We start from the raw sequence: 50,551 nt of genomic DNA on the forward strand, positions 1-50,551 counted from the left end.
CAAGCTCCACTCACTATCTCCTATATATAGGCTCCTCAAACTCCTTCACTCTAAAGATTAGTCGATGTGGGACTTCTTAACATTGCTATTTTATCTACTTCCTATCATTTAATCAATGTGGGACTTCTTGACATCGCTATTTTATTCATTTTCTCATACACACACACATAAAATCAGAATTATTTTAATTACATATATGTATATTTAACCTCTACCTATTCTATAAAAATTTGTTTAAATATTAGATATATAAAAACTAGGATGTTACATTATTTAAACATTTATATCTATAAAAAAATATTTTTTGATACGAAAAAAAATAATTATAACACATGTATTTTCAAAATTTTTAATATGTTATAAAATTTTTAATTTCAATTATATTATAGAATTATATAATTTTAGTACCTCATGAAATATTGAAACTCAAGATTTTTTTAAATGGCTAGAAAATATTTTGAATGCTTATTTTCTTATTATATAATATAAATTATGTGAGTTTGGAAACTTGTATAAATCATTTAAACTTATGTTTGCATTAACTAAATTACTTTATTTTTTGGCCCAATAAGATAAAAAATTAAACAAACAGAAATTTTCAAAAATAAAAAAATAAAATTAAGATAAAGGAGAAAATCTTAAATTCTTCGATATAGTTTTAACTAAGATTTTGGAATTTAGTATTATGAAGGGTAATTTAGCAAATAAAAAGTATTTCAATATAAATTTGAATTAAAAAAATCTTTTTAAAATATTCTTAACAGAGTTAACATTTTTTTATTTAAATGTATGTTTTTAAAATACAGGAGAGGTCTGTGTAATTAAGACATCATATAGGGAGGTCAGAGTATTTTACTCTTAATTTTTATACAATTTATTTCTTAAGCTGGAAAAAAAACCATTTTTTCTTAAAATATTTTTGTTAATAATGAGTATCCTAAACTATATTTTGGTTTAATCTTGGTTATGAAGTTTTACGGCGTTAAGTGAGTAAAAATCGTATTAAAATAATCTTCAACAACCTTATAAAAAATACTGGCTGAAAAAAAAACCTTATAAAAAAATAATTTTTCCAGTCTTTCATTTCTGTATATCTAAAAAAGGTAAGAAAGAGAAATATCTAGTTTTCAACGATAATTCTTGTCATATATTTAAAATAAAGAAAAGCAAGTTACAAAGTAAAAATTTTACAAGTTTACTGTGAATAATAAAAAGGGAGAATCCCAATAAAATCCGGCTAAAATACCTAAATTCAAATAAAGGCCTACACTTTTAATAATTTCCTAATTAGGCTATGAGGCCTCATTAGAAATTTCTGAATGTTGTTAAATAACTAGAATTCCCCTCATTAACTAAAAAAATTAATTATTTTACCCTTTCAAGTTGTCCCTCATCTCTTATGATTATTTTTTGAGACTAAAAAACATATACCTAATTTTACGGTATTTAGAATTTGTATATATAAACAAAACCTTCAAGAGTATTCTAATAAAACATTTTAAATTACAACATAAATAGCATTGAAATAAATATTTTTTATTTTCTATTGGTAAATATTTATTTTAAAATTTTAAAATATCTTAATTACAAGTAATATTTAATACTAAGTTATTATAAATAACCTTTTTCGGTTGGAATCACTTGAGTAAATAAAACTAATGAAATTATGAGAACACAATATTAAATATTTCTTGTAATTAAGATATTTTAAAATCTTAAAATAAATATTGGGAAAATTAGTAAAAAATTTCTGTTTGAAATTTTAGTTAGCTAAAATGACCTGATTTGTACAAGTGCAAGTATGATCCGTGAGTGCAATTACACACAGTGAATGATATGTTGCACTCATGGATCATACTTGTACTTGCACAATTTCAGGTCCTTCTGGCCAATTCAAATTTCAAACAAAGATTTTTTTTAACGAATTTTCTCATAAATATTTATCAAAAAAATAAAAATATATTTATTTCCAGGTTATTTATATTGTAATTTAAAATGTTTATTTAGAATATTTTAGAGCTTTTAGTGATACACACAAATTTTAAACACTATAAAAACAATTGTGTTTTTTACTCCTATAAAATAATCATAAGAGATAAGAGATTACTTAGGAGGGAAAATAATTAATTTTAATTTTTAATTAAAAGGAGGCATTTTAGTCATTTGACAACATTCAAAAATCCTAAATTAGGTCTTATGGCCTCATTAAGAATTTGTTAAAAGTGTAAGCCTTAATTTGGATTTAAGCATTTCAGTCATATTTTTTTCGGATTCTCCCTAATAAAAATTTCTGCTAAGATTTTGTTTTCAAAAGGAACTTCAAAGGATATGGAATAATTTAAAAAATAATCCTCAACAACCTTTAAAGCAAGTTACAATGTCTTTTTTGACCATCATAAAACAACGTTGCATGCAGCCACTTGATTGAGCCACATAGCAATATAGCATGAAGCCCGAGAATCCTAATTGCAAGCCACACATAATATATGATGGCTTGTGAACAGTAATTTAATTAGGTGTGGAGCCAATAGTAAGCCATTTTTAAAAGTGCCTGGTGGAAGAGTTTTAATATATATATATATATATATATTGATGACATTGATAATTGATATTGGCATTGATATTGATTGGTGATTAGCGTGGATGCATGCGTGTGAAGTGTGTTGAAGTAACAAAAAAAAAAAACTCTTAACTGAGGGTATTTTGGAAAACATATGTCATATTTATGATTATTACCTAACTTAACTAATTTTTTTAATTTAATCAAATTAGTTAAATAGATCTTATATTGAGGATTGAAGAAGTATAATATTGCATGAGAGAGAGATCTAGAGAGAAGCGGACATCGATTTTTTAATGGGACATGTGAACACATCTAGACGTGGCTTTAATCCAAATGATTGATAAAAATGAACATCTCATTTGGAATTTACAAGAATGGAGAAACCTACTTCCACTTCCATGTTTAATATAATACTTCCCACCAAAATTATCAATATAATTATAACCTTAAAACTAACACTTAAGGTAAGTAGCATTTCTCTTCATTTAGAGACTTATTATTTATAAACCATGAATAATAATATACTATTTTTGGTTTTTAATATAAGATCTGAGTAACTAGTTTGAGAAAATTAAGAAAGTTATTAAATTATTTTAAATTATTTGTATTATTTATCATTTTTCTTCAAACTAATCTGCTTCCTTATAAATTGATATATAATCTAATGATGCTCATAAATATTTTAAGAAAATTATATAACATATGTTGTAATTAAGTAATTTAGTACTTTTTAATCTTTTAAAATTAGTCAACCAGATGACTGGAGGTAGCACTTTTCTTTTCTTACAAATGTCAACGCATGACTGTACTGAAATCTGAATAGAATTTTAGAAACTTATTTGTCCTCTGAAGATATATTAAAGGATTAGAAGTTAGTTGATTGCAGTTGTTGCTACATCTGATGGTTTGGATAATCATGTCTGGTTGAGCTGGCGTTCCTAGATGAGGCATCACAATCCCATGTGGAGCATCCTTTTTCATTTTAGAAAAATTTGATGTGCAAATGCAAGTTTTGTAAGTTCTCTAATTTGTTAATTAAGTCATTCCAGTTATTTCTTTTTGGGCCCTTATTATCCTCTCAATTATAAATATTAGTCTCTATATTTATAATTTATTTCTAATTTCTAATATATAGACATGTAGTGCTTTTCTTTTTCTGTTGGGCGATAACATGTAGTGCTTATCTGACAGGTAGTACGAATTTAAGAAATATTATCTCACATCTTTAATATAAGAGCTAGTTAACTAATTTGAGTAGATTAAGAAAACTAGTTAGTTAGTTATTTATAATAAATAGGTGTTGTTTTTTTTAAAATATCCTTACTAGTCAAGTATATTGACTAAAACTACTATTATTACAAGAACTACTTTAGAAAAAAATAAGTACGAAAGATAAAATGAATTGAAGTTTTATATTAAAAACCAAAATAAAAATCAAATAAACTTTTATATTAAGAATGAAAAGTCATATAAATTAAAATTTAAACCACCCCTAGCTCTACGTCTCTACGCTAGTCCAAGCACGCACTCCAAGTGGGCTTGTGGCCATTGTTTGATCATCAAGCCACCAAGCGTTAAACCCTCTCAGGTAAAAAAATAAAAAAGCTCTCTCAAATTTAGAAAAAAAAAATCAAAATGTACTCTATAACTTCTTTTTAAATTATTTTTTGAAAAAGATAAATTAATGAGGAGTGATAGTATTTTCTTAAACAAACGTTACTCGATACATTCTACTAAAATCTCTTTTTCTAACAAAGTGACTGTTAGCATAATAATTTTTTTTTTATTTTGATAATAAACAAATTTTATTTCATAATTTTATTTTCAAAACATCCCATTATTTTGTATTTTTGTCAATCAACGGCAACAACCCAATTAATAAAAATAAAAAAATTAATTAAAAATCAGATGAAATTGTAATGATTTAGAAATTAATTTTTTCTGAATTTTTTCCTTTAAAAATTAGTAAGGAAAATTATCTTTCAGTCAAACATGACCAAATAGGAATTTTGTAATTTGATAAAAAGGTCATATTACCCTTATGAATTAGAAAACCTACTGTAAAAATAATATTTACTTAATTTCTTGAAAAACATGTTGTAAACCACAATGCCAAACTTGTTAATAACATTAAATAACTTGCTAATTGCACTACAAGAGTTGAAAATTTTTTCATTTATTACGCACTAACTAATCTCTCAAAGTGTAAAAGACTCTAAGATCATGTAGTAATAGCATTATAAGAGTTCTTAATATGGTTACATGACTTGTTCACTGTATTATTGAAGTCATAAATATATCCCTTCTCTAATTTATAAGGACAATATGATCATTCTATCAAATTAGAAAATTCCCATTTGGTCATGTGTGACTAAAAGAGAATTTCTCTTGTTTGAAGTGATCATTTCCAACAATCACTTTTTTGTCATTTTCTCTAAGTTTTACTGTTTTTTTAAGAAGAATTACAATGAAATCTCAAGAAGAAAAAAAACTACTAATAAGTCTCAATAACAGGTTATAAGTTATCATTTCCATCGAATGAACTTTGGAGAAATATTTTGAGTTGAAATTACTAAATTTTTCCTCTGCCAACAGTTGAAATTACTAATTACTAAATTAGAACGATAATAATCCTGTTTTTATGCTTCTCTGGCAATTTTCTAAAACCTATTTTTGTATTATTGTTCGCTCTGTAAATTGCCTATTACGCTTTTGTTCATCTTCGGTTTCTTCGTTATGTGTTGAACAGCCCAATGAACCAAAAACAGACTTTGCCTCTAGGGAGCTCATTCTGATCATTGTTCTACATCAACAAATGAACATATGACTCAGCACTGATCTTAGATAAGGGGCTCTTACATTGCTCTGTTCACATATGTTCCAGCCAGTCAATCGTTATTCCAGTTCGCCATTCATCAACAAAACGAGCACGTATATTATCTCTGGATTGATCTTTAGATGGAAAGCTCTTAAATTGCTCTGTTCATATAATGTATTCCAATCAGGGAATCATTATTTCGGTTCTCCATTCATCAACAAATGAGCGCATATATTGTGGCACTCTGGACTGATCTTAGATAAAAAGCAATTACACTGCTATGTTCATATAATGTTAAAAGTACATGTTTTTGCCTCTATTTCTTTTGTTTCAATCTCTATCTTGTTTTGACCCAAAAAAAAAGAATCTCTATCTTGTTTTTTTTTTTGGGGGGGTTCGTTTCATTTAAAAGCGTTTTTAAAAAATGTTTTTACATAAATTGAGATGAAAATTTTTTTACATATTTATTTTTTTATATCGTAAAATTATTTTTAAAATTATATATTAATTTTCACCAAAACACTTTTTAGAGGAGCACCGAGCAATAAGAAGGTTGAACACCCTTTTAGAGGAGGACTGTGTAGTAAGAAAAGGGTGAAGAAGATTTTTCACCTAAATTTTAAGGGTAAGGAGAATTATAGAAGTTTTCTCGAAAAAAAGATATAAGTTTCTTATAGTGAAAATTAATAAATATCAAAAGATTAATGTTATTTTTGCGCTCACGTAAAATATCAAGATATCATTTTGATTTGCTTTGGTTATTGGATTATCATTTACCGTGGTAGCGTTGGTAATTAAAAAAAAACACTTTTTTTGGCGTGTTTAAACAATATCTTATTAAAATATTGATACAATTTGACTTAAATATATATTATTTACAAATTTTTTGCACAGAATTTATAAGTCAATTTATAAATATTTCTCCAGAATTTATAAATTTTCCTTTAGAAATTTGCAAACCCAACTATTATTAAAAACAAAAATGTGTTGGCCATAAAACTATACTATTTCCTATTTTAATTATAAGACTTTGTTTGTAAACTATAAGTGAGATCTTATAACTAGGACTGGAGATAGTATTTCCCACAATCTTAAATATAAAACCCATTTTATAGTACAACTAACTACAAAATGAGCTAATTATACTACAAAATAAATTTTACTTATTTTTTTAAATTATATACCGGTGCTTGACTTAATGGTTAGTGTTTTCTTGGTTTGACCAAACGTTATTGGTTAGTAAAAATTGAGGGAAAATTGCTGAAGAGTCTTGGGGGGGGGGGGAACAAATAACACTAAAAAATGTCAAGAAATGAAATAAATATGAAATCCCTATAGACTTGAGTGTGATCTGAAAAATATATGAAAAGACACCCTTAAACTTAAAAGGCAAAGTAAAGAAGGAGAAAAAAGTTTGAGAGATCATGACTTGAATGAAGATGCACAGCCTAAGGAATGTTGGTCCATGGAAAGCTTCAAGATCAGCATCTTACCTTCACGGTATACGGATGCAGAGGAAGCCAATATTGGAGTCAGAGTTCAATTTGAAGGGTATGGAGGTTTTTCTCAAGGAAAGTCCATCTACCATATCTCAGTTGGGTTTTTTGTTGGTACGGATATGATCTGCAGGAATCTGAATAAGAAACCCAATTTGGGGTTCTTAGCATATCTTAGCCCATTGCTTCAACTGTTTGCCGGTCGAGTATATTAGGAACTGCTCTTGAATTTTCAATGGCTCTTTTTTTCCTACGGGATTTTCTCTAGCTGTATGTTCAATGCTTTCGGTGTTAGTTATCAGACGTGTCTTCTTTAAGCTCAGTGTTCCACTCATATTTGCAAGGTCTAGATTTCATCCCAGCATCATGATCAAGTACAGCTTTGGTGAAATTTCTGAGTATTACAAGCATTCTCACTATTTATATGGGATTTCCGACTTCAAGTTGTTTCTTTGCCCATTTTATTCAAACCCAATGTGGGTGGATGCCCGTTATTCCTCTTTTGAGAGTGAAGTTAGTGGCATAATCTTCTTCGTCAACTTTTTGTTGGTGAATTCTTCGTCTTGGGGAGCTACAGTTCGAGAATTCTTCAGAAGAGGCATGACCTTGCTCATGTTCTGCATATGGATCTTCAGCTTTGCTTTTGTGGATTGACATGTATTTTATCTTACTGCAGCTAATTGGAGGCTATTGTATCCTTTTACTCTTTATGGTTTTGGAGGTTTTAATTATGGTTGTGGTGCTTGTGTCTGAATATCTGTTATACTTGTGGAGTCTAATTATGCTGTACTGGCGTTCTTATATTCTAAATATATTTGATCATTTTATCAAAAGAAAAAGGCACCCTTGTCCCTTTTAAAAGACACAACCTTGTCAAGTTCTTTACAATCAATCACCTACAGGTTACTACCAGTTTGGTTGACTATTGCCATTGCCTTCAAATGTTATCTCTTCATCTTCAAGGTTTCCTTTGAAATCACCTGTAAGTTTTTGTTTTCAAAAGGGTTAACATTTTAGATATTCTGAAAGTATTCACGAGCCAGCACTCAATACCTTAAAAAATCTTTTTTGGCTTAAATATATCCAGGAAGTTTTATTTTGGAGCATTTGTGCTTTGAATTATCATATATCGTTAAATTTGACTTGTTAAAGACATGGGTCAGACCGCATCATTTAATGATCAAAGTTAATGGTGGATAATAGTTAGGATATATTTGCTACGAAATTTTCAGAATATTTAAGAGTTAAAAAAAAAATTCACATACTATGTACTCCTTCATAAAGACTCTTACAGTATTTAAGCACCTTATTCCTTTTGAAAACCATTTGCCTGTGCATATATGAACCCTGCTCTATTATTTACATGGTGATACTATAAGAAGTCGACTTGGGCATATTACACGGAAGCATCGGCACCTTATCATTCTTTTATTAAAGAAAATGACTATTTTCAAGAAATTACTTTCACTTAATTGAGTAAAATATGTAAAATGTCCCATTTTGCATGATACCTACAGAGCTTCCCTACAAGAACACAGAATCTGAAACTGATAAAGAAGATATTTAGTGGTATATAAAGTGCTTCATATGGGGACAATAATTAGAATGGAGGATCTATACGGGGAAAAAATTTATAAACGAGCATCAGGCCACAACTCTTTCATTTATTCATACTCAGAATTTACATTTATTAATAACATTATTCCATAATGATTTTTAACCTTCCCTGCCACAAATGTTATATAACATTCAAAATCATAATGCTTATCAAATCTCAGTCATTTAAAAATTTAATATGGATAGTCCATATTTCATTTTTTATATTTCTGTTTCTTAAAAAAAATTTTTTTTCCTATAATAGGTAGATAATCCAAAATAAATATAATCTTTTGATTATAAGTTTTTTAAAAAATATTTTTTATTTAAAAATTATTAGTTAAAAATTTTAAATATAAACCATTAAAACTATATCTGAGTGGTATAGATTTTACTGCAATGATAAGTATTATGGTGTTCATTACTATGATGAATACCGAAACTGACAAGCATCAAAACTAATTCCTAATGTAGTAGGCTCTGCTGCTAAATTACCCACTGCTGACTGATTTCTAGTATAGCCATACCACGGTGGTAGTGAACAAATAAAATATATTAATCAATCTCTACAGAGCATGCCAATATCCTGATCTCAAACTATATAACTAATTACAAATAAACCCATGACTTACAAAATATCATTATAATATTTAATATTATATTTAATTAAAAATTTACATTACTTATGCAATATTCTGTGGAACTTAATGTTCAAATAAATCCAATGTGGATCCCTGCTTTAATTTTGCACGCAACAAACTGTAAAATTTGGATGTTAGAGACAAGTCTTTTGTTTAGCGATTTGTTTAGTTTAAATTACACTACAAAATATATCTTATATTTATATTTAGGATAGGAGAAGTAATAAATAACTCCAATATGAAATTGCTCCCTCCCTCACATGCTCTCTAGATACCTTATCTAATGTCATTCTTTCATTCTCTTTCCTCAGTATACTTTTTGAAGAACTTTAGAGATTAATGTTCAAAACAGAGGAACTATGGGAGACAATTACGCCTTGCCTGAGAAAATAACTGAAACTAGGCAGAGATGATGATACTCCATAAGGTCTGCAGAGGAAATCAGCACAAACCGTAAGAGAGGAGAGGTTTCAAACCAAAATTGGAAGAAAAGGGAGATGAAACACAGTTGAAATTCCAAGCAATTGAAAAGTGATTCAAAGAAAACATATGTGATGCAAAGGACAGACTAAAATGAATTCACCATGATCAGGGAAGTCATTTTGAAAATATAAATCGAGTGTTTTGTTTTTTTCTTTCCTTACTTAGCTTAACGATATAGGGTACCATTTTAAGTTAAAAAAATAGCAGTTCATCATACTTATAAGGTTTGGTCTCTTGAGCTCATCAAGATTAGAATCTGCTTCTAAATTTAAAAAGTACTGACAAACATATTTATAGATTACTCAGTAGCAAAACCCGCATCTTGACAGTAAGATTTGAACTCATAATTTTGTAAGTTATGAGCTAACTCTTTAATCACATACATACTAAGTACTATTCACAGTTGTTGATTTATCGATCCTCCTACATATCTATTTTATTTTTATTTTTTTATGGTTTCTCTTATTCAATGATTTAATTTAAAATTAACCCTAAAAATATGTTTTCTGTCATATGGAATTGTTTGAATGAAGTGAATTGCAATTTTTCCCTTACCCGACTTAATCTGGTTTTGATAATCTCTAACATAGAAATTTTAGTATATTTATTTTTATATTATAATCAAATATATCATGACTATATAAAATTTCAACAAAGAAACTACCTCATTTATAAATAATCAGCATTGTATTTTGATTCTCAGCAGGTCCTAACAATATGGGACCTCCACCTAATTTTATATAGAAAAAAATTATTAGATAAACAATTTCCTTTACGTAGAAACAACTTTTCTTCCTTTCTATTTTCTTTTCTTTTCTTTCGTTTTATTAAAAAGTTTTTTTTCCCCTTTTATCCGTAAAAAACTAAGGATAAAACAATGACGATTTTGGCGGCAAGCGTTCTATCCGCACTTTTGAATTTACCATTCTACCCTCAACACTACCTTCGCCTCAAAACTCAAAACATTAACGGGTGAAACTAAAGACACAAACTTTCTTGATTTTGAGATTCGAATAACAAAACGAATTCTTCAATCTAACAACAATTGAATTCCTGTCTCGAACATCATTAATTGACATACTGAATTGCTATAACATATTTATTGCCTTTGATCCATTTATGCAACCCGGGCATTCTGTTATGAAGTTCTTCGTCGATAGCTTCATTTTTCGATTTTTACGAACTCCCATTTCTCAGGTCCTCTTTCGCAATCTCTTATGCTTTTATGTTTATGCAGAATCATCTATTTGTCCTTAGGAAGCTGATTGATTTTCTATGTTCTGGAATTTGAAGCAGAAATTAGGAGCTTGGTTGGGAAACATCCGGGTAATAAGAAAGTTGTGCAGGTTGTTCTTCATGGGGAAAGGGAACGATGGGTTCTGCATTTTTCCTCTTACCAGTTTGCAAATTGGGTAATCTCTCCCTCTTTTTTTTCCCGGTATAAACAAAGTTGTTTCTTTTTTTCGCATGTACGAAATTGTTGCGAATATTAATTTAAGAATACATTATGTGATTGTGAGAAAATTAAATTTATTCGCAATGCATTATGATTTGTCTTTTTTTTAAAAAAATTATTATGTGGATGGCTTGTTTGGAAAACCCAAAAACACTTAAAAATACTTTTCACGCAATCCAAGAAAAATGCCTGTCATATACTTACAGTGCAAATAACTTTGTACAAAGTTAGTCGGATCGTATGCATGTTATGTCCTTTTGCCTCATATTTAGAAATTCGATTTTAGTTCAAGTTCATTATTGTTGCTTGATCCCTAACTCAAAGGTTTTCTTATATGATGCTCTTAATGCTGCCGAATTTTGAGCTTCATATGACTTATTTAATCCAAAAAATAGCAAGTACATATACAATTAAGTACCACGTGATTAGGATTTTCAAAATAGAATTTATGAGACTTTTGGTATCTCAAAATACAACAATGGCAACATTGTACACTTTGGCCCTATTTTAATATGTTTTGTTATAATTTCTATCAAGCATTCAACTTGTTAATCATAAGAGGTCAATTTAAAAAAATAAATAAAGAGCACACGAACTCTAAGTACATATGATGTTGCTTCATTTAACAGTATGGTTTAATGATAACTGCATAGATTTTTAGGTCCCATTTGTTAGGAAACATTAAGAGTGAGAGGTAAAGATTGAAATTAGGATTAAAAATACCTATTGAAAGAGCGTTTAGTATAAATGATTACTTGTTTGGAATTGGACAAACCCATACAGGTGGAATTGGGCAATTCCAAGTACCAAGTAATTGCTTATACTAAACATTTTTAGTGGGTTTTTTCAATCCCAATCATAATCTTTACCTGTCATTTTTAATGTTTTATACCACACGAAACTTTAAGAATTCTATTAACAAAAGTAATAGAAGTATGAGGAAGACAATTAGTCATAAAGGAATTTTTTGGATGCGTCATTATCCAGTGCAATTACGTTATTCAATGACCTTGGATATTGTATGGTGTTATTTTCTTAGTTTCTCTACATTCGACCATATTTTAAGCATCTTTTGTGATGTAATTTTTCAGAGATTTGCAGTCTTACCTCTCAGATATTAGCCTTTTCCTTGCCAATGATAGTAAAATGGCATATATTTTGGTTGACAATCGACCTTGGTTGAGAGACTTAGGGTACCAGAGCACGCACTTGTGGCAATTGATGATTACCAAGGTGACTTAACCACATGATTTTATATTGATGTTATTTCATCCTTGAAACAAACCTACATATATAGCTTTCTAAATTCCAGTCAAGGTTATCGCCTTTTGCCATTTCCAAAGCTCGCGGAGATCAGAGAAAGGAGGTTTGTGAATCGAGCACTACAACTAAACAAAACAAGTTTCTAAGCTGGTCCTCATTAATCCAAGAATTAACGCGGTCGAAAAAGAAGGTTATGCTTCCTGTAAAAAATCTAAGGAATTCCCTGCCCTTCTGCTTTGAATTGCATAGGACCCTCCATGGCTTTATTGTATTTGAAGTTGCATGGAAAAATGTTTGTGGCATCAGTTATTTGAATGAGCTTCAGGTACAGTTTCTCCTACATGCTCCATATTATGTTTGATGTTTACCTTCTATCCTACTCCCTTCGTTTCTTTTTTATAAGAAACAATTAACCAAATCAGCCGAAAAAAGAATTGGTTAAAATTAGTTAGAGATAATAAAGAGGATTGTAGAAGAGAGAGAATATGTGGTGGGGAGAATACCTCAAGAGCCGTGTGATAATAAATGTATTGATATTAAAACGAGTGATTAAATGGGAAAAAAATGAGAAATTAATAAAGAAAATTTGAATGTCTTTTATAAACAGGAACAAGTCACTGGTTTTAGTTGTTCTTATAAAAAGGAACGAAGGGAGGGAATATCATGTACTATGGGTCTAAACATTTTTATTACTCGCAGACTGATACCTTAATGTACATCCAAGCTAAATTCATGCAAAGATGGGAATTTGACAGCATAGCTCAAGCAGCAAATTGTATGTCTTTGTGGTTTTCAGGAAAACTATCTGAACAGATGCAGTTGAAAGAGCATTTGGATTCTATTGCAGGTAAGTAAGACAGAGACTCTTGACTTCTGTTTGAGTGTGCATCTCATATGTTTGAACAATTGGACGTAGGATAGTTTTGATCCACTATTATCCTCAAGTTACAAAAAGTATTCGGTTTTAGAATCTTCCTGAGTGCGACTATTCAAAATTCAGGGGACCTTATCAGTATTGCTACTTTATGCATTTTCACAAGGTTTGCCTCATCTTTCAACTGGTCCATTTTATGCGTGATATAACTTGACAAGTCACTATTGTTCAATGACAAGAGAATATGATTTGTTGCTAGAACCTTTAACTTATGGACTGAAATGAAGTATTTATAAATTTGTTTGGTATCTGCATTCTTCCTTCAGGGGATCATTTTTATGATGCATGTGAAGATCTTTCTGGAACTGGACATGGTGATAAGGATGACAAGAATAGTATCTGCAATAGTATTCTAACTGCTGAGGATAACTCTGTCAATGGTCTGGACACAAATATTGAAGAGTTTTCTGAGAACACTGAACCGAAACCAGGCATAGAACTCACAACTTCTCCCCTTTCTGGACCTAATAAGAGAAGAAAAGTAATTAATTCATGTAGTGATAATCCTGACGAGGTTGAGAATTATTGCAAGGAAATGCAATCTGTGACAAATTTTGAGACATCTAGTAATGTTTCTGAGGATGCAGCTAAAGCCACTCAATATAAGGATGTTCTAATATCATTTAGGTTTAATGACCATGACCTCCCTTTTAAATTAAAAGAAGTTATAATATCTGATCTTCGATTACTTACTTTGTTAGAGGCGGGGCTCCCATCTTGGGTCATCTTCCTCCAGTCATACCCAGTAGTCTGCAATCTGTATCGCCCGTGGATGTGCCCGCTGGCTCGGGTTTTATATGTGACAATCTCACTTGCCACTGTCCTCATTGGATTATATGACTTGTACAAGAATGTTCCAATTCTTAAGGCCACTGCATCTCATTTATTTGGCCCTTTTTTTGATTGGATAGAAACTTGGGACATGGTTTCAAGGATTAAATACCTAGGAACAATGTTGTTTCTGCACAATTTAAGAAAGGCTTTTGGCTGGTGTTTGGCATTGGCAAATGCAGTACGGTCCTTTTTCACAGTTCTAGTTCGTCCTCTCACAAAGCCATTGGTGATGGTCTTTGAATTTCTTCTTCCCACCTGGAACATTCTGTTTGAAGTAGTAGAAAGCATCTTCTATGCTGTTTGGGATGTGATTGATGCTCTGGGCGACATGGTAGGACTACTATTGGAGCTTCTCTTCACACCACTGTGGTTCATTGTCACTATTGTTTGGAGTGTTAGTAAGTCATTTTATGCTTTGGACTTCTGTATTGTCCTTCTTCTTTTTTTTTTAAATTACTGCCTTTGATGTTTAATATAAGAGCTAGATAACTAATTTGAGATTATTAAAGAAATTATTTAAATTAGTTATTTATAATAAACGAGTATAGATTTTCCTAGAATACTCTTGTTAATCATGTGTATTGGAACTATCTCTTAATAAAACCTTGTGACATGTACAATCGATAGGGATGTTTTGGGAAGAAAATTATTAAATTTAGGAACAAGGTGAACATTTTGTCTGGCTCTTATATTAAAGACTAGAGACAGTAGTTATTTATCTTACAAGTTCTACTACTAATTACTTATAAATTATTGTTTGCAATGTCCTCCAGCATCTTCAGTCCTATATCCTATATTTTGGATTTCCATTGAAATTGTATATGCTCCTATACGTCTACTTGTAGCAACGTCCAGTTTTATGGCTTCCATATTTAGTTGCATGGTTAATATACTTGGAGCTACATGGCAGTTTGTTAGTAGCATCTTCCAGCTTGCATCAACTTCTGAAGCAACAGCTAGCAGAAGTGAAGTTTCCATGTGGCGTGCTCTTTGGAAGGACTTTTTTTCCCAGGTTGTTAGATGGTACATTGGTGAGTTAAGGCTTCAATCTACCTATGAAGTATTTCACCAAGGACATCTAACATCAAACTTTTCTTAAGTGCAAAAGTATGCATGAAGTTTTTTAAATGGTACAAAAATATCATAATTGTTAAATCAATTAATGTTGACTGTTTAGCAAAAATGTTGATCAAGAAAATAGTGCAAAAATACACATGAAGTTTTCAAAGTGATGTAAAAATACCATGCTTGTTGGAAACTTCATGTGTATTTTTGCAATATTTTCTTGGTTGACATGTTTTATAAATGGTCAACATTAGTTGACTTGTCGATTGTGATATTTTTGCACCATTTTAAAAATTTCATGTGTACTTTTATATTCAATGAAAGTTTATGATGTCTCGTGCTATTGGCGAGATACTTCATAGGTAGTTTAATTTTCACCTTAACCCCACATTAGTGAACTTTGAAATATGGTTGTTTTATAAAAGAAAATTATCCTGATTGTATGTGAATTCATACATATGCCAGATATTCCGTGCTCTCAGGCTTATACTAAATGGAGTTGCTGAATTCCTTGCAGCATGTAACAGGCACAGACTAAGGTATACTTTTACTCAATTTTACTTGAAGAGAAGGAAGAGAGTAGGAAGAAAAGAGAGGGTAAGTAGAAGAAAGTTAGAAAACAGAGAGATAAGAGAGGAACTGGAAGTCTGGATAGTACTCTTGTGTGGATTCACATCATAGCAATGCAAACTGGCCCCTCCCTCATATATGTGTGTGTGTGTGTGTGAAAGAGGTCGGATCCATGTTTAATTTTAGGTCCAAAAAGTCAGAAAACTCAACAGCCAAGATGTGGAATAATTGAGAGAGTTAATCCCTATAAAGATAGGGTCAAAGTGACAATATATTAGGAAGGTGAGATTTCTCATATTTTAGGAAAATTTTCCTTAACATATGTCAGATGCTACGAAATATTCCTTTCTTTTTTCTAAATTAATAATCTCGCAATAAATACAACACTTGACAATATTCTAATTTAATTTATATATCTTAATTAGGGTGAGATCCTAATTAAAATGGCTCTGACAATCAAGGATGAGCCCAAACCCAAAGTCTAACATATACAATGTAAACCCCATGTCTGATTATAGCAGACCTCAACAGCTCCAACTAACCTAACCAACTCCATAAAATAACTAGCTCTAATTAACTTACTCTCATATATTATTATTCAAATAACAGAGAGCTTAATCATATATGGTGGTTTGTGAGAGTTGACTATGCATACTATTGGCTTCTAGAAAAAGATTTTGAGTGGGAATTTATTTGGTCCTTATGTAATTTCGGTGAGATGATTATTCATTTAGATAAAACTTTACTACTGAGTTAGCAGTGGTTTAATAAAAACTACTTAATAGTTTCTCAAACTTGACAAAAGTTAAATGAAGAGAATAGCACATAACGGTTCAATTGTTGTATTAATGTCAGTCTTTTCTTATGATATATAAAGTTGCAAAGATATAACCTACCTTTTTAGTCTTTCATATTGTGCTTTACAATTTAATTTTATGAAGTTTTGTGATGCCAAAGCACGCTCACAGACTAATTCTAAGGCAACACAAAGGGATACAGGAGAGAAAGATAGAAACAGAGGAGGGGGAAGGGAAACAGAACAGAAATTTCTTTAACACACTTGTTCTATTTATAGGCTAAGGTTTCCTTCACTTTAAGGAAACCTCCCCCTTTGCTATAGACTTGCTGAAAATAGTTTTAAAGAAAAAAACATATCCCACTTCTTGAAAAAATAAATTTGTAATTCTCCCCCCAAACCAACCCTATTAATTGCAACCAATATGGGGTATTTTTCATGAGAGTATTTTAGAAAAATAAACGTCTTTTTAATAAATAATTAATTTAAAAAATATGTAAATGAGCTATATAGAGTATCCTTTAAAAAAACTAGCTTGTACTGAATAATAGGAATCTTCCTTTATAGCATTTTCGGTTAACATTATTTATATATTGGGAAGCATTTGGATTTGTTTCAAACTACAAAGTAGAGATGGTAATATGAGTGACCCAACTGAGGATTGATTGAAGGACCAACGGGTTGGTCCTAAGAGAACCGAATGTTCAAAGCATTTGGATTTTTTTTTTTTGAAGAAAATGTATGTTAATTCCTAAATATCTAAAATAACACATCAAAATAAAAGTTATATTTAATAAAACATCAAATTCAAATATCCCAAATTATTAAACATACATCACATCACAAATTGAAAAAGGAATGAGAAAATTCGAAAGAAAAAAGAAAAAATTGAGGAAGGAGATACAAAAGAAGAATGAAGAAGTTAAAAAAGCTCACTTTTCATATTTTTAAAAAAGAAGTAACATGGGCTGGTTTGCTTCTGTTTGGCGGGTTAGTCCCGCGGAGTCAACTCATATTATCAATTCTATTGTAAGGTATTATAGCGTTGATCCCTCCTCAATGCTCATCCTTAAGGGCAATTCTACTATAGGGTATTATGTCACACGTAATTAACCTTTCTAACCTTTAAAACTTTACAATAAACCTTCCTGAACTTTGACATTTATGCAAATAACTTTTACAGGGTTTATCTGAATATAACTCAAAGTTTAAGAGGATTATGTGTACATATAAAATTTAAGAGGTATAAGATTGATTAGTTTGGGGTTATTTGCATAAACTTGACATTTGAGGGGTTTATTATTAATTTTTAAAAGGTTAAAGAGATTATTTCTGCATAATTCCAAGTGTAAGGAAGTTTTATGTGATTTAGCTAGTCTACAACTACTTCATCATTGGCAATAGAGCAATATTATAGGCACTAACCATAAATTGGCATGATGGCATGCAGCATTTATCATCATATACAAGATTTTATCAGAGCATTATGTCAGAAGTGCCGAAGATCACAGCAAATACATTTAAGAGACGGTAGAACAATTTGGGTGAACCAAAATCTGGTGAGGACCTTCAAATGTCTTAATTTTGTGATTTTAGCTTCTCGTTATGTTCAACCTTATTTACTTAATTAAAATGTTGTTTATGATGGAGAACCCGATACTCTTTCATGTAACAAAGTGTTTAAGGGCATTGGAAATTTGTTTCATCTCATGTGAGGTTTACTAGTGAAAGGAAGGTTATTGAAAACGAGAAGATAAACTTTATGAATTGAAGAAAAGGAAAGCGGAAAAAGCTTTGTTATGAGTGGGTGTTCTCATTGTTGTTCTTAGTAAATACTCCCTCATCCCTTTTACACAGAATAACTAATACTCTACGATAAGCAAAATATAGTTAAAGTTACTTGAATTAATAAATATGTTAAAAGTACAAATTTCTTTTCACAAATACCCTCATTCAGTAATTGATCTCATTAATAAATGCTCCCAACAAGAGGTCGTTGTTTCTTACAAATAGGATTAAGAGAACTCTAAAAAAAATTTTCTTATAAAAAGGACCGGAGGCTGGAGGGAATAATGAATAAAGGGTGCACTAAAAACTCACTCCTTTAGAAATGCTTGGAGAGCGGAGAGCCTGCTTGCTTCTTGGAGGCAAGTAAAGAGAATATGGTTAGTTTGACGGGCTAGGGATGAAATTTTTTTTTTTAATTTTGAAGTTTCTTTTATCTGTGGGCCCAACTACTTTGATCGTGGGAATTTCTACATTTAAATCTCTCATAACATGAAGGATCAATGTTCGGATCCTAACTGAGAGAAGTGACTACATTTAATACCTAATAATGTCTTGAATATGATTGTTTCTAATAGAAAAATACCTATGCATAGCCCAAAAAAATCCTTTTAATTGTCAACTCAAATACATAATGCATAAAAGAACTACATGATAGAAACTATATTATAAGCTACTAAGTCATACATTGAGCAGCATAAGTGCTCTGTGAGAAAGTTAACCAAAAAAGGCAACTTTGCAAAAAAGTTATGGCCTTCACGGGCTTGAAGGATGGTTCGCTATCCTACTTGAGTACCCAGTCATTATAGGCCTGTTTAGAACAACTTATAAGTAATTTATAAGTAGCTTTTTAATAGTAATTTACGGGATGCGAGGCAAATATATGAAAAGAGTTTTGTCTAACTTACGTAAAACGTGTTTATTATGGGATTTTTTAAGTCCTCCCAAGCAGGCCCTATATTGAACTTGTTATATTGATATCATAGTACAAAGTCTTAAGAGTGATAGGCAACAAGCAGGAAGGCAGTGGTTGCTTGTATACTACTTCTCCTATCCCTAATGTAAGACTTATTTAACTAATTTAGTTAGATTAAGAAAGTTAGTTAATTATAAAATGTATGACATGTTTTTTTTAAATATATACTATAATCATCTTCTTTGATATCCTCTCTCCCCTCTTCTACTTAATATTGTTGAGAGAATATCAATAGAGATAATTTAAAAAAAATTGATAAATATAAAAAATAGGTTTTATATTTAAGATAAAAATCAATTCAACAATTAGATACTATATTAAAAACTGGAATAGTATTTGCTTGAATTTATGGGAGACAAAAATTCTAATAATATGGGCTATGAGAGGTCATAATCTAGTCTCTCAGAATTTTCTAGTCATGTTTGGTCATTTTTTTTTGGTGAAGAGGAGGGCTTAGCCCATTACAAAGAAAAACTACACATGAGGGGATAGAGATCCCATATAATCTTGGTGCACAAGGGCCCTCAGCGAGTCTGGGACCGTATCAATAAAAACAAAACTGTGTACCCAGCAACTTTGTTGGTATCTCTTGGTGTATATTGAAACTGTATACTCCAGTTCCTTTTGCTCATCTCGACAATCAAAGTCATGTTTGGTCATTCATACAATGATTATCTGTATAAACCTATGAAAGTGGGAGAATTGTGCGTGGCCCAATTGTTTTTCCCCCGCAATTCGAGGCATGAAAAATGGTACATTTTGAACAAATATTTCTCATCAAGCACTACAGAGATGTCTTATTCTTTTTTTTTTAAGATAAAAGAAAATAATTCTTATAAGATTTAGGTTTCCCAAATTAATTGAATATTCAATTTGCGAAAAAAATGACTATCACTTTTCACCCAAATTATTTTTAACAAAAATCTAAGACAAATTAAGGATTCGTTTAATGTTTTGAAGTTATTTTTTATGTGTTGCCAGAATAAACTATCATGCAAGGAATTTCTGAATCCTTAAAACCAATTCTTGAATTCCATTTGCAGGAAGAGGAGAAGAGTAAAGTTGAATGAACTGGAAGTTCCATCATTCTGTGGGATTGCAAGGTGCAAACTAATCTTAGACAAACTTGACATCAGATCAATGCAATTTACATTGAGTTTTAAGATTCTTTTGTTGGAACACAATTTTGATTCATTTCTTACTTGCAATATTTATTTCCATGGTTTTGTTTTCTTGCCAGCTTTGTTTTCCTATTTTCTTATGATTTTCGAGTTCCGTACTCGATAATCATCATCAATTGCATATAAAATGTACAGGGGACCTGTAATTGATGACAGATCCAATAGTTACAATCTTGTAAATTGAAAAATGAGTAGGTCAAAATAAATCAATGTTTGCACACTTAAGAGTCTCAAAACATTTAGCTATTAAATCTTTCTCTTTGTTTTTTTTTTTTTTTTTTGCTCTTGATATACAAGAGGGCTAGAGTCCAAAGTAAAGAAAACTAATAACTCAAGCGATTAAATCCCAGCATATCACTTTCGCAAATGTTCTTCAGTGAATCAGCAACCATATTTGACCTTCTGGGTATATGCAGCAAGGGCAAATCACATGCATTTCTCTTTAATGACCGAGCCTGCATAAACGCCAAGAATATTCGAAAGCATCAATAGAAACTTTTGAATCTGATTCAAAAACAACTCTTCTAAAACCAAACTCCCAGGCTAAATTTAACCCTTTTAAAATTGCTCATTCTTCAGCCTATATAACCCTACAGTCCCCTATGAAATGAGAAAAACCGACAATCCAAGAGCCATTAGTGTCTCTAATCACATCCTACTTTCTTAGTAGACAAAGAAACGGCCGCATCAACATTGACTTTAACCCAACTACTAACTGGAGGTTGCCATCCTGGTATGGTATTAGATAAACCTTTTGAAATTGAAGTAATTGGTTCAGAGGACTGTACATAATTTTTCCAAGCGTTCAAAACTACTATAACAGGTTCGTTTGACTTTTGAAGATCATCTTGAAACATGTGTTTATTTCTTTAATTCCATAACAACCAAAGTGAGACTCCTCATATAAGATTCCAATCCGTAGTCACAACAACTCCCACATCATTAGAGAGATTCCAGGTCATCCATTCTGGTAAAGAGAGTGAGAAGAAATGAGATAGATACCTTAGATGAACAACGTATAGCCACACTTCTTTTGCATACGAACAATGCCTTTAGATATGAAGAGCAATTTTAATTCCAGCATCACAGTGAGAACAATTAGGAGAGCTTGTGGACCATCTACTCTTCCATTCTCTAGTGGGCAATCTGCTATGAAAAGTAATCCATAAGAAAACACTTATTTTCTCAAGTCCACGCCACTTCCAAATATGCTTTAAAACATAATTTTAAGCATGAGAGTTGGTTTTCTCAATCATTTGGTAAGCACTCTTAACAGAGAAGTTCCCATGAGCAGAGTTTTTCCATGTCATAACATCATTTCCTGCACCGTCAAAAGAGAGGGATTTGAGTAATCAATCTCTGCATCACTTCCTGATTAACCACAGTCTGCAAGCGATCATAATCCCAACTTCCAAACTTAGTCCAATCCACAGTCTCTCTCTTCTGTTGGAATAGAATGAGGTTCATGTTTTCTCAAGCCCACTTAATAAGAATTTTTGCCTACTAAATCCAATCACTGCTGCCTGATCTTCGGTTGTCAGTTTGGCCAGGGCCGGTGGGTGGAGCACCTACGGTTGCGCTCGACGGTGAAGGAATTTTTTCATTTTACTCGACGGCACTCATATCATTTTACAGGAAAAATGGATACTTCTTGAAACTTACATATTTCGGTAGTAAACATGTCATTCTCCCTATGTTAAAAATGTTTCGTAGGGAATAGAAGGGAAAGGATTTTAATAAACCCTTTCAAAACTTGAAGCAGGGTCTTAAAATTTTAATGAAGAAAAAGTATAAGATTAAAAAGTAATAAAAGTTAATTAAAAGCTTTTTTTTTAAAATCAAACTCATTAAAAAAAATTTTCTGCTCCCTTTTCCTCACACCAATCTGGCGACACTCAAAAGGAGATGAAGAGATTACGTTAAAACAATCCGGATTGACTAATCAAATTGGTCAGATATATAAGAGATCACATTATAAATTTTAGAATAACATGAAAATCCCCTGAATCGCATCACAGAATCGTTGCACCGCCAGAGCATATATATAAAGCGATTAAAATGGCCTCACCGGAATCTTATCTCAGGACGTTTCAGTAAGATCTTTGTTTTGTGATAATCCCAAACAACTTCGTTTTTGGTACCAAGTCAAAAACATACATGAGAAAATGATTAAGTTTTACGACTAAAATTAAGGGTATGTCTGGATGGTAGGATGGTTGAATCAATTTGAAATTCTGAATCATAATTTAATGGCATTCAAATTTTGGTATCTATATAGTCAGTTATCCAGCTAAAAAACCTTCCAAGAGATTGTACTGCTACACATTAACTTGACTGAGGCACAGCCTGAAGTAAAAAATATACTAACAAAGATTAACATAAGAAGTTAAAATTTACACCAGAGTAAATTGAAAATTTAATCCTATGCTGGTACATACGGTGGACACTAGTAAAAAATTAGCCAGCAATGACTCTTGAGAAATTAAAGCACAGGTGCCTATCTCTGACTAACCTAAAGAGTGACTGGCTGGCTGGCTGTATTCTTAACCATCATGAAGGCGTATTAATTGACAGAAAACTACTTTACAGAAGTATATATAGACATGATAAAATAACGCAAGCGGGACAGAATATAATTGCAAATCAATGCTCATGCTTAACTCTTGCCTTCAATATCCCAGGAAGAGGCGGCGAGGTTGGAGTTCTGACCGGTTGGTTTGACACTGAAGGAGTGACCTGCGCCTGATACAAGCCTGACATGCTAGAACCTTCACCCCCGTCCACAAGATTCTGCGTCATATTATCACTCTGCGGTCTCTCACAAAATTTCATTGCCTTGAGGACATAGTTGTCATCATGCAGCTCAAACGGAGTGCTGTAAATGGAGAGGAGAAAGTATGCACAGATTAAAAGAAAAGATTCAGATTTTGGAGACTTCAGATATAGAAGACAAAAGCAGCTGGCTGGCGCACGTCTTGACAGAAAAGCTGTGTCCCTCAATGGTGTAATTGAAATATGATGTTTCTGTTGATGGAAATCAGTAAATTTATAAAGATACGCTTATTAGAGTTAGTCTTTGTAAGGCTTCCATTTTCAGGTATTTATGTGAAGCTGAGTACGATTTGTCCAGCTGTTCTGCGGGCAATTTGAGGCATAAAGCTCATTGGTTTTGGGCAGCGCAAGGAGCGTAAAGTCCTTTGGCATTGTGCTTAGTCTGCAGGACTCTGGTGCCTCAGGTTATAAGGGAATGCAGAGTTTTTAAATTTATCCCTACTTACTCGTAGGTTTCAGCAAATGGTTATTTCAGGGAGTCCCTTGCGAATTTTCTCAAACGAAAGCAAAAGCTCTTACAAGCTAATTGTCTTTAGCCTAGTATTCGTGAACTTGGGAGGATTACTAGCAGAAAGATAAACCCACCAATGCTTTCAAGAACAGCATTGGGTATCCAAGAAGCTTTCTCACCTATTGAAATCAAAATGTACAAGCTGCATATCTTCTGATATTTCCACTTCAACAGTTGCATGTGGGCGAGTCTACAGTTTCAAGAAATTAGGAAAAACAATTGTCAGCAAGACTACAAAGAAATAATTCAAGAGCCATGCACTATTATTATGTACATTATCTAATTTAAAGTTTCTTCCTTTTAAAATCTGGCCTGTAATATATAAATGAAGAGGAAAGGGAGATAGTAGAGGGGAGGGGGAGAGGAGATGAAGACACATGGAGAACAGAGAAACATAGAGGGAGGGAGGAAGAAGCACAACTCAATACATTAATCTAAAAATCCTTGATTACAAACTAACCCAGCCCATTTTTATAGCATAATAGCCTTAACCCTAACTTCCTAACTAATTCATATTTTCCAATTTATTACATAACATTGACCTTTAATTAAATTATAACAAGGCTGCACTCTCCTAAGCTTGACAACTATGATTCCTACCATGATCCACAACATAGAATTGTGGAAATGTAATCCCAAACAAATGGTCTGAGTTCAGGGAACCAAAAGTGCTGGATGATGTGGTTCTGGCAAATAAAACATCTTACAGTGAATATGACGAGAGTAGACCCAACAAAACCATGTCAGACAGTAAGACTGTTCAAACCAAGAAAAAACCGAGCAACAATTTCATATGAACAGGTTCACCAAAAAAATCAGAAGATAATGAGAAGATAGTATTACCTGTACAAGAATAAAAGGTAAGGACACACCTCCACTGGGAGCATTTCCTGAGCCATATAATTGCTCATTTCGTTGTATGAGATTCTGAAGACCTATGTACTTGATGTAATAAGACAAGGAGTCAGAAAATAGACACGAATCAAATACAATATAAACCATTTGTCAATTGTCAGCTACTTATAACCAACAACGCATTCCAACAGGAAAAACTACAAAAGTTTCTTGAACTGGGAAATTGGTATTGGATTCCCAAAATCAAATCCATTAGTGAGTACTGGCTTACTTGCTCCTCCAGCTCCTGCAGGTAGGCAGCTTTCTTTTCAATCCGATTCCTAAGCTGAAGGCGCTCCGTCTGGATATATTACACTAGAGGTGTCATAATCCTTCTAGTATTTTTGTATTTTCTCATAACATTACAGGGAAAGCATAAACCATTTGACCCATAAAAGATCATGTGAAATGTATGCAAACCTTTAATTCTTCAATATCATTCAGACTTGTACGAGGGAGACCCTTCCATTGAATTTCCTTTTTATCCTTGGAAATTATATCCATTGCCATCAGAACATTCAAAGCATCATAAACCCTTCGACGAATGTTCTTCTCATCATATTGTTGCTGTCAAATATTTGCGCTCAGTTAGTCCAGAACATCTAACTGATTCTTCCATTCAGTATATTGCTATTGATAGTCTTAGGAGCAAACCTGATCAGGAGATGAAATGCTACTACTCGGGTCAGCAAATTCAGCCACAAGTTCATCTGCAACCTATCACAATAACTACAAACTTCAGACATATCGAATTGAATTAAATTAAATTATAAGAACCAAATCGAAGGTTAGCAACTTGTCCAGAGGAAGAAAAGACAATATTTGGCATAGAATTCTAACTCAATCAGTTCATAACTTCATGTAACAGGTTGGGAGGCGGACCTCACAGGATAGGTACCACACCAAAAGATTTACTGATTGTCAATCTTCCCCCGAAAACCACTCAATCCTCAGACAATTCTAATATAAAGAAGCCCGATAATGTCTCCTAAACAGCTACATGTACAATAATAATAATATGCAACAATGCAAATATTTATTACATTTCCTCAGTATTGTTATTTCATCCCACCAGATAACCCTATTGCCCCTGTTGCATTGAAGAAATCCTGCATCAATGCCACATAGGCCCTTTGTACCTTTCATTTAATATGCGAGATCAATAAAATGCTTGGGAGTTCCAAAGTTCACTGATTGAAAATCCCCTTCAAAATCCAAGGCCAAATAAGAGTATCTGATTTCGTAGTTACTATAAGAGGCTAATGTAGTTTAGAGGGCTTAGCATGCATTACACAACTCCAAGCCATACCTAGCTTGATGAATTCTACCACGAGACATCAACTTATTGATAGAATATCAAGACTCATACGGTAGAAATAACAGAAAATTAAGAGGGTATAGGGATAGTTAATTGTTGTTTGTGGTTGATTTCTCGTATGGTTGTGCTGTCAATTTCCTAGGAGTTAGTTATGTTCAGTTATTTTAACGACAGTTATTTCCTAGCCATATACATGTGCTGCACTAACTATTAGGTCCTGTTTGGTTCCCGGGAACATTTTAAAGCAATAGGAAGAGGAAAATGAATTGGAATAAGCTCAAAAGGTATGTTTGATGTGTAGGAAAAAAAGAATGGAATCTTGAAATAATTTTTCTCTGAGAAAGGTGGTAGATCTATGAGGAAGCTTGATTTGCTGAAGAAAATTCAAGACTGCTGACAATGCCGTCACAGAAGAGGGTAAGGTTGAAGGTGGAGGGTGAAGGTCTGAGAAGGTTGCATCTAGGGTCTCCATCCATGAAGATGGCAGATTACTCTCCATAGGAACAGAATGGATGAAGATTATTTTCCAAGGAAAATAAAAATTTCCAGCCTTTGCCATGAAAATCAATTCCTAAGAAGCCAAAATCATGCAAGCCAAACCACGGAAAATGCTTTTTTCTCTTCCTTTTCGTGCTATTGGGCCCTCTTTCCAGTGAACCAAAAGGGGCCTTAGAGAATGGATGTGAAGTATAATTCAGTCTAATATCTTGGGAGATTCTTCCATTGGCTTTATTGGACTCTGAACTTCAGATTCCAGTTCATAAACTGATAGGGAAATCTTTTATTCCCCTTCTTCCTCATCCATCTCTATTTCTTCAGTTCCCAAGAAGTTCCCTTGAATTTACTACAAGATCCACAGAAAATGCCCAGAATCGATCATATTCACGACTCAAAATTTGATCACTTATGGCTAGACACCACGACCCCACCACCTTGAGACCATAACACAGCAAATTACTCCTCTTTGGTGGGTCCATCAATAACAGATTCATCATACAATCTATGCATAAAATTGAAGTAAAAACTAATGCACATAACAGATTGCGAAGTAATCACCTAACCTCATTGTAAGTGGTTCTCCCCTTACTTTCCACCTTTTCACACACTGCAAGAGAAAAGGATAAATATATTACTAAGTAAACATAAGCAGCAACTGCATAAAATGGACGTCTAAGAGCAAAAGTTTGTAGTTATTGAAGTGCACAAAATGCAACTCAGCAAGGCCAACATTAAAAACAAGAACATAAAGAGGAAATGGATGGATAATAAACCTTTCATGCTAAATTGGCGGAGCCCTCTTCCACTCTTGTCACCTCCAACAGCACGCTGGCCTCTTTTTTTCTTCTTGCTACTGTTTAAAAACTAAGAATAAATAAGAACAGAATAACTGTGTAAACAAAGAACAAAAAAGCATATAGAGAATTGTAAAACCACATGAATTAACACTCGCAAGTATTAATTATAATTCACATCCAGTATCTAATTCTACAAATGAAAGTAAATGCGTGAGCACGTGTTACCTTGAACCAAACTAGAAACGAAACAATCCAGTGTATATCAGGAAATAAACAAACAAACCACATTTAAAAATGTAATCTGCTACAACCTTAAAAAGGAAAGCCACCAAGGTCCAGATCATACTACATTATAACAACTACACATTCACTACAACCTCATAGAATAACAGAGAACTCACGCAACTGCTCCCTGAGATCCCGCATCATCACCATGGATGTCAAGATGATTTAGTCTTAGAAAAGTGTTATCACTGGCTGGTGTAGCCATTGTCTGCTCACTCCGACTGGATGGAGACCCAACACTTTTACTTGTAGAAATTGATTGGCCAGAAAGTGTTGTTCCACGACCTAGCAGCTCATCTTCCTCTTCCTCTCGACATGGTTGCTGAGGTCGTGTCCCCATTTTGGTAAGTTACTTACCTATCCTCCTGATAAGAAATCCCTATGATAAAAAAAGACTTCAATTGAACTGGAGATTCAAGGTAGAATAAATGGTTTCCTGCATGATATAAACAAAGATCAATTCAGTAGCGCCTCAACCACCATTCCAATACTATTCAACATGAGAAGGTCCATACAATAGAAAAAGTATGACAAAGCACCAGAAAAGACCTCATAGCAACTATGCGATCCCAATGAAAACATAAGATTTCTGCCGTACAGAGGACTCCATCAAGATTCATAATAACATATAATAATAAACTGAAGCAGGATAGATAAACGAATCAGTCAAAAGAATGACTTGGTTCCTACCACATAATATGAGTAGAACTTACGAAAATCAGCATCAACACAAAAGATTCAGACTTGACACAGAATTATTGAAGAAACATAATGATTCTTACCACATAGGGAAATCAATAATTTTTCTGATCCTGACTGCTAAAAGAAGACAGTTTGGATATGAAGAGACAGAGAAGAATTGACATAAGAGCTCAGTAGCAATATGCTTCTCCGCATGCTCACCGCCTAAATTGAAAGTTACAAATATCAGTATAAAAATATAAAATGCAAGAGGTTAAATAGTTGAGAGAGGCAAATAGGCGCCCAATTAATTGTACAAATCTCTACTGACTGCATGACGCAATTTTGCAAATTGAAAAGCTACACATTCTGTATCACAGAACTAAAATATCGAAATCAATAATCAAAGTTTCACAAAACAATGACAGCTGGGATTTCCAACACTGTAGATAGAAAAGCCAAGATTGCTCACCTACAAGCTCTTGTTCAACAATTAAATTTGTTCTAGTCTCTGCCACAGGAAATATAACACTGAACAAAACCCTAGAGGATCTCACTCCATAATAACAATAAAACCCTATTAAAGTTCAACGCTACTATAGTAGAATATAATAAAAATCACTCATCAAACCAATAATACTTCCAAAGAGCAGAAAGTTACTCTGACCCCAATATGCCCCTTGAATGTGTACATACTCTAACAGTATCTTGGTACATAATAAACACCGCAGGAGACAAAAGGAGTACGGTATGAAAGAGTCAGTAGGTAGCTGTTTAATTCTAGAGAAAACACAAAAGAAGCAGAAGGAAATAAGAAGAAATAAACAAACCAGATGCAGAAGCAAACGAGAAGCAGATTCCGAAAACGGAGGACACCGGAAGAACGCGAACGCAAATCTGAACGAGATTCAGAAACGATGTTTGACGCCGAGAACGAGAATCCAAACGCCGGCAACGAGAACGGAGAGGCGTGGACGAATCTGAGCTCGAGGTGAGAGATAAGAACGACAACTATGAGGGAGAGTATGAGTGGAACGGTGTGGAATGAAAAAACCTAACCCGCTTTGCTTGGAAGGAGAGAAAACGTGGGAGGAAACGCAAGCAGGAGAGAAAAACACTGTTTGGATGAGGGGAAAACTAAAAAGGAAGGAAAGGTGCGACAGAAAATAGAAATGCCACAGCACATTTGATAGGGTGGAAGGGTGGTTAATAGAAAGGGAAAAAGACAAAAAAATAACAACTTAACTTCACAATTACTAGAAAATCCACTAAATTTACAAAATTCCATTTTGATCACATGAGACCAAATTGGCATTATCATATCAAATAAAAAGACTAAATTGCCTTTTATTTTATTTATTATTTTTAAAATACCAAAACTCCCACTAGCCAGCCAGTCGCCAAAGCTCCAGCAGCGGCAATCACTGGAGCTTCGGTAACCAACCAATAATTGGTCATTGGTCACCCGAACTCCGGTAGTCGTAAACAATTTTTTTGAAAATTTTTACAACTTTAGTATAACGGTTAACAACTTTTATAATGTTATTAACAACTTAGTATAGCAGTTAACAACAGATTTTTTGGGAAATTCAACAAGTTCTGATGACCGAAAACAAATTTTTTGAAAATTTTTACAATTTCAGTATAACGATTAACAACTTTTGTAATGCTATTAACAACTTCAATATAGCAGTCAACAACAGGTTTTCTGAGAAATTCAACAAGCTCCGATGGCCGGAAACAATTTTTTTGAAATTTTTTATAACTTTAGGATAACAGTTAACAACTTTTTTAATGCTATTAACAACTTTAGTATAACAGTTAATAATAGGTTTTTCAGAAAATTCAACAATTAGTCACCGGAGCTGCGGCAACCGGAAACAATTTTTTAAAAAACTTTTACAATTTCAGTATAATGGTTAACAATTTTTGTAACGCTATTAACAATTTCAGTATAGCGGTTAACAACAGGGTTTTCGAGAAATTCAACAATTGGTTGTTGGAGCTCCGACAGCCGAAAACAATTTTTTTGAAAATTTTTACAACTTCAGTATAACGGTTAATAACTTTTGTAATACTATTAACAACTTCAGTATAGCGGTTAATAACAGGTTTTTCGAGAAATTTAACAATTGGTTGCCAAAGCTCCGACGGCAAGAAACAAATTTTGTGAAATTTTTTACAATTTCAGTATAACGGTTAACAACTTTTGTAACGTTATTAAGAACTTAAGTATAGCGGTTAACAACAGGTTTTTCAGGAAATTTAACAATTGGTCACTAGAGCTCCAGCGGCCAAAAACAATTTTTTTGAAAATTTTTACAATTCCAATATAACAGTTAACAACTTTTGTAATGTTATTAACAACTTCAGTATAGCAGTTAATAAGTTTTTCGAAAAATTCAAAAAGCAGCATTTTTACAATTTCAATAATATCATTAACAAGTTCTCTAATCTATTAACAACTTTGGTATAACATTATTTTTATAACTTTAACAACTTTTTTTTTTGAAAATTTTTATAACTTCAGTGTAATAACTAACAACTTTTATAACTCTATTAACAATTTCGATATAACAATTAACAATAGGTTTTTGAGTTTGTTAACAACTTCACTGAAGTTGTAAAAATGTTACTTTTTGAATTTTCAAAAAAACTTGTTGTTAACTGATATACTGAAATTGTTAATAGTGTTACAAAAATTGTTAACTGTTATACTGAAGTTGTAAAAATTTTCAAAAAAAAATTTTCCAACCACTAGAACTTGTTAAATTTCTTAGAAAACCTGTTGTTAACTGCTATACTGAAGTTATTAACAACATTACAAAAGTTGTTAACATTATACTGAAATTGTAAAAATTTCAACAAAAAAAATGTTTCCGATTGCCGGAGCTCTGGCGACCAATTGTTGAATTTCCCGAAAAACCTATTGTTAACTGCTATATTGAAGTTGTTAATAGTATTACAAAAGTCGTTAACTGTTATACTGAAATTGTAAAAATTTTCAGAAAAATTGTTTCCAGCCGCTGGAGCTTGTTAAATTTCTCAGAAAACTTGTTGTCAACTGTTATACTGGAGTTGTTAATAGGGTTACAAAAGTTGTTAATTGTAATAGTGAAGTTGTAAAAATTTTCGAAAAAATTGTTTTCGGCTACTGGAGCTTGTTGAATTTCCCAGAAAACCTGCGGTTAACTGCTATACTGAAGTTGTTAATAGTATTACAAAAGTAGTTAACTGTTATACTGAAATTGTAAAACTTTTCAAAAAAATTGTTTTCGACCACCGGAGCTTGGGTGACCAATTATCGGCCTGTCGCCGGAGCTCCGGTGACTGCCACTGTCGGAGCTTCGGCGACCGGCCGGCCAGTGGAGGCTTTGGTATTTTAAAAACAATAAATAAAATGAAAGGCAATTTGGTCTTTTCATTTGACATGATAATGTCAATTTGGTCTCATGTGACCAAAATGGTATTTTGCAAATTCAATAGACGTTTTGGTCATTTTGAAGTTAAGTTGTCATTTTTTTGTCTTTTTCCCTAATAGGGAATGAAATTTAAAAAAAAAAAAAAACCACATTTGGTAGTGTGGAAGAGTGGTTAATAGAAATGAAAGTTAAAAAAAAGAAAAAGAATTAAATGGATTTGCTTAGGGATTATTAGCCTTTTGCTTTGTCAATAAAAAGTTGTTTAAATTAAATTTTTAAAAATAATTTCACAGAGTTTAAAATAAATCTATAAAAAAATTTTATCTCAAATTACATAAAAATATTTTTTCTAAGTATTTCCGAGAGTTTTCAAACATCCCGGATTTAAATCCCGTTTTAGCCATCTTTGACGCATGAGAGGACCATCTTTGACAAAAGCATTATAGTCAGTTTCACATTAAATTATAATTTTATTTTCAGTCTTAAATATTAAACAGAAATTTCGAGATTATTTGGAAGTTAATAGATACTAAATTGCTAATATTTTACCTAATTTTTTCAACGGGTTTTTTTTGGGTTAACCATCATATATAGAAATATGATATGATGCTAAACTTTTAAGGACCTAAATTAAAAGAATTGAAGTGGATTGATTCCAATTTTTTAAGGATATCACAATTAAATTTCTAATATTATTTATTAAAAATTATTTAGATCCTGAATTTTTGAATTTATACGAAATGTATACGTACTTATTAAATGTTTATAAACATTGTTATATAAATAAAAACAAAACTCTTTTCACATATTATTTATTTCTTATTCCCACTCATGAACGCTCCAGTTGCCATTCAAAACAAATCCTAATTAGAAAGATTTGATATTGACTGGTTGTACTAATAATTGTTGGTTGTTGATGCGAAGTACTAGTTTTTCTAATATCACGCTGATCACTGTGATTTGTGAACATTGTCTCATTTCGGTTTGTGTTTTTCTTTTCCACTTGGAATAAAATTCCACTTACCCTGAAATTATATTTTAGTTGATAAACCCATCACCAAAGATCACCTTTTCCGGGCACCATTAGTATGCAGGTGAGGGAGCGTAAAAAAGTCCCTCGTCCATTTCCTTTCCTCAACTACGCCTCTAATAATCTCATTCCCCACTTTAATTCAGAAGACAAATATTAATAACTAGGATCAAACCCGCCACGCCCATTTAACTACCTATTCACAGAAAAGCCTCCATCCCACTAACCAAAGCCCCTTCTAGCTAATTGAAGAACAAAATGCCCTCCTAACCCCAACTTTCCAAAAGATCGCAGAAATTCCAAGAGGCAACCAATAAGATGATCAAACACCAGTGGATCCAAAACCGCCTTCACCTCTGGCAGTGGAATCCAAATCTTGAACCTCTTCAACCTCGGGCGTCATGATCCTCTCGATTATCAGTTGCGCAATCCTGTCTCCAATCTTCACTTCAAAATCAGCATCCGAATGGTTGAACAAAATCACTCCCACAGGTCCCCTGTAATCCGCGTCAATCACACCCGCACCCACATCAATCGAATGCTTCCAAGCCAAACCCGAACGTGGTGCTGCAGAATCCAGGAATTTAGCCGAATTAATCCCACAAACCAATGGCTTAAAATTGTTAACAGATATTAAATTTGTCATTACCTATTCGAGCATAGGTTCCTTCAGGAATCGCTATGCTCAGGTCTGTTGCTACCAGAGCCTTCCCTCTTGCTGGCACCTTCGTCTCCACCGCGCTGCAACATTATTCAGAAAACATGGGTTTTTAGTTATTCACAATAAATCTGAGAGTGAGAGTGAGAGAGAGAGAGAGAGAGAGTTTCTGATCAGAGCCTCACCTAGATAGATCGTAACCGGCGGAGAGAGAGGAAGCCCTAGAAGGCAAAACGGCCTTGTCAGAGAGCTTCTTCACTCGAAGAAAAGGCACAATGGAGGTGCCATTGGATTCAACCTTTTGGATCTTGGGTGAAGGTTCCGGGGCCTCACAGCCATTGCTCTGCATCGCTGTTTGAACCATTGTAGGAAGACGAAGACGATGAGGAAAACTTGGATAGGAAAATGGTATGAGGCGAGGCGGGGAAGATGGAAGGTAGGAGTTATATAGAGGAAGAGACAGGAAAGATTTTAGGGCGCCAAGTTTTCCCGCCATTTTACTCTGTAGTATGAAATGTAGTCTCCATCCCCTGCTTAATGCTCAATCCTCACATTTCACGAAATTGCATTGAAACTTGGCAATGGCCATGCATTCTTTCTGCGACCCAAGATCAAACCCAACTCCTAAAATTAAAACCTCCGAATATCAAATATCTAAATCAAAATTGAAAATGCTAAATTCAACAACTCCCTTAACTAAAATATATATAACTTTCCAGAATACCTAATCTCTAAATAAATAAATGCGAGGGTGAGAACAATAAGAAACCTGAGATCAGGAGGAAGAAAAAGAAGCGAAGGAGGGTTGCGCGAAGGACGGTTTATGGGTTCTGCTCTCCCAGGACAGGAATACGGCGGAGAAAACTCCTCCTTTCAAAGCGAGGGGGATTTTCGCCCGGAAAAAAACAAAACATAAAACAAAACAAAACAAAAAACAGGCAAGTAGGATCAATTTTGGAGATCTTTGTGACCACCTCTTTTCCTGGCATCAATTTCAATATTGTTATCATAAAATTTGGGCTTAAAATTTTAGTTGGAAAAGTATTAACAAATTTCATTGGTCTAGTTGTATTATCTATTAGATTTTCAATTCTAATTGTCTAATAAATTATCTACTGAATTTTTATTCTTTTTGTGATTCTTATATGGTACTCATAACTTATATTCATATATGTCACACAAAAAAACCTATATTCATATAAATAAATATATATAATTGTAATAATTATTAAGACATCAGAATCTCATCCTTCCATCATTTTTAGATGAGGAATCAGGTACAAGTCAAGAGAAAGCACCAACTGAGCTTATATTTAGTCGTCATGACTCCTTGTTGCTTTTACTTTTGTTATTTAAAATATTTAAAAAGGTTGAATTGAAATATATTATTTTAATAAATGAAAGCATCAGCTATGCATTAAAAACTGCTGGCAGCAAAAAAAAGAAGAAGCTATGCATTAAAAACTGTTAAAAGCAAGCAAACTGATACAAAACGTAAAGGGAAAAACTATTCCTCTCATCAAGTTCCAGTCCCATAACCACAGTGGAAAGTACCCTAAACAATAAACACCCATGAAGATAGCAATAATAATGAACTTACAAACATAAAAGAACACAAGTAAAAAACAGTAAACAAGAAGACAGGAGCCCAAAAAATTACCATTCTATTTAATCAGCTTACGTTGATTCTGAGAGATATTTAGGTAAAAATCAAATCATGATTTTAAAATTAATTTTAAGATATAAGAAATAAACATATAAAAAGAGTTTCATACGCGTGAAAATATTTTTTAAATGATTTTGGAATATCCAAACCAAATATTATTTGTTGTTGAATTAGATTGGTGTGGTGTCTTATTTGGTTTAGCTGATTGAATAGAATGGGGTCTTTACATCTTCAAATTTCTTCGTAAACATTGTAACACTGTTTTCACGATGACCCCTTATTCATCCATCACATGCAACATCGGCCAGCTAGTTAACACTTGGCCAAGCCATCAATGTCGAAAGGACATTTTTCTGGACGTTCGTTTCGAAAGGACATTTTGTTCCCACAATATATGTAGCCATTTTACATGCGTTTGTACCCGGTTAAAACAAAAAAAAAAAAAAAGGTTCCACATACACACTTTGACTAAACCCCCAAAATCCTACGAGTATATGATACTGCCAATTACATATTTCAAAACAAGATAAAACTAAAGAGAAAACCCTATTACAAGGTTAAAATATGAGAAATTGAAAAATAGAAAATTAAGAGAAAGGAAAGGGATACAAGAGGCTAAGACAAAACAAGATCCAAATCTTCTAATGAGCAGAGTGGGTTGAGGATGTTTTCTTAAAATCAATCTTGTCAACCTTCACCTCTCCATCAATGAGTTCATAGACATAGACCACAACACGCAGGCCATCAATGTCCATGAGGACAAAGCTTGGGTTAACGTCGTAAGTGATGCTGCTGTAAGCACCTGTTGCAGAACCTGGATTTATAACGACACCACCCTCATGTTTGTAAGCGGTGAACTGATGGGTGTGACCTGTGACAAGGATGTCCACATCAAGCTGTCTCTGAAGCATTGCCAGTGAGTCTAGGTCGCCCCATGGAATAACCTTCATAAACAATAAGAACAAAGCATAAGAATCATGTAGCAGTACATAAGCCGGCATTATATTTGTTTTCCTCTGACATCCCTTTGATATCTAATGATAACAATTAATTTACATTCAAGCATTCCTGATACCTCACTTATGGAGTAACAAGTCTTTTATTTTAAACTCAACCCAACTGGTACCGGTAAATCTTTAGCTTCTACTTGACTGAACCAACAATAATTACATAAAAATCCTACAAACTGTGGGAAATAGTTGAATGGAAAGTTAAGAAACAGTTGCAGGTGGTACAGTGTGAAACACCTTCAATCGGAAGACAATGAGAGATAACCATTGCCCATATGTGCAACATGTATTTGAACTAAGAAAAAATGGCATCGTTTATGCGAAGTTTCTTCAGGGGATGCTACATAAATGGGTTCAAAATATTCCTTCAATGCCAAAATATTTTCCCCGGTCTTAAATTATAGAACTTTTCACAGTGAAACAAATCCAGGAGTCAAGCCCTCTTACTGCCACAGAAATCTTAAACTGCACAATTTCTGGAACCTAGATATGTAAGGAAATAAAATGGCAGAAATAATAGCTGAGTCAAAAATTAAAAAAAAAAAGATAATTAAAATTAAAAAAAAAAAAAGGCAAGACCTGATGGCCATGGCATAGTCCCAGCTTAAATTGACCAATAGTTAGTGTTTTGGTCTCTGGATATCTTGTATCTTCATCATATTCTCCACGAGTTATATGCAAATCAGGACACAGAGTCTTCAAATAGTCATGAACTTCCTGAACATAATTGGCATTCAGTTAGCTTAGAAGTCCAAGGCCATATTATCTAATTGAACACCATACTGGCGACAAATTGCAACTCTTTGCATTATCAAATAATTTTTACTTTCGAAGCCAATTCCCACAGCCTCAATGTTCATTCAGTTAGTCTTACTACCTCCAGTCCTACTTGTAAGACCTAGTTTGTAGAGCAAATTGCACTACAAACTAGATCTTATAATTAGGAATGGAGGCAGTACTATTTACAGTAGAAATCACTTCTGGAAATGTAAGTCCAATTGGAATGAACAATCAAAATAACTGACTATCCAGGTAAACAAAAAATTAAGTCTATTTTAAAATTCACAGTTTAAAATCTTTGTTCAGTTCACCTAAACATAAAATTTTTATCCAAGATCCCAGTATCTGGAGAAATCAGTATAAAAGTTTAGAAACTCCAATACAAGGTAGTTGTAAAGTTATAATCCATCCAACTTTCAAGGGAATGTGATCTCTCATAAGCATGTTGTCTGAGTTACATGAGCTACTACTGTTCTCCTTCAAATAGCTCAAACTTTCAGTTTGAGTGAGGAGTGGGTTGTTACATAGATCAACAAAAGCTGAAACTGGCATCCTACCCACACGTTACATGATCTGGGTAACCAAATCCAAAAGAAAATCTCTGAATTACATGTTTTGTGACAGAGCGCCCACTTACAAAACATATACATAAGCGCTAGGAGAATAAAACAAAAAATTTATAATAGTAAGAGTTAAACTCCAGAAGAAGGGCAAAAAAAAAAAAAAAGGCTAGATATCATTCTTAAAAGAACACAAACTGTAATGACATCATGCTCCGTGCTAGAAAAACCCCTCGTGTGATACCATAAAATGTTAAATTAACTAACTGGAGCTTTCTAGCCTACTTTAACATGTCTGGCCAAACAATCTCATTTGATAGTTATCCACGAACATTTTGAACTATGGAAGTAGCAGTATTTCAGAGCCTAAAATGAAAAGAAAGGACTAAGAAGATGCAACTCATTAATTATGGGTTTCTCAACCCAAATGAATCCTAAATATGAGTTTGTACTTGATCCCTAGGAATTTTATTGATTGATTTATAACATGACTTGCATATGCCAGGACCCACACACGTACTGTGTGAATGTAAGTATTTTGAGAAATCTGTTAGTAAATGTGAATGTTTCATTTTTATTTAGTACTCTCCCCCTTCCAAAATACAAGAAAGATTTTTTCCCCATTTTACATGTCTTTTTAGAAGTACAATACAGCATTTATTGATTTTTTCCTAGTATAATCTTATTTATAATCTCAATTTAGCATTTTACACCTGTTTCTTTATTTTCTTTTCATTAATTATAAAATTAGCTAAGGGCAAATGTGGAAATGTAAAAGAAATTTTGCCCTATTAGTTGCATTTCTAAATCTGTGAGCAAAAGCTTAAAAGACCTTTATTTTGAAAAGGAGGATGTATAAAATTGACAACCATTTCAATTGCTTTCAGAAAACCTATGACAAGCCAATCAATCACGAAGTTAAACACTCCTATTTAGGAAGGAACAGGAATGCCTTTACTAAGATTGTAAGTGTGCAACTACAGGTAGTTGGTGTATGCAGCTTTAATATGGCACGGGCGAAGACTGAAGAATAACTAAAGTATTTGAAAAGAGATGCAAAAACTAAAGAAATGAAAGCCCAAAATCCAATAAGCAAATAAATGCTTCAGCATGCCAGGCTATTAGCAACAGCAAAAAGAGCATTTTTATTGAAAGTTATTTTCTTCTTCATTCTTATTTTATTTATCATTTTCTTTTTTTTTCCCTGACCAAATGAAATGTACTTTCATTTACTGATAAAATCGACGGCAAATTGACCAGTAGGTAGTGTAACTCTCAACATTTTAATTTAAAATGACATTAAATCGCCATTATTCAACACCTAGTACAAATACTGAAGAGATTAAGTAATCACAATTTAAAGCAAATAGGAAGCAATAAACAGACAACTACTAATTGAGGGAACTATAAGACTGTCCACCAAAGAAACTCACAAATTGATTCATATTCAATTAGAATGCATGAAGATATTTTAAGGATATACATTATTGAGTGATCAAGTTTTTTGTATGGCAATTACAAGAAGAATGCTGTTGGTCACAAGCAGATGTTATGAAGCTATTTTAAGGAAATACCTTATTGAACGGTCAAGTTTGTTATATGGCAATTTCAAGGAGGACACTGTTGGGGTCACAAACAGATGTTATGAAGGACCTCCATTAAGAGGAAGCAAAGAGTTGAAGCCACTCACACACACATATACTATGAATAATATGGATAAGCTCAGTAATATAGACACACTTTGTTAAATGATTAGAAGAAAGAAAGATAGACATACTTTGATACATAAATTGCCAGTGCAAATGATGTGCTGGATCTTGCCAGGAACAAGCATGGATTTGAACTTCGCTGGCAGATCAGGGGCCCTGTGCGGTATGTGCAAGTCCCCCAGCGCCAAGACCAGTACCATTCTTAACAATCAAAAACTGAAAGCCACTTAGGGAACCTGCAGAAACAGAGTATTGCTTGAAAACAGAAACAATGACTCATTTCAAATGTATCCAGACCAGTGGCTATTCAGATTACAGAAACAAAACGTAAGATAGGGCTCTGTGTCATCAATCATCATCAGATAAAACTTGTTCATCAACAATTATTAGCTAACGAACTAAATATTGTGGTTTCTGTACACAAATTATTTGATTAAGCTTGTGATAGAACAATCACATAAATATTACTGAATCAACAAAAATACCAAGAGAATTCCAATTCAGAGTTAAGAGATATAATCCTGATACAAAGCAAGTAGTACCAGCCAAGAAAACATAAGAGAAGAAAATGACATCAAACCACAACAGCAGAAACAAAGAACTAAAACCCTGCCTATCTTTTGAGAAGCAAAAATCACAGTCAGAACTCTCCTAGATTTATCCACACTGATCATCCCTTCAAAGATCAACCCCTGAAGGTTCCCCTGAGGCCCTGATAACCAACATATTCTCAGTCCTCCAGCTTGCCCCTCTCTCCTCAAGCTGCCATACAAAAGTAGCTATTCCCCTTGTAATTCCCTTCCTGCCCCTCTAACACCTCCTTGCTCTTTACTCGTCGAGAACATGATTAAAACTATTGACTCCACTTTTTAATTCACTTCCCGCAGACCTCTTTCTCTTCTCTTTTTTCCCTCCTTCTGCAATATTATTACATATATTAACAAAGGCTAGTCAGCTTTCAACAAAAAGATGTCAGTAATTGAAGTTTTCTCACTTATCCATAACCTTAACATTCAGTTTTCCGCCCATACCCATTTTACTGTTAGCGGAAAAAAAAATGACGCCTTTCTTTGCAATATGTAATTTTCGGCTCATTAGAGAGTGCGGCTCCATCATGTTGATTTGCATTAAAATGCAATGTAATACTTATAATCAATTTCCATTTTGCGATATTTTTTCAAGTATCACTTGTCTCCATTTACACTGAAAAAGAGGGTGTGAAATATTGAGTTGAATAGAGTTAAAAGCTATAAAATTCAATAACAAATCAGGAAATAGAATGATGGAAATTTACAGGACGTTGCTGGGAAATGAAAAAAATAGGGGACAGGATGATGGCCATGAATGGAGGCAACCACAGCGGACGTATATTACACTCAGTGGTGGCAGATGCCCCATTGGATATATATCCTTTTCATTTTTGTTCCAGATACTTTAACTAAGATGCCTTAGCAAGCGAATTGATTGAGGCAACTCCTCCAAGCCACTGAATGATTATCACTTAAACTCAACCTTCTACATTGTTAGACACAACTCGAGCCAAGTCATTTCCCAGATCATGCATAACAAATAACTTGAGAATTTTCTAAATAGATGATAATATAAAGAGATTAATATACAGTGCGAATACACAAAAAATCGAACATTGCACAACAAAACAATCCAAACAATATAAGTCGCTGGAAATCAAAATGAAGAGGGAAGAAGTATAATAGTCGATTACACGACATTGAAGCAAAACCTGGTAACAAGAGTTTTCTCTTTTAAAAAGTGAAAGAATCTTTATTCAAAAACATCGATATCCGAAAGATCACACGACCAGATTCAAATCTAGATTCAAAGCCAGATCGAACAAATCAATCTCACAGGATTTTGGCAGTGGACAAAGCCCTAGGGTCCGAACCTTCTTCAATACTTGCCCGAGAACAACCACGCAGGGCTGACAACGGCGGACGGCGTCCGACGACGAGCCCGACTAAGTATGGAGCGCTTGTTCGTCAACGAAGAAAAATGGCTTCTATTAACTTTTTTTTTTTTGGGCCAGTAAAGCTTCCATTAACATCTAACAACTATTATCACCGTCATCGTCATTTATGTATTACTCTTTCCGTTCCTTATTATAAGAGACGAATAACCGATTAACGTTGATAAAAAACATTAAATTAGTTAAGAACAATCAATGTGTAAAAAGTATAATATTTTTTTCAAAACTGCCCTCATTAATAAGGAGAGAGAGCATGAGAGAGAATAATTAAATTATTAAAAAAAGAGAAGTAGGAGAGAGAAAAAGTGTGAGTTGGAGACAATAAATATGAGTAAATAGAAAATCAACACAAAAAATTAGAGACAACTTTTAAGTGTCTCTTATATATAGGAACATGTCATAAGCATCAAATGTCTCTTATAATAAGGAACGGAGGGAGTATTACCTTGGGCACTTAATATAAGGAGTGATTCCCCTAATATAAATAGATTAAAAAACTAATTAAATTAGTTATTTATAATAAATAGATATTGTTTTTTTCTAAAATATTATCATTAATCAAATATATTAACTAAAAATATTATTATTATAAGAACTATTTTGAGAAAAAAAAATATGAAAAATAAAGTATATTAAGATCTTATATTTACCAAAATAAAAATTAAACAAATTCTTATATTAAGAACTAAAATGATATTATATATGGATTTTTATATAGAATATTTAGTCTTCCTCGTAATTAGATAATATTAAAAAATATTGTTAAATTAGTTATTTGTAAATATATATGTTTATTTTGATAGATTACCTTTTTAATAATTTGCATTAAATATTGGGTGTGATATCTTGAATTTTAAGATATTAAAGAAAGTAGGAAGAATTATGAAGAAATAATTATTAAAATTATTTAATGTCTAAAAAAATTGAGAAAAAATTATGCAATATTAATTTTGAGAGTTTAGGATATTATGGAAGAGTTAATTTTCCAAAAACGATTTAAATAATTTTGAAACTAATTTTTGGAGCAAAAAGGCTTATTTCTCATACATGAAAAAAAAAATTAGAGGTTTACATTGGATTGAAATTTTTAGGATAATTATTATATGAGTTAAAGAAGCCAATTGAGGTAGAAAATATTTAAAATGAATTAAGTTTTGAAATTTAGTACTATTTTCTTTAAAAAATTTTAAAAAAGTTAGAAATTAATTTTTGATTCGGACTTTTCAGAGAAACCATCTGATGGGTCAAAGGAACTAGTAAAGAAAGGAAATTTATTAAAACTATCAAGGATTAAATTTTGGAATTTTAATTAATTCAAAAAATAGAGGATTTAATTGTAACCAAATGGTGATCAAGGGAGCATATGGATAATTTCATTTGCTCTCACCCACTTAAACCATCTGATTCCCTTCCCATTTTCATTCGTTGCGACGCTGAACCAGGGAGAAGGAGCGAGAGAGTCCGAGAGAGAAACGAGAGCGAGAAGGGGGTGATCCGAGGTCAATATCGTGCATGCAACCCGTGATCTAGAGTAAGGTAATCCTTCTGAATCTTCTCCTTCCTTCATTTCTGGAGCATGTTTTGTAACTGTTAAAGACGGTTAAATCTGGTTGTAAGAGAGAGAAAGTGCCAGTTTTTAAGGGAGAGAAAGTGCCCAGATAGGCTGTGTTAAACGGTCATGATGGAGATTGTTGAAGGGGTTTATGCTCATGCATGTGTATTATATGCTCTGGGTTACTGTCGCAGAAACAGGGGTAATGAGTTAGAAATATGGCGTCGGATATAGCTTGTGAAAGTGAAAAACAATGATCAAGTTTGTAGTGGTTGATTTAAGGGATTGCATGTGATAGTTCGGATCTTTGTTGGGTGTATTTCGGATCTGAAAATTTTCGGATTCATTGAATAAAGTTGTTTGAGAATTTCAGAAGGGCGTGAATGAGAAGAATGAAGCATTGTGTGAGTGTGTGTATATGTATTTGATTACTCGTGTTGACCGTGGAAGCTGGAAGTTAAGTATTCTAATTAAGAAAACCACAGTGGAGACAATTAAATGATGGTTAAGGCTCATGGTAAATACTCCTCTGGTCTTAAATATAAGATTTTTTTGTAATGCAATTTACATTACAAAAAGAGTCTTATATTAGGGCCGAAGGAGTACGTGTGTATGTGTATATTATCAGATGTATGCATATATATATATATGGCTTAGGGGTACTGTTAGGAAATGGTGATTGTGGAAGTATGTGTGTGAGACGTGATAATGATCTTGGAAGCTTTAAGGATTTAAGAAAATACCTCTAGTTTGGTTGTTGGATGATTAAGGAAGCCTAAAAAATGTGTGCGCGTATAAGTTGCTGCTGTGTTTTGTTAATGAGGAGTCTAAATGCAAGATGCTTTAATAGGAAGTTTACAGACTTATAAAAATGTTATGTTATAGATATGTATATAAAAAATGAATCTTAAAAGGATGAGATTTAAGAATAATGCCCCGGTTTAAATGATCACTAAGAATAAATTATAGGGAATTGAGAATCAGGTGTAAATACATGGTATGTTGGAATGTTAGAGTTTGAGTTTGTGGATATCTTTTTCCCCTGTTTTGGACAGCATTGTATAACTGGGGGGAAGTTGAATTTGATTATATTTTTGAAGCTTCAAAATGCATTCAAGGTTGTTTGTTTGATGTTCCAATGCTTAGTAATTGAACGAACTACATTTGGGAGCATCAAGGTGAGGGTTAAATCAAGTTTGAGATAGTTGAATAAATGCGGTGGTTTGATTATGATTTTGGAAGTGAAAAGATAAGAAATGCTATAAGATTGTAATTGAATGAGCATAGAAAACATAGGATTTTAGAATTTATAAAGAAAAGTTGTTTGAGGAATGTTAAAGTTTGAAGGGATTAGGTGAGTAGAGTAGATATTTGAAGTTTGGGATTTTGAGTTTGAGGATGAGATTGATTGAAATTCAAGTATGACGTTTTAATATATTAGATATTTCATTTTGGTGACTGTTTTGGGGACCAAAGAATTTAAGCGAGGAATTGACTTGAAATTATTGTTTGAGGTTTGCTTGAGGTTTCCAAATGGTGGATGGAAATTTTAAATGGGTAGATTAAAGATTAGTGTTTGGAAATCATTTCAAAGGTATGCATTCGGAAAATTCTTAACGGCACAGTCAACGATTAAGGTATGGAATAAAATTGATAATTGATAGAATTTGTTAGACAGGTTGTTGGAGGAATGTTAGACCAAAGTTTAAGAAAATTAATAGATAATTAGAAATTGAAATTGCTTGGCTTGGAAATGAGATAAAATCAATTGGTGCGATTATATATATATATAATGGTTTATGTGTCTTGGCCATGCGTGCAGAATTAGTGAAGTTGGGAGTGGATGATTGAGGCATAGAGGGCACCTTGTTGTCCATAAATGTAATATATATAAATAGTATATTTGATCAAGATGACTTGTTATTAAGTAAGATAACTGATTGGAATTAAAAAAGGAAGGAGAACATTTCAAAAGGTATATTATAAGTAAGAATTATTGTTCAGGATAACCAACTATTAAATAAAAGGAATATAGTTTATTAATGGGTCAAGAGAAGTTCTATCTTGATAATAAAAGTTTAATGGACTAAGCATTAACCCATTTATATATGAAACTATATTATAAGATTTGATATTTGTCTTAGCCCACCAAGAAAGCTAGTAAAGCAAAAATCTGGACAAGATACCACCTCCACATGTCACCACCTCACAGGCCACCTTGTACCGTCACATGTAACTATGATATAATTCCTCCTCAAAGTGATTTCTTCAAGGGTTGAACTAGGGGTCCTGTGTGTGCGTGCACACGACTTCACTAGTTGATCTGCAATAAACCTACAAACATATTATGCAAAATTTAATATATGTGTGTGTGTGTAAAATATTCTTTTACACAAACAATTACATATACACATATAAATTATTAAAAAACAAAAATAACACTAGATGATCATTTTAATGATAACTATTTTTATGACAAAATAATTTTAAAATATTTGTTTTACTATTTATTTTATCTTATTTTATTTTTAAAAATATTTTAATATAATATTAGTTTCTAATGACACTAATTTTTAATTTTAAATTGCACATAATGTTTTCATAAATATATATATTTTTTAATATAAGTCATGGGTCCTACATCTTTTTGAAAAGATAGATTCATTTTCCCCACCATGACCCATGAAAAATAGAATTTTCAACTTTCACCAAAAAAGGGGCTTCAATTCAATATACACATCCAGGTCAAAAGAAAAAAACCACAACAAAAAAGTTCGAAAATTTAAAGCAAGAATGCGATTGACGCGGCATAATGATGACTTTTTGAATGAATAAGGCTAACCCTATGTTTGTTATGAGAAAATCAGAGGAGAGGATAAATTTTAATGAGTTTGATTAGAAAAATTGAAGAAGTGAGAATCTAAAATTTTGATAAACAGGAGATGTAAGATAAAAGAAGAGGAAAATTTAATTAAAATTTTTTAAACTCTACTTCTTTAATTTTTTTAAATCAAACTCATTAAAATTTTCTCTTCCCTTTCTTTTCCTTAATTTCTTTCTTACCAAATGGGCTCTAAAGGAAACATTGCAAAGAGGGAGGATGTTGTTTCAGCCTTTATCAGGACTTGCACAGGAGTTAAAGAGGATAATGCTAACGCTATAAGAAAAAACGATTTCGCAAAAAATGTTTCAGATTTGATGATGATGATTTTTGGAATGAAGATGATGATTTGCACATGGGGATGACTTCAAGCTGGGGAAGACGGAAAGAACGGGAAGATTAGGTGAGGCTAGCATCCAAGGATTATTATTAGTAGACTCACAAAAATGTCCCTTAGAGCCATTATGAATTTTAGTCAAGAATAAATTGATAAATTAATAAAAATAACATGTCATCTCCTAAATAATTGTTTAATAATCTGATGTGGTGGATCTGATTCTCTCGTAATCCTTCTTTTTTCTTTTCTTCTCAAAATCTCATTTCTATCTTTGGATTAAATAATAGATGGTTTGATTTAATATTTTAAAAAACAGATGTCCATCTTCACTCCTATTTATGTAATGTTATAACAATAGTTTTATAAAGTATAAAATCTGGATCATTCATTACTTGATCCAAATGTGGAGATCAAATTCTTAGAAGAAAAGAAAAAAGAAGGATTCTGAGAGGATCGGACTGTGACGTGGTTTGTCTTACCAACTGGGAGATGGAAGCTCTTTTTAGGTAAGGTGAAATAAAACTCAATTCATATTCTTATATTATATTTTGTAAATCACGATTATTTCGCCTTTAATATATGGGAGGGTAGGTGGCTTCGACACCGACATGGTTGGTAAAAAGTTACCAACTCCAGAATGGACCGTGTCTAACGCGTTATGGCAGGACGGAAGCCGGGATTGGTACAAGGCTAGTGACTTGCTTTTTGTGATATCCTAAATTAATTTTTAGGATTTATGTAAAAAATTATTATTATTATTATAACAAAATAATAATATTTTAATATATTTAAAAAAAAAAAAGGAGACAAGCTGAGCCCTTGACTAAGAAAGAAGAATTTGAGGGGAGAAGAAAGATTTGAGGGAGGAGGAGTTAATGCAAAGAGAAAAAATTGATGAAGGTGGTTGGAATTGAAGAATAAAAGAGAGTAAGGCAGAAGGTGAGAGTGCGTGAGAGAAGGAGGAAAAGAGAGAAAGAGTGCGGAAGAGAATGAACAGAGCTGCGGTCATTTTGAAAAAGAGAGCAAATTTTAAAGATAATTTAGGTACATAAAATTACTTTTTTTATCAAATTTTCTTCATAAATATTTTTTATATATTTTAGGCTTCCTAATGATAGTATTACTATAGTGCTTAGAGAATATTTTGAGACTTATATATGATATAAATAGGGAGTTTTGGTAAAATATGATCATCGAAATTTAGAGATAAATGAGTTGTTAATTTTAATCGGTTAAATTTGTTCATTTGTTGGTTTTTAGTACTTAAATTAATTTTTCTATTTGAAAAATCTGTTATATATGATTTATATTATATTTTTACCAATTAAATTTAAGTTAAATAATTTATTTAGGTTGTTTGACATATTATTGAGATTTTAATCGGTTCAGTTTTATTTATTGGGTGACTGAAGGTTTTAAAATAATTGTTTTAACTAAAAATTTTATTATTTATGGAAATATATATACGATAGTTATACCATTAAAATTTTGATTAGATTATTTATTTATAAATATTTGAGGTGATATTGAATTTTTGATAGTTTGATTTTGAGATTTAAACTTAAAATAAGATTTTTAGAATTTAGAATATAATAATTTTATATTTGAAAATTTTGAAAAATCCTTTTTATTAAGATAAATAATTCAGAGGTTGTAAATAAATAATTTGGCTTATTAGAAAATTTTAAGTTATTTTTAAAATACTTAATTTTGGGTTATGAGAGTTGCGGAAATTTAGAATAAAAATTAAATTAAATTAAAAATCTAACTAATATATATAAGCTTAATTAATTAATTAATTAGATTATATTAATTTTGTGGTTATATTAATTGTGTAGATTAATTATGGGTTGAGCAAAAGATTAACCTTGTGGTAATTCTTTTTATTGATTTGGCTAGAAGTAACCACTTTCTACTTATTATATGTGCTAATATGTTGTTTGTGAGTATTTGACTATTTTTGGAATAATAATGTGTTATTTAAAAGCCAAGGAGATATGTTATATTTTTGGGCTATGAAAATCGTCTTGTGGGATTTTTTGGATTTGTGATTGAGAAGTTTGAAAAAATATATGACTATATCTTATGGATTATACTGAGAAAAGATTGAGATATTTTTATTATATTGTGAATAATTGGTTGTTATTTAGATTTTGGATTAAGTCCGATCCTACCACATGATAAGGGCCATTGGTGCACATTAGTCGACTTCGTTGGTCCCCTATAGTGAGGGATAAGGTTTTGTGGCTTCTTACTCATCTCCCAAAGTGAAAGATAGGCCTATATGTCTAATTAATCTCCCATAATGAGGGATAGACTTATGTGGCTTGTGTGTTGGCCACTATAATAAGGTTTGGATGATTGAAGTTATGTTTCTATGGATATATCTATATTTCTCGAGAATTAATAACTGTCTCACTTGACACCTCACGAGCACGTGTTAGTATGTATAATAAGTTGGAAAGTTGGTTACTGAGGTGTTTTTCTCACATCGTGGCCTATCAGGGAAGGCTCTGGAGGCATAATGTGCTGTTATAGCTTATATAGCCTCCTAACTTTTGTTTTATGTGCTGATTTATTATATATTGTTACATAGGGCTCATCTACTTTAATGTTATAAACTAATACTTTTAATTATTACTATTTGATATGAGAGGGCCGCTAGAAGGCCAGAGACATCTTAGACTCTGCATGTGACACTCTTTGAAAATGTTGACTTTTAACTAATAGGCTTTATAAGCTTATATTAAAATACTTTATTAGTTCGTAAATTTGAAAATATGAGTTTGGTTTGAGTTAATGATTTAATGGTATTTCTGGACTTTAGAAGTTCGAGGCCCAAGTTAACGGTCGATATTACTTATAATATAAGTTTATTTTTTTTAACCATGATAGCGATTTTATAAACTTAAGATTTCTTCTTTTCTATTATGATTAATTTTGCGAATAAATTGTTAGATTTAATATAAAAATTTTTTGAAAGAATAGTCATCACACTTTCCAATTAGATCAGATATGAAATACATAGATTTGGACTGCAGAGTCTCTTTTGGTACTTTTCTCTTGTAGTACACGTCAAAAAAGTTATCTCTGTTTTCTAAAAATAATTAGTGCATCAAATAAAATATAATTATCAAATTTAAAAAGAAATTATAGCCGGCCCAAAAAAATGAAAATTATTATTATCCAAGACGAGAATGATCTCTTTATTTCTTTGGACTGCTAAATCTTGCAATTTCTGCCTTAATAGAGACTTTGGTTTGAGAAACTCGAGCACAAAGGATGAGACAAGGCCTTGTATTTAATTTATTGGGAAAGATGAAGTTGTGGCTGAGATGTCTCTCGTAGTCTGATTTATTATTACAGTAAAAATGCCTGACAAATTGAAGGAACTTTACTTAACTTGGTAAAAATAACATAAAAATCAACTGGAAATTCTTTAAAAAAAAGAAAGAAAAGAAGTCGTGTGAAATTCTTTCAACTAGAAATGCTGCCATAACTTTGATCTGATACGTAATTCCAGGCTAAATCAGGCTCTCTCTCTCTCTGTTTTTTTTTTTTAAATACTATTATCCGGTTTTTCTTTGATCCTATTACCAGCTATTCGAACAATCTACTAATCTAATTCGGGGTTTGTGGCTACTCATCACAGCACTAGTATCTCCACTGAAACTCAAACTTGAAACCCAAAAAAATTCTAGTGGAGCACTGCTAAACCAACTCTGTATTGCCGTGTGGTAGCTAAATCAGACTCTTACAAGCAGAAGAGTACAAGGTCTATTATACTCTTCCGACCTTTAATATGTGACACAATTCTTGAATTAGTTTTGGTTCTAAATATGACCTATTTTTCATATTTATCAATTTTCTCTATATTACTCCTATAAATACTCTCTCAACCATAATCAAGTAGAAGAGGGAGATGGAGTATTAAGAAAGATGATTATGGTGTTTTAGAAAAAATATGTTACTTTTTTTATAATTAACTAATTTACTTAACTTCTTTAATCTAATCAAATTAGTTAAATGGGTCTTATATTAAAGATCGGAGGGGTACAAAGAATAACAAACCACAATCATCCTAATAAAGTATTAAACTTTTTCTAATCCTAGAGTCACTTTAGTTTGTTAAAGCCCTCAAATCGGGGCTTCAAAGAGTTTTTTCTAGGGAGAATCCCAATCAAATCCAACCAAAATACCTAAATTCAAATTTATGTCTACACTTTTAACAAATTCCTAATTAGGCCATGAGACCTAATTAGGGATTTTTTAATGTTGTTAAATCACCAAAATGCCCTTCTTCAATTAAAAAGAAAACTTGATTAATATTCCTCTCCCAAGTAATTCCTCATCTCTTATATTTTTTTTAGACCAAAAAACATATAAGTAATTTTGCAATGTTTGAAATTTGTATATATAACTTATACTATTAAAAATATTTTAATAAAACATGTTAAATTACAAATATAAGTAAAATTATAAATATTTTTTATTTTTAGTTCTTGTAATTTACGTTAGTTTTATTTATTTAAACAATATTGGATCCAACTGAAAACGTAAATAATTACGATTTAATATTAAATTTTTATTATAATTAAAATATTTTAAAAATTTAAAATAAATATTTACAACCTGAAAAAAAAAATTTATTTAAAGATTACATATATTATAATTTGAAATGTTTTATGA

The 50,551-nt window shown here is 32.2% G+C and overlaps 4 protein-coding genes across 11 annotated transcripts; 1 reads left to right on the forward strand and 3 right to left on the reverse strand.

The window, feature by feature from the left end:
• The first annotated feature begins 10,953 nt into the window (after nucleotides 1–10,953).
• On the forward strand, nucleotides 10,954–20,346 carry LOC114730871 (uncharacterized). The gene is made up of 9 exons (XM_028917974.1): nucleotides 10,954–11,009; nucleotides 12,145–12,286; nucleotides 12,366–12,641; nucleotides 13,016–13,163; nucleotides 13,517–14,482; nucleotides 14,858–15,096; nucleotides 15,615–15,688; nucleotides 17,966–18,074; nucleotides 20,320–20,346. The coding sequence occupies exons 1-9, from the start codon at nucleotides 10,954–10,956 to the stop codon at nucleotides 20,344–20,346; spliced, it is 2,037 nt and encodes a 678-aa protein (XP_028773807.1).
• Nucleotides 20,347–22,946: 2,600 nt separating this feature from the next.
• LOC114730882 (transcription factor-like protein DPB) lies at nucleotides 22,947–29,356 on the reverse strand. 6 transcript variants are annotated; one of them, XM_028917986.1, is made up of 12 exons: nucleotides 29,104–29,355; nucleotides 28,375–28,498; nucleotides 28,142–28,181; nucleotides 27,709–28,028; nucleotides 27,284–27,363; nucleotides 27,074–27,117; nucleotides 25,349–25,411; nucleotides 25,115–25,261; nucleotides 24,927–24,995; nucleotides 24,644–24,742; nucleotides 23,920–23,990; nucleotides 23,101–23,332 (listed from the first exon to the last, which is right to left on the reverse strand). In XM_028917986.1, exons 4-12 carry the CDS (start codon nucleotides 27,930–27,932, stop codon nucleotides 23,101–23,103), a joined length of 1,029 nt encoding a protein of 342 aa, XP_028773819.1. In that variant the 5' UTR covers nucleotides 27,933–28,028; nucleotides 28,142–28,181; nucleotides 28,375–28,498; nucleotides 29,104–29,355. The 6 variants fall into 6 exon arrangements, with proteins under 6 accessions (XP_028773818.1, XP_028773819.1, XP_028773820.1 ...); XM_028917987.1 differs by having other exon boundaries at nucleotides 28,108–28,181; XM_028917985.1 differs by lacking the exon at nucleotides 28,142–28,181 and having other exon boundaries at nucleotides 22,947–23,332; nucleotides 29,104–29,354.
• Nucleotides 29,357–32,795: 3,439 nt separating this feature from the next.
• Nucleotides 32,796–34,003, reverse strand: LOC114730884 (deoxyuridine 5'-triphosphate nucleotidohydrolase-like). Its single transcript, XM_028917991.1, has 3 exons — nucleotides 33,569–34,003; nucleotides 33,375–33,466; nucleotides 32,796–33,292 (listed from the first exon to the last, which is right to left on the reverse strand). The coding sequence occupies exons 1-3, from the start codon at nucleotides 33,877–33,879 to the stop codon at nucleotides 33,048–33,050; spliced, it is 648 nt and encodes a 215-aa protein (XP_028773824.1). The 5' UTR covers nucleotides 33,880–34,003; the 3' UTR covers nucleotides 32,796–33,047.
• A 1,410-nt stretch (nucleotides 34,004–35,413) lies between these two features.
• LOC114730885 (vacuolar protein sorting-associated protein 29) lies at nucleotides 35,414–41,116 on the reverse strand. 3 transcript variants are annotated; one of them, XM_028917993.1, is made up of 4 exons: nucleotides 40,850–41,116; nucleotides 39,177–39,344; nucleotides 36,639–36,776; nucleotides 35,414–35,993 (listed from the first exon to the last, which is right to left on the reverse strand). In XM_028917993.1, the coding sequence occupies exons 2-4, from the start codon at nucleotides 39,306–39,308 to the stop codon at nucleotides 35,691–35,693; spliced, it is 573 nt and encodes a 190-aa protein (XP_028773826.1). In that variant the 5' UTR covers nucleotides 39,309–39,344; nucleotides 40,850–41,116; the 3' UTR covers nucleotides 35,414–35,690. The 3 variants fall into 3 exon arrangements, with proteins under 3 accessions (XP_028773826.1, XP_028773825.1, XP_028773828.1); XM_028917992.1 differs by having other exon boundaries at nucleotides 40,975–41,115; XM_028917995.1 differs by having other exon boundaries at nucleotides 41,012–41,113.
• Between the last annotated feature and the right edge of the window lie 9,435 nt (nucleotides 41,117–50,551).

The sequence above is a fragment of the Neltuma alba genome, unplaced genomic scaffold (genome assembly GCF_004799145.2).
Source record: "Neltuma alba isolate B1F8T4 unplaced genomic scaffold, ASM479914v2 tig00012772_pilon, whole genome shotgun sequence".
Taxonomy (NCBI): Eukaryota; Viridiplantae; Streptophyta; class Magnoliopsida; order Fabales; family Fabaceae; genus Neltuma; species Neltuma alba.

Bases quoted from the DNA above. Each gene is read 5' to 3' on its own strand.
- LOC114730871 (XM_028917974.1), top strand. From the start codon at position 10,954: ATGGGGAAAGGGAACGATGGGTTCTGCATTTTTCCTCTTACCAGTTTG. The intron at 13,164-13,516 runs GTAAGTAAGACA...TTCTTCCTTCAG, and splicing joins GCATTTGGATTCTATTGCAG to GGGATCATTTTTATGATGCA. The intron at 14,483-14,857 runs GTAAGTCATTTT...AATGTCCTCCAG, and splicing joins CACTATTGTTTGGAGTGTTA to CATCTTCAGTCCTATATCCT.
- LOC114730882 (XM_028917985.1), bottom strand. From the start codon at position 27,932: ATGGGGACACGACCTCAGCAACCATGTCGAGAGGAAGAGGAAGATGAG. The intron at 25,412-27,073 runs GTTAGGTGATTA...TTATTGTGATAG, and splicing joins GGAGAACCACTTACAATGAG to GTTGCAGATGAACTTGTGGC. The intron at 23,991-24,643 runs GTAATACTATCT...TTGAAACTGTAG, and splicing joins TACCTTTTATTCTTGTACAG to ACTCGCCCACATGCAACTGT.
- LOC114730884 (XM_028917991.1), bottom strand. From the start codon at position 33,879: ATGGCGGGAAAACTTGGCGCCCTAAAATCTTTCCTGTCTCTTCCTCTA. The intron at 33,467-33,568 runs GTGAGGCTCTGA...ATAATGTTGCAG, and splicing joins GCCGGTTACGATCTATCTAG to CGCGGTGGAGACGAAGGTGC. The intron at 33,293-33,374 runs GTAATGACAAAT...TGGATTCTGCAG, and splicing joins AGGAACCTATGCTCGAATAG to CACCACGTTCGGGTTTGGCT.
- LOC114730885 (XM_028917993.1), bottom strand. From the start codon at position 39,308: ATGGTACTGGTCTTGGCGCTGGGGGACTTGCACATACCGCACAGGGCC. The intron at 36,777-39,176 runs GTATGTCTATCT...AATTATGTTCAG, and splicing joins CTGGCAATTTATGTATCAAA to GAAGTTCATGACTATTTGAA. The intron at 35,994-36,638 runs GTCTTGCCTTTT...TTGTTTATGAAG, and splicing joins GACTATGCCATGGCCATCAG to GTTATTCCATGGGGCGACCT.